This window comes from Amborella trichopoda, chromosome 6, assembly GCF_054954075.1.
Source record: "Amborella trichopoda isolate Santa Cruz 75 chromosome 6, AtrichopodaSantaCruz75HAP2 v2.0, whole genome shotgun sequence".
Taxonomy (NCBI): domain Eukaryota; kingdom Viridiplantae; phylum Streptophyta; class Magnoliopsida; order Amborellales; family Amborellaceae; genus Amborella; species Amborella trichopoda.
In genome coordinates this window covers 16,082,222-16,154,310 of record NC_142341.1, presented here as the reverse complement: position 1 = coordinate 16,154,310, position 72,089 = coordinate 16,082,222, and the positions used below count along the sequence as shown (strand labels likewise).

The 72,089-nt window shown below is 35.1% G+C and overlaps 1 protein-coding gene and 1 pseudogene across 2 annotated transcripts; one reads left to right on the top strand and one right to left on the bottom strand.

Annotated features, from left to right (window-relative positions):
- Positions 1–23,592: 23,592 nt before the first annotated feature.
- On the bottom strand, positions 23,593–57,582 carry LOC148781633 (cytochrome P450 CYP72A616-like; annotated as a pseudogene).
- An 882-nt stretch (positions 57,583–58,464) lies between these two features.
- On the top strand, positions 58,465–63,739 carry AT-HSFA5 (winged-helix DNA-binding transcription factor family protein). Of its 2 annotated transcripts, XR_966809.3 has the most exons (3): positions 58,465–59,264; positions 61,960–63,284; positions 63,489–63,739. XR_966809.3 is itself a non-coding variant. In XM_006848459.4 (2 exons), exons 1-2 carry the CDS (start codon positions 59,025–59,027, stop codon positions 63,226–63,228), a joined length of 1,509 nt encoding a protein of 502 aa, XP_006848522.1. In that variant the 5' UTR covers positions 58,657–59,024; the 3' UTR covers positions 63,229–63,416. The 2 variants fall into 2 exon arrangements, 1 of the variants encoding a protein (XP_006848522.1); XM_006848459.4 differs by lacking the exon at positions 63,489–63,739 and having other exon boundaries at positions 58,657–59,264; positions 61,960–63,416.
- The last annotated feature ends 8,350 nt before the right edge of the window (positions 63,740–72,089 follow it).

The following is a 72,089-nucleotide window of genomic DNA, read 5'->3' as shown; positions in this document are numbered from 1 at the left end:
CTCAGTCAAGTATTTGAATTTTCCCTTGACACCAACAGTAAATTTTAAGTATACCCTGTATAGATACTTTTTTTTATTCAACTGAGCCACCAAGGTTCTGAGCTCCTGCCTAGGCATTGGGCGGCCTGGAGCCCCCAGGCCGCCTCGAATCCGCCTAGCTCTTTTTGAAACACTGATAAATTCCTTCCAAGATAGAAGTTTTTTTTTTTGGGTTCTCAGACTTCTTTTAGAGACTATCTCTAGATTATCATTTATCTGAGGTTCACTCTCTCTTTGAGGCTTTCTCTCTATCTAGGTTTATCGCTCTCCTTGAAATTTCTCTCTTTAAGAGGCACTACAAAAAACTCACATAAGCAAACTCTCTCTCTCTCTCTCTCTCTCTCTCTCTCTCTCTCTCTCTCTCTCTCTCTCTCTCTCTCTCTCTCTCTCTCTCTCTCTCTCTTTTATCTATTTTCTCTCTCTACAAAAAAAGGCGTAACACGAGGGTAACTTGCTCTCTCACATTTCTCTTTTTCTTCATCTTTTTCTCTCTAAGAGAAGGATCAATGTATTCCTCTCTTCTTCTCTCTTTATGAAAAAGGTTCTTTGTATCTCTGATAAACCCAAAAGCGGTACGCTTAAAGAAGAGGCATTTGCTAAAACTTTGGGAGAGACAACACTAGTATCTACATGAGACTTTCACTTTTATATGGGATGAGATTTTGATTTCCTAAAATTTCTGCCTCATCTCACGTAGTTGTTATCTTATTGAATGTGTGACGAGATCTCTATCTTCTCTCTCTCCAAAGAGATAAACGATAATATTTTATAATAACCAACTCACATGAGTGGTTATCAACTCATAACAACCCAATGGGTTATATTATACCTCACCCCATTCATCGGGAAAAATATCGCCGGTGCCCCTCTCTCATGGGACGGGACAACCAACAATCTCCCCCTCTTGTCCCTTGAGGGAGGATCACCATCGCAGATTCATCAGGTGCTCAAAGAGCAGGCAAGCCAGGCATGCTTCTGCATTTATTTCTAGAAAAGGTCTTCGTCATCATATATATTGTGTTCCTATCAACATGGATCTTCTCTAGTTGTAACAATTTATCACCCTACTATAACTTGGCCTATCATAAAATTTCTCCCCTACAAAAGTAAGCAAGTATACTGATTAACTTCCCGGAATCTAGTTCTCCAGCCATTTCTTCATCTGTGTACCTTGTAATATAGATTTTCGTCCCCCCAAGGCTTAAACACACTTTGGATGTTCCTCTGGGAGATATCTTAATACCAATTGACTATGTTCAATTCTCCATGCCAAGATTAGCGATGAATCTTCTCACCACACCAATTGAATATGCAATATCGGTCCTCGTGAACACCATGGAATACATCAAACTTCCTATGGCCGACCTATAGGGTACTTTCTGTATATCTTCCTTCTTCTTTTCAGTCGAAGGGCTCTGCTCGGAACATAACTCTCATGTGTTATTGCCTTTAAACAACTGACAACTGTACCAGTTCATAGGTGTGGTTGTTATGCAAGGATTCTTTCTAACTTTAATCCACATTGCTTTGTGTTTGTCGGCCTGGACTTCATGGTAGCTTTCTTGTCCAAACCTTTTAGTGTATAAGACATACCTCGATGCAGAGGGAGGGTTTGTCCCCTAGTGGATCTTCTTAATTCGGCTATAGGTGTCACTTCTTGAATAGGCTACTCCCCCTACTCCACATCACCCAGAACTGACATGTTAAAACCTTTGGATCCATCCTCTTGTTGCAATTCTCTATTGTCTTCATGTACCACAATAGGATGAGCTATAACCACTTCTGAACCATTGAACATTTGTGGTCTTTCATGCTTCTTCATGTATTCAATGGTAAGGGACTTCTTGAAAGATCCAGCCGTACTCTTGATCACCATCTTGTTCTTAGGATCCCATGGCCTATAACTAAACTCTTCATCTGAGTACCTTAAGAAGATGCATATGAGTGCTTTCTCATCCAACTTGGACCTTTGTTTCTTGATCAATGCCTTGCACCCAAACACCCTCAAGTGTGAATGAGAGATCATTTTCGATCTAAACACTCTTTGGGATTTTACCATCCAGACTAAACAAAGGGGATCTATTTTTTAGGTAGCATACTATGAGGATTTCTTTACCCCAATACAATTTAACTTGGTGACAGATAGCATGCTCCTAACTTTCTCATAATAGTATAACTCATTCTCTCTAGTACACCATTATGCTAGCAGTTATATGGCACCGCCTTTTCATGCCTTATGTCAACAGCTTTTGAAAGCATTAGAGGTGTACTCCCCCATTGTCTGATCTACGATGCTTTAGCAGCTTGTTTGTCCCCCATTCCACTTTAGCATGGAAATTCTGAAAGATCTCAAACACTTGATCTTTTGATTTTATTAAGGGCACCCATACCTTTTCTTAAGCATCATTGATGAAGGTGATGAAATATGATGTGCCACCAAACAACTTGACATCCATGGGACCATACGCATCTGAATACAACAGAACTAGGATTTTCATATCCTTAGAGCCCTTACTAAAGAAAGTGATTCTATGTTATTTGTCTAGCAAATAGTAGTCACATGGAGTTAGATATGCATTCTTAACACTAAGAAGGATCTACTTCTTTTTTAAGATTTGCATTTCTTTTTTACTTATGTGGCTTAGTCGCCTATGACACGTCTAGTGAGGGTTCTTCAATGATGGCATTAACTTATCTATTAGAGAACTGCACATGTGTTATGTAGAGTGAACAACATTCCTTGCCCTTTGTTATGACAAGAGATTCCTTTATCAACTTCCAATGTCCCTAATTGAACACTGAATAGTATCCTTCATCATCTAAACAACCTCCTAATTTGAGGTTATGATGGATATCTAGTACATGTCTAATATCCTTTAACACCGGCTTCATTCCAATGTTAGTCATGATGTCTACAACTCCCTTACCCACAATCTTTGAGGAACCGTTGTTCCCAATCATTACGGAGCCAAATCTCCGACTATATAAGAAGAAAAATAGCGTCCATGTGGGGGTAACATGAAACGATGTTCCAATATCTATAACCCAATCAGAGTTGCATGAACCTGATGTAATATTAATACACCGGTCATCACAGTTTCTGACCACACCAACATTTGTAGTCACGACAGTGGTTTCGCTATCAACATTCTTGGCATTGTCCTCATTCTGCTCTTTCTTGAGCTTTTGACACTTTTTCTTGATGTGCCCTTCCTTGCCATAATAAAAACATATGATCCCCTTTGTTGTCTTTGATCTAGCTTTATCATTAGATTAATTTGATCGGTTTTGATCCACATTCCTAGACCTTCCTCTATTTGTGAAGGAACTTGCAAGTTTGATGTGTCAAAAGATTTTCTTTTCGACTCCTCAGTCAACAGGCTACTAGTGACTACCCATCAGATGTTGAGTTACTCACTGAGTGTATTGGGGTCGCCCAACTGTCTGGTAGTTAACCGAAATAAAATAGAGCTTGTAGCTCTTCTTTCAAGAATTACTTCATCATTGCAAGTTATGCTTTGCACCTCATTCAAGTGCTCTGCAAATGATCTGCCATTCCTAAACTTCATGTTCATAATTTTTAAGATCAAGAACGTCTTCTTTTTTTCAATCTTTCTCTCATACAATTCATGTAGCTTATCCCACAATGACTTGGCGGATCTCTTTGTCGACACATGGTGGAACAAATTTTTTCCCAACCATTGTTAGATAGTTCTGAGATTCTTTCAGTCTAGTCTCTTTCACTTATTGTTCATCATTCCTTCAGGCTTCTATTCTACCCTTTCAATGGGTGTGTACAAGTCCCTATAGTACAAAAGATCTTCCATCTTCAGCTTCGAAATGATCCAATTATTCCTGTTGAGCAATATCATCTTGCTTCCGGTATTGAATCCACATTTAATCCACACACATTGTCGTCCACACCCCTCCTTTCTATTCACCGACCATCAAGGAGATTCATTGTCTATCAAGCTCCCACTGTGGGTCAAGGATTCGTCGACAGTTAAGGATCCATCGGTTGACAACTCATCAACAGTCAAGCTCATTGGTTATTAACCAGTTAACGGTCTTGTATCCTTCAACAGTCAAGCATCCATCGACAGTCAAATATTTATAAGCGGTCAAGTATTTGTTGGCGGTTGAGATCTCACTAACTATTAAGGTATCACCGTCAGTCAATGTGAACCACAGACAATCAAAGTGATTTACTATTGGTCAAGGTGGTGACCGACGGTACGTTGGTCAAGAGCTTCTTTGCACAGTGGCCATTCACCAATAGTCACTGACTAATGACATGTCCCAAAGGCTCCGTTCGGCGGTCAAATGAGAGTCTCTCCACAATTTTTCTTCATTGATCATCCTACTACCGAAAGGCTCACTTCAGCAGCAAATGGTTATAGGAATAGCCATGTGGTTTATTTGAGTCAAGGGAACCATGCTCTGATACGTGTTGGGCTCACCTAGTTGAACCCTTTCGCATGACTGCGGATGTACACAACAGAACCCAGATTTATGAGACACAAAATAAACCAAAAAGTATGTATGTGTGTATATGAGTGGAAATCATGCAATAAAGCGTAAGCAAAACAAATAAATGACTTACTGGCATCGAGATATTGCATGGTTCACCTTTTTAGGTTGTCTATAGGAGAAAGAAATCAAATCCATTATTAAAAATAATGATTACAAAGTTCTTCCAAGATGCAAGATTTCTTGGGTTCTCTTAGTCCTTCTAGAGGCATTCTCTCTTTTTGTTTTCCCTTATCTGAGGTTCTCTCACTCTCAGAAGCTTTCTTTCTCTATGGGTTTCTCTCTCTCTCTCTGGGTTTTCTCACTCTAAGAGGTACTATAATAAATCCACAAAATCACTCTTTCTCTCTTCCAATGTGTTAAAAAGTGAACCACCCAGTGCTTGGGCGGCCGCTAGGCGGTCAAGAACACCTGGGCGCATCGCAAATTAAGCAAATATCCCTGGGCACCTGCTTAAGCGCCCAGGAACCCACCGAGGCACCCGCTTGAACCCGCCTAGGCAACCATCTGCGCCCCACCCAGGGGCGGAATTGTGGTCACTTGAGGGTATGTTTGAGTCATTTTTTTTAATACTAAAGGGGAAAATTTGTGGGTTTTATGTTCATTTAAAACCTAAAACCTATTAAAGGCTATTTTAGAGAGAGAAATTCCAAAAAAAAAAAAAAAATCAACTAGGCTGCCTGGGTTCTAGGTGCCCGCCTAGGCGCTGGGCGACCTGGACACCCCCGATCGTCTAAGTGCGGCCTAGCGCTTTTTGAAACACTGCTCTCTTCTCTATCTTTCTCTCTTTCTAAGGAAAAGATTTAAGAAAAGGGTCGCTTACTCTCCCATGTTTCTCTCTTCTTCTCTCTAAGAAAATGATCATTGTAGCTCTCTCTTCTTCCTTTTACAAAATTGTTTTTATGTATCCACCCAATAGAGGTACGCTCAAAGAAGAGGTACTTGCTAAACCTTTGGGGAGAGACAACACTAGTATCTACGTGATGTTTTCCCTTTTATATGGGATCACATTTGGTTTCCACAAAATCTCTACATCATCTTACGTAATTATTATCCTATTTCATTGAGGAAGAAATTCATATGCTCTCTCTCGCTCTCTAGAGTGATAAGACTCAATATTTCATAACAATCAATTCACATGAGTAGTTATCCACTTATAACAACTCAATGGGTTGTGTTATGCCTCATCCCTTTTAATAGAAAAATATCATCGATGCCCCTCCCTCATGGGATGGGACACCCAACAGCTAAGCTGTCAGACCACAATCCGTAGTTTCTTAGGGCAAAGCAAGCTCTAAGGAAAATATGCAAAGGTTGCCTATATCAGTTCCTAACCTAAACGACTTGGGCAGTGCATCGCCGCATTTATATCGAGGAGTGGAAAACCCTGTCACATTGAAGTTCAACTTCAAAAGCAAAGTCATGCCTTTTCTTATTCTTGTTAATAAAGAAAATCCTTGTCCGATACTCTAAGACTTTATGAATTTATCCCATTCTGTTACTTTTTTGTGTTGTACCCTTTACTTTCCCTCATAAGGGGCTTTGCTTGTTGTAAAAGAATATCAAAATAGGAATTAAGAAAAATAGATATACGTTTAAAGTTTTTGTCTAATTTTGGCTAAGTCAGATAGTAAATGGTAGATACAAAAACAAGATTTTTAGGGATTATATGTTATGAGACCTTTTGTCTTTGTTACAAGACATTCACAATTACTTCTAGCCATTAGATATCAAATTGGATGGCTTGATGTATCACAAAGTTGGAGAATATATTTTTTTTGGAAGTTTAGTTAATGACACTCTTACAACCATTCGATTTTAAATTTGATAAAAAAAGACTCATTGTGACCTACTTGTGCCAAAAGTTAATTATCACTTTGGATACTTCTTTTGAAGATTATTGCAAAGAGATTAAAGTAGTAAATCGTTATTGAAATTGAATGAAGGTACCTCTTGATTTTCCAATGTATCGAACACCAAATCGCTTTATAAAATCAATAGCAATTTGATTGAAAAGTAGAAGAAAAAAATATTAGGGTCATTTTTTTCAACTTAAGCCACCCAAGGCTAGAGACAAAACTACCATTGCATGTCAGAGGTTTTAAAACTTCATCGCAAAATCTCGTTACAAGATTGGGACCCAACTCATAGAACAAGTAGGTGCATTCTGACCATTTTGGTACAAGTTAGAAAAACCCCATTGCATTTTTAAGAGTCTAACATAAATTAATATTACCAAAATTAATTAAGCTGATCCAATTGTCTCCTCATGTTCCAAACCTAGAACAGGGGCATTTTGTGTATTTTCTAACAAGATGGTTGACGAGTTTGCTTTGTTGGTAAATTAGTTGATTTGACTACCTCAAATAGTATTTGAGATGGATTAATGATTTTAATGATATTTTCCCAAAAGTAAAAAATGATTCGATTGAAATTACAACGACTAGCACGTTTGGTATGCTGAAAATGCTTTCTTCACGTGAATATACTCCCTCATGTGATTAGGTATGGGAGTTTTTCTATGCCAATTGGACCCTTTGTATTTTTTTACAATTATTGGCAACCAATAGGTGTGAAATTTTTACACACCTAATCATGTGAGGATTTTTTTTCACATGAAAATACTTTTCAAATATGCCTTCCACTGAGACTATATTAGGGATATTTATTTATACCTGTTAGGTATAAATCTTAAAATTAAACCATAAATATTAAAATTAAACTACACATCAACAGTGCAAACGGAAAATGCAATTTTAGCCCTAAAAACCCTATGATAGTATGAAAGTCTATTTCCAGTGATTATAGATGGTCCACAATTGAAAATAGAAGGTCCAAATAATATGTTACATGCTACTACACTATTTTTTAAGGACTCGAAATTCCTTTTTTTTAAGGACCCGGTTTCTTTGTGGCCAAGCCCGCATATGTAGAAATACAAGCCTCTTAATAAATCTATTTTTGAGATGGATTTTAAGACTTAATTTTTTAGGACATGTAATCTCTAACATGGAGATCATGAATATGAAAATTTAAATAAATTTTAAAAACTAGAAATAATAATTCCAATAAGAAGAAAATATTTGGACCATTAGTTTCCACTAGTTTTAGATGGAACACCTACTTGTATCCATCTTTAAAAAGGATGTTTACACTTTCTAGACCGCATATGTAAAAATATTTTCCGGCCCACATGAAATAATTTTCATTTTTTTAATATTCATAATTTTAGACAAGACGGTGCATCCCTAGTGTGAGGGTACACCAAAGTGTACCACACCCCCTTCATGCTTGACTTACGTTATTATATAAAAGGAGATGGGGAGAGGTTGCACCTTTTCATGACGGGTTACCCTCCCATGAATGGCATGCAACATACACAATTAGGGTGGCCATTCATGAGGAGGTTACTCCCATATGAATGAGGCATTTCTCTCACTATAAAAAGGGGAGTGGTGGAGGTCTCTACACACAACTATACACACACAAGAAACGTGTGAGAAGTACTATTGAGAGAGTGTGTGTGAGTGTGAGAGAGTACAATCCCTCTCCCAATCGAGTTATAAGGATAGAACAGCCATGAGAGATAGAGTTGTGCATGAGAGTCGAGCTCGAACTGCTCGTTAATCACGTTTGTACGAGTGTTCGTGAGCTTCCACCTGACTCGGGATTTGCAGTGTGGAATATATCTCAGCAGCTTTAGTAGTTGTCGAGCATGCCTACGAGAGTTAATCATTCCTCTCCACACTCGTTCACCAAAAATCTTTTGTGAGAACTCACGTATGATACTCGCTTCCCGGTTGTTTTATTTTGCTTCTGCTTTGGCCGTTAGACTGTATTATTCCAACATTGGTATCAAAGCCATTGTGGAACTGGGTTCTCGATTGTGCCTACATTATCATTTCCACTATAGTTTTTTGAAGGCTCGATTATTGTTAGCCTATGTTGTTGCTAAGTGCAAATGATGATTATATTAAGATCATGTGCAAGTGCACTAACCTTATGTACTAACTATATAGTAATGCAAGCCTTACGCATTGAGGAGTGTCCAGCCTTATGTATGAGTTATGCAAGTTGATGCCTCCTAGGCCATGAGTGTCATGGCAACTTGATATTTATAAGCATCGCATGCTATGCCATGCATGGCAGGCCCTACTCATTTTTTTAACATTTGAATGATGCATATAAAGTTTTTTTTTTTTTTTTTGCAAGAGTGCATCTAAGAAGGTACACCGCTTGCAAATTGTGAGGTATTTGAGATGCTAGATCCAAGAAATAAACTTGGTATTGATTACAAGCAAGAGCTCAATGTAGCCATGCGAAATTTTCATATCAAGACTTTTAAGGGTCAAGTTGTTTCAAATAACTAAACAATTAACAAGCGTAAAAATGATAATATATGTGCTATCATGGATCAAACAAACCATCATACATCCATATTTATGGATGTAATTTTGTTTTTTTACTTAGAATGGCTTCTAAAAATGTGATCGCGGATCTCACTAAAGGTGAAAGGTTGAGTGGGAGCAATTTTCATATGTGGTATAGGAAAATGCAATACTTTGTAAATGAGCAAGATACTCTTGAATACCTAACTACTATTAAGCAAAAACCTGAATAAGGTGCCGCAAAAGATCTTCTTCGTGAATATGAGGCATGAGGCAATGTTGACCGTAGCACTCGTTTTACTTTTCTAAGAGCAATAGTTGATAACCTCATTTGTTAATTCGAGGGACTCTACACAACAAAGGCTATGTGGGATACGCTTCAACATAAATATGCTCACACTTTTGTTGCTCAGTTACGAACCTTATCTATGGCTTTTGAGACATACAAAATAACTCCAAATGGGTCGATGGCAAGCCATGTCTAAAAAATATCTCAACTGATATGTGACCTAAAGGGAGCTAGAAACAAACTCAGTCACGAGCAACAGAAGCTTGGATTACTTAGGTCTCTTGAGGAATGCTAGGAAAATATCAAGTCACTAATGTTACATAATGAAGCTGTAACAAATTTTCTTAGCTTTCCAATCACCTTGATATAGAAGTTGAGTTTCGCTCATCTTTTGGAGCTAGAACCACTCTAGTTGCCCAATCAAGCAAGCCTCGAGGTTTATCCAATCAAGCAAGCCTAGAAGCCGTAAACCTCAAGGTAAGTATTGGAATGGGGCACCTCAAAGGAAGGAGCAACCTAAGCAAGAGGCTGAGGAAAAGAAAAAGGCCAGACATAGACATGGGAATCCCACAAGGGATAAAAATGAAATAACTAGCAACAGTTGCAAGAAGAAGGGCCAATATGCATGCGAATGTCTTAAATGTAGAAAAGTACGAATTAATTTCCCTAGCTATGCAAATGTTTGTACTTGGTGCTTGTTGCTCATTCACAATTTATTAGGTGGATTATGGATTCAGGAGCGACAAGGCATGTAGCAAGGGATCGAGAAACTTTCGTTGAGCTTCAAACTTTACCGGTTGGAAGCCGGATGATTTAAATAGGAAATTATGCATTAGAGGATGTGCTAGGTGTTGGAACTTACCAACTCTGATTCCGAAGTAGTTGGACTCTTTTTCTCCATGACATCCTTTATGCTCCCAAAATGGGAAAAAGTTTGTTTTCAGTTTTATGTCTAGTGAGAGACGGTTGCTTTATCAATTTCATGCTTAGTTATGCTACATTTACATTTTCAAATGGTCTTCACTGTTATGGACGGATTATGAATTACTTGTTGTTTTAGATAATCATGATGTTAATTTTTTACTTCCTTCTACCTACACAACATCTTCATCATTTTCCACCTCTTCTATTGCACACAACTCCATAATGTGGCATGCTAGGCTTGTCCATATAGAAAAAGATAGGATTATCTAGTTAGCCAAAAAAGGGTTGTTGCCATTATCCAAAATATACATGCCTATCTGTGATCCATGTATAGCTGAAAAGTCAATTAGAATGTCATTTCCTAAAGCCAAAAGAGCAACCAGTCTTCTAAATATAATACATTCTGACATTTGTGGTCTATTTAATGAGATGGTTCGTGACGGTTTATGTTATTTTATCACATTTATCCATGATTATTCTCGCTACAAGTATGTATACCTAATCTCATCTAAATCACAAGTAATAAACTGCTTTCGTCGTTTTATGCTAAAGGTTGAAAATCTGTTGGACAAAAGAATTAAGGTTCTTCGCACTGATCGAGGGGAAGAATACATATCTGATCAGTTTAAGAATCTTTGTGAGAATAAGGGAATCTGTAGACAAAAGATGATGTCCTACACTCCGCAATAAAATGGTGTTGCAGAAAGAGAGAATCGTACTCTATTGGACATAGTGAGGTCTATGAAAGCTCATGCGAACCTCCCAATATCATTTTGGGGAGATACACTCTTTACTGCGACGTATGTCCTAAATAGAGTATCATAAAAATCTATTCCCAAGACCCCTTATGAGTTATGGATAGATAGAAAAGCCAGATATTTTCTATTTACGTCCTTGGGGGTCAGCTGCACACGTTTACATCCCTTCTCAATTGACAAGGAAACTAGACAAGCGGTCTCTCGAGTACATATTTGTCAGATATTTTGAGCACTCGAAAGGATGTGTTCAGTCAAGAACGTGATAGTGGCTGGATGAAAGAAATAGAATCTCACAATGTAGATTTTATAGAGACAAAATTCCCTAAGAGGACGTGGTCTCGTATGTTTGAAGAGCTCTATGAAGAGCCTAATCTCAGATAGATATTGAGGTGGTTCTTTCACTTGAGGGTAATAGTGGGAATTTTCCCATGATTATTAATGATAGTGAGAGTGAGTCACCGGTTGAGAATGAGAAAATAACCCATATTGAGTCACCGACCATGCTAGAGCCACCTATTGAGAGTGAATCACAAGTCGAACTTCGAAGGAGTCAACGTGGAAAACTTCCTCAAAGGCACTTTAAAGTAGAGGGTCTCACATGAATTTCACTTGATGTTGATGAGCCTAGCTCATTCCAAGATACCTTGAATTCTCCAATTGTGGATCAGTCGATGTCTGCTATGAAAGACGAGCTTAGTTCCATGGAGTAAAATCAAGCTTGGGAACTTATGAATTTGTCGTCTAATAGAAGATCAATTGGAAACAAGTGGGTCTTGAAAATCAAGAGGAAGACTGATAGAACTATAGATAAGTATAAAGTCCACTTATGGAGAAAGGGTTCACCCAAATTGAGGGAGTGAACTACAATGAGACATTCTCCCTTATGGTGAGAATGACCTTGATTCGCCTAATCCTAGCAATCGTCGCACATATGGATCTGGAACTCTTCCAAATGGATGTGAAGATTGCATTTCTAAATGGTGACTTGATGAAAGAGATCTATATGGAGCAATCTACAGGTTTTATAGCCCCTAGCCTTGAGTGAAAAGTGTGCAAGCTCAAGAAATCCATATATGGTCTCAAGTAGTCATCAAGACAGTGGTATATCAAATTTCATGAGGCTATAGTGACTTATGATTTTGCAATGCTTCAAGAAGACCATTGTTTATATATTAAGAAGTATCAGGAAAGCATTCAAATACTATCTTTTTATGTCAATGATATTTTGTTAGCTGGGAATGACCTGGAGCAACTTGTTTCCACGAAGGAGTTGTCCTCCAAATTTGAGATGGGTGAAGCGAGTTAAATACGCGGTGTTAAGACACATCGAGATCACTCTCAAAGGTTTCTTGTTATATCACAAGAAACATATATCCAAAAGAATCTTGAGCGATTTCATATACAAGACTCGAAACCCATAGATACTCCAGTTGAAAAAGGGTATACTATTAGTCTCGACATGTGTCCGTAAACAGGAGCTAAGAGGAACATAATGTCTCATGTTCCATATACAAGTGTGGTTGGTAGTTTAATGTATGCGATTCTCTACACGCATTCAGATATTGCCTATCCAGTGGGTCTCGCTAGATGGTATTAAAGTAATCCAGGATAAGGTCATTGGGAAGCAGTGAAGAGGATTTTTTTATAACTTTAGGGAACCTCAAGTCAAATGTTATGTTTCTAGGGAACCGATTTGCGGTTACAAGGATTTAGTGATGCTGATTGAGTAATAGACCTACATGAGCGTAAATTGACTTCGGGTTATGTATGCTTCTTAGATGGCGGTGCAGTCTCATGATGTAACAAAAAGTAGTCACGTGTTTCTCTGTCTACTATGGAGTCAGAATACATTGTTTGTAGTGTAGCAGTTCAATAAGCCATATGGTTGAGGAGATTCCTAAAGAACTTGGGTGTTGTCGCAATATATTTTGTGATAATACAGCGACACTTGCTTTTACAAAAGGCTCAAAGTACCAAGAAAAATCAAAGCACATTGATGTTAGATATCACTATATTCGAGACATTGTTACATACGGATAGGTGGTGTTAACTCATATTCCTACAACTGAAATGGTAGCGGATCCCTTGACTAAGGATATTGTCAGGGGCCGCACATTAAACTCATGTAAGAACTATGGCCCTCAAGAACCTATGTGTTTATGTTACACTTTAGGATCTTAGTACCCTGTTATAATGTAATATGAATGTTATTTTCATTATGATGGATGGTTTGTGCACTTTAATACATACAGGCACACAATAATGTGAAATTATCATTTAATTCGTCGATAAGCTAAAGCTCATTACTCGCATGAGCTACCCTCAATATCTAGGATATTGAAGGATGAGATATGCACATGATGTATTTATCGTCTCGACCAAGTGTTCGAAATGAGATTCTATAAAGGAATTAGCATGATCCATTCAAATTGATGTCTTGAAGATCATGTAGCCTGTAAGTAGCTAGGGATAAACATCAGGGGTGTTCAGGTTGATGAATGGATGTGACTGTGGGGTGCTAGGTGGCGACCGATTGTATGGCTGTGAAAAGACTATAACCTACATAGTATAGATTCTGACACACATTTGATGTGATCCACCATGACTTATGATTTATACCATACGTGTTATATTAGAAAAATTTGCTTTGATTATTCACTTTGGCATGTACTCTTTAGGTTCAAGTGTAAGACTCGTCTGGAACATTGCTAGGACAATGATCGGGTTAGAATAGAATAATGTATGTAATAAGAGAAGACCATTTGTTATCACACTATGCTTTAGTACCATAAGAAAACAATACACATTACCCGCGCATTGAAAGTAAATGTGTAGGAATGGGTTTCGTAATCTTCTGAGCTGGGCTCATGAGGGATTAGTAGAGAACGTAGCCCGGTGTGGTCAAATTGGGTCTAGGGTAGGTGGAGCAATCTTTATTTTGCAGGTATTGAAGAGATGAGGTGTTCCATGCCAGTTAGTGTTGCTGGTATAAGACCAATGGGCTACAAATGCAATCTTTTAAAAATATTTCATTGTATAAAAACTCAGCGGTTTAAATGCATGAATATCTCAATACAAAACCATAATACATATATTCATTTGAACACATTTGAATAATAAAATTCAACCCTAATAGGTCCCTTACAAATCCCTTACTCAAAAATTCAATTAAACTGAATACAATATTCAAATATTCACATTGTATATCTCTACAACATATTGCATGACATGCACTTGCAATTCCTCGTTATATCAAAATTATATGATAATTTCATCTTCATTCTTCATCATCATCATATATCGTAATGTCTCATACACATCATATACTTGATCATAATAATTCAATAAGATTTCAATTCGCATAAACAATAACGCATAGCATTAAAGCTTATAACGCAAAATTTAAAAATAATCTCAATATTCGCACAACATAATCAATTTAACCAATCATGAATTCATTTAATAATTGTAAATACATCAAATTAACATGCAAACATACATGAAGAAATAATGGTACGAACCCCTTATGCCTTGATCTTGAAAGGGCCTTTGGAGAACTTAATTTTGTCTCATTGTCTAAGGCACGAGTGATAATAATAACTCAAGGAGATCAATCCAATGAGAAGCAAATAATCACATTTATTTCTCTTAATGGGGATCAAATCATGAGAGAAACATGCATCAAAATAGCCCTTCAAAGTTTGAGAGAGATACTAGACAAAATAAGGAAGTTAGGATGAAACTACACCATGTGGTCCATAAGAGACCACACGAACTTTTCAACATTAAAAAGGAACTCAATGGACTATTTCTTATGCTCAAATATGATGAAATAAACCTCTCATCATTTGTATATTCTCAATAAAAATTCCAAAAAATAAGATCAAGAAATCAAGTTGAAATTACTAAAGATTATGGAGTAAGCAAGCTCGTCTACACATACTATGTGTATGGACTACAATATTGCTTTAGGCCTCTTCAAATATCAAGTTTTCATGACCAAGAGTGAAGAAAGCTACTGTAAATTAAGAATACAGCAAGCATTTGATAATGAAAATGAGGTAGGAATTAAAATATGCAAAGAAAAATCAATACCTTAATGAAGCAATGGAATGGATTTGATCACATAAATAATGGACTACTCCATGGAAGGGTTTCAAATGAAAGCTCAAGGAAGAAGATAGTCTCATGGGTGACCACAGTTTTGTCAAGGGCTCTCTCTCTCTCTCTCTCTCTCTCTCTCTCTCTCTCTCTCTCTTTGAATTGAATACTCAAAATAAGGTAATAATTGATCCCATAAGTTACTTTTATACTTAGATCATAAAGATAGATTTGATCTTGATCCTTGATGCCTTAGATGAATGGCACATGAGAGGCTTTTATCCAACCCACTCATCCATATCTTATCATCAAGATCAATGGATGAGCTTTTTGACACCCTTCACTCCTCAAAACCTAGGTTATAGACATTTTACCTTGAAACCCTTAGCTTCATGTTTTATTTCTCATTAAGTCTAAATTCATGTTTACACTTATGCCCATGGTTTTTGAATAATTTGTGACAGTCAATAAAATACAATGATAAGGACATAAAGGTAATATGGGACATTTACACATGTGAATAAAATATCTTATAATACTACCAATAAGATTTTAACAATCCTAAAGTTTCACATGGGTCAAGCCCATAAGGTGGTGCCACATATATCACATGCTACAAAATCATATGTGGATAATAATATGAATTAAATTAATTCTCAAAATCCCATGACTTCACACATGCAAAAAATGACACATATGAGTTAAAAAAAAATATGTGACTTAAATTAAACTTAAGTCATAACAAGATATAACCCTTTAAATAACAAGATAACATGTTATAACATAATACCAACAAAAAAATTAATGACAAATAGGTCCCCACATGTATATGATGTCAGCATGATGTCATCCACGAGTGGGGAGGTGGGGGTGCCACATGGGATCCCTATGGCTACTTGGGATCCATGTGGCATCCCTATAGGATGTCTTTGTTTGGTATTTACGTCAAACAAACTTGAAAAACAGATTTTTTATTATTTAAAAAAATTGAAAAATTCTCCAAAAAATCTCAAAAATTCTCTAAATAATTTCTCGTTAATTCTCTAAAAATACAATTTATCATTAATATAAAAACTTTTCTCTTCAATTTTAGATTAATTTGAGCCAAAGATAAATGAGATCTCTAAACTTATAATACTAGTCGGAGTCTTCCATTGGGCTAACCTGAATGACATTCCACCGGTATCTCAAGCTGACCCAATAGACCTATGATCCACAGTCTATGATAGGGACACATAATTGGTTACATCAAAGTCGTTGAGCCAGAGCTTCCTGTCATCGGGGATTCAATGGATTACTGGTGCACCCCTGTGGGACATGTTTCTACTCAAATACATGAGTCCTCTCAAATACAGAGGGGCTTTCCCATACGACTGTGAGTGCACATACCATGGAACGGTCTCGTGTTAGGATACGGGCTCATGTCCCATGAGCCGACCATTTCATACAAGGCGAATACTCTTTTAAATATTCGGGCTCTATTTTTCTCGTTTGGATTATCCAAGCCTTGACTTATCACAGCAACTATAAGGCATTCTAATCAATATATTCTTGACTGGGAGGTGACCCTCACACCTCTTCGAGAGTTCACACTCTCAAAAAGTATACTCGCAATGCCTCAAATACTCAGGGTATATGAATCTAGGGCTCAGTGCAACAAGCACCCAGATTCTGTCTCTCTCTAACTCCCACAGAGCATAAGACTATTGGCTTTTAGGCCACATAGCCAATAGTTAGTGGAAAACTTGATATGGTTCTCTCTACTAGAATGTTCCCTCAAGTAGGTTGCACGCCGCATTTTCCCTTTGTATGAAAAATACTCACGATGCAATCACAATTGACAACTCTTATTTGGGCAAGTAACCCCTCTCACATACAAGACGAGTGAGAAATGAAAACATGAAGGTGCATCCTTAGTGTGAAGGTACTCCCATGTGGACCACTCGTCCTTCATGTTTGACTTACATTGCTACATGAAGGAAGGTGGGGAGAGGTTGCACTTCTTCATGAGGAGGTTACCCTCTCATGAATGGCACGTACTATGCACAATTAGGGTGCCCATTCATGAGGAGGTTACTCCCATATGAATGAGAAGGCCTTTGTCTCACTATAAAAAGGGGAAGGGTGGAGGTCTTTACACACAACAATACACACGCGAAAAAGGTGTCAGATGTGTGAGAGCTCCAATTGAGCGAGAGAAAGTGTGAGTGTAAAAGAAAGAGTACAATCCCTCTCCCATTCGAGTTTTAAAGATAGAATCAGCTCTAAGAGATAGAGTTGTGAGTGAGAGTGATGGGATTGATTAAGTCATTTTCTTTTATAGTGACATGTATCACAGAGATGTCTTGAACTTTATGTGCACTTGCATCTTCAATCGAAATCGAGATTTTCTTGAATAACTCTCATTTCTTGAGTTTCCAAACTCTGGCTATGGTTATTCCCGTCATTTGGATTATTTGCCCCTGCCCCCCAGTCTAGGACATGGGTGTCATGAGTCTCTTGCAAGTTCGTTCCATCCACTCCAATTAGAACTTCTTCTGGGGTAGTTTTCTCTTTCGTTCTCTCTTGGATCGTGAACCCTGGGCTAAGGCAATATTTTCCATTTTGTTTATGAAATTCCCTAGCCACAGGGTTTTGAATGAGCTCATGCTCATCTAGAATATTTTCATGGGGTGGATAACTTGGTCCCTTCGTGCCTTTGTATTCTCAAATTTTACTGGGACAACTGGAATTGCGCCCTCCTTTTGTAGGTGTGACTTGTCTAATTCTATAGGAGCTCCCCATGTAATAGGTCCAAGTTAAGACAATTCTCATCATTTGGTTTTTGCAATTTCATAGTAACATAGGTCAATCTACCATTTCGGTCTTCATTTTCATAGCGATTTCTTCATGTGCTCCAAGGCTATGTTGGATGATTTTCAGGCTTGAGTAGGGATTTCGACTTGTCGATCTTTATCATGTTGATATCAGCTAGGACTTCTTTATCTTTACTCGTAGCATCTAACATCTCCTAGTCTTTCCACAAGTTAAACCTATCTATATCCCTAAGCAGTTTGGAGGATGGTCCTGACTTAGGATCGGCTTCAAATTCTTTAATTGTCATATCTTCAGAGTCACATTCAGATGAATCTTCATTGTAGTCAGGATTTTGTTCCATCGAAACTTCATCTGGCTCTTGCCCTAGTATGGTTTCATCAAGCTCTTGCCCCAGTGTAACTGGTGACCAATCTCTGGCCCTTTTCTTTGCTCTCTCATAACATGAAACCATTTCTAGCACTGAGTCAAAAGAGAAAGGCTGAATGCTTTTACTAAGGTAGAGTTTATACTAAGGAGAAGCATTCTCTATGACTATAACGATCTTAGAAGCTTCAAAAAACATGCAATCAAGGACTTTTGATGTAGTCTCTCTAAATCGTTGGACAAAACTGTAAACAACTTACCCAAATTTTGTCTGGTGGAAACCAATTCGCCAAGGGTCATTGATCTCTCTCTGATCCCGCAATATTTCTCAATAAAATGTTGAAACAACTCATCAGAATTTTGATTTGGGTAATTGGTAAGTACGTCCCGGAACCACATTAAAGGTTGTTCTGAGAGAGTGTATTGAAACATGGCCTTGAGACCATGAGGTTTCTCTTTAATTGCAGGAACAGTGAATAGGTAAGCGATGATGTGATTTTCAGGATCACCTTTCTTGTTGCACTTGTTTTCAAACCGAGGAAATTCGAAACCTAGAGGAAGATGTTCAACATCCCCAAGAACATCCTTGATGTAAGAATTTGGACGAAGTATATTTGGAACTCCGATATTAACCAAGTTCTCTTTAAATGTGGTTAGTTTGCCTTTCAGTTGGGCAATCTCAACTAACTCAGGGGTTTTAACCTCAGAAGTCTGTTGGTTGCCCAGAACTGATGGCATAATTTGTGGTGCAAGAGATACAGCTCATATGAGAAGCACCGAACTAGCGACAGGCTGCACCGAATTAGGGACAGGCTGAACCTACGAGATGGTTGGATCCAAATAGAGAGGTGGTACAGACATAAGGACCTGGTTGACAGGATATCCCGGGTAAGAACGACTGGAGGCTGGTGATACAACTAGAGGGCATGTAGCGGACAGGTGTGGCTAGCTCGAGGGATATTGAGTTGGAACATGAGCTGAATAGGCCGCCTGTGACTAATGATATGAAATTAGGGCGGCCTGAAGAGGCTGCACCGATGGATGATACATGATCCGATGAGGGTCAGGTCTGGATTGACTATGGGATGGACGGTCCTATGGTCGAGCCGGTTCTATAACAGGTGGAGGACGAGAAGATTGGCGATGCCAACCCACCAACGGGATGGAATTCACATGACTTTGTTGTTCAGGGGCTAGAGAAGTCCTTTGACTCTAACCTAACTGACGACTCGATACCCTCGATGGGGCATGTGACTCAACAAGGGTAGCACGCCTAAAGAAAATCTTCACCTCAAGAAATTTCTTGAGACACTTGATTGAGAGGACTCGTAATCCCTAGAATTGTCCAAGGGTGAACCTTGAGGAATAGAGGCAGGGCTTGATGAACTCTTGGGTTTAGACAAAGATGTCTGACTTTCTAGTTTTCTTTGATGGCTAGCCTTGCTTGGGCCCTGACGTAATATTCGACAGTACTCTAAGTCTAACAGGTTAGCCTACCTGATAAGTTCATCATCTGAGTTTCTTTGGACTTTACTAAGTTGGTGGCCTCTAGAATGAGTCTTTTGAGGAGGTGGATAGTGCACCCCTAATTGGGCAGCATCAACTCAAGATTTTGATATTTGTGGGTGATGCAACTCTAGTTAGGCAGCATCTCCCCTAGGCTTTGATGGTGGTGTGGAAAAATCAACACTCAGTGACGTGTGCGCAGCAAGTGATAAAAACGCACATGTAAAAAACAACCTAATCTCTAATGCAAGATAAGCATGAATTAAAGAAAATCTAGTCTAATCAAAAAGTCGTAAAAACTAGACTACCAGATAAAAAAAAAACAATATGGAATAAATTCTAATCTAAACAAGATAATAAGATAATATTTTTTAATTTTTTTGAATGTTATCCTTGTTTTTTAAAAAATAAATAAATAAAGATGTCTCTCAAAAATGAGAAAAAGATGCTTCTAAAAGAAAAAAGAAATGTTTCTTTTTAGAGAGAATAAATGAAGATAAAGTCAAGAAAATTCTAAACTATGCAGATAAGGCTTCAAAGCAAAAGATGAGATAAAAAATGATGAGATCTATTTCTAATCTAAACCGATAACGTAGAGAAAGCCTAGATTTATTTTTTTTCTCTTTTTTTAAAAATTATTTTATCAAAAGAGAATTTTGTTTTTTGTTAGGAAAGAAATGAAGATCCTTTCTAAAAGATGTAATCTAAAAAGAGAAAGATGAACTTAAAGAAGATAAGTATGCTTTAAATAAAATAAAAGATGCTACTAAAGAAGATAGATATGATTCTAAAGCATATCAAGATGATTTAGAACATGATAAAGAACATGATAAAGACGGCTCTAAAGAAGATAAATATGATCTAAAAGATGATAAAGTATCCTCCAAATAAGATAAAAACGATCTTAAAGAAGAAAAAACTGATCTAAAGACGGTGAGCATGAATGAAAGAATATCTAAAAAAGATGATAAAGATATAAAAATGATCAAGATGGATCGAAAGATTTTCTAGAAAACAAAGATGATTTAAAAGATGAAAGTAAAAGATGATCTAAAAGGTATATCTAAAAGATAAATATAAAAAAAAAAAATCTAAAGATAAAGATGATCAAGATGGATCTAGAAGAACATGATAAAGATTGATCTAAATGATAATTCTAAAAGAACATGATCTAAAAATGATGATAAAGATTGATCTAAAAGATGGTAAAGATTGATCTAAAATATCCAAGAAATATAAAGATTGAGAGAAAAATGTTCCTAATTTTTTTCAAATCTATATTGTTTTTTTATTTTTATTCTTTTTTATTTTTTATTTTTACTCTTTTTACTTTGTATTCTTTTTAATTTTTATTTTTGCTGAAAAATAAATAATAATAAAAATCTAACATACGGATCTGAAGCTTAAAGGCCCACGGTGGATACGAAATTGTTTACGTTGCTCCAATCTTTGGGATGAGATCTACTAAAATCTTAGTAAAAACTGAGTTATCTTTTTAAAGGTAGAGAGTGAGGTCACTTGAATTATGAGCTCAAAAAATTCCCAGATCTATACAAATCCAGTCATTTCTCGAGTCCACTAATAGCACTACTCCCAAATCCATATTTTCATATAAAAAACAGCTTCTAAATTTAATTAAATCTAATGATAAATTAACTTCCAGAAAAAATAAAATAAATCAGAGAATTAAATGAAGAAAAACAAATTAAATTAAGTTAAGAAATAAATATTTACCTCTAGGGACACGAAACCTAGAGTTTCGGGCCCGGATCAGGCCACTCTTTCGATTTGCACCGTCATCTCTTTTTTTGATGTATTTGCTTGTTGGAATTCGTAAATCTAAAGTTCTTTGCCCTAGATCTAGGATTCCTAAGAAAGTGAGAAAAGCTGCAAATTTTAGGTATGATCTACCTAGACTTTTCTTGATATTTATTAAGATAGGAGAAAAATGTCATTAGCTTTTAAAGGTTTTGGGATCTCCCAAGATTGAATATAAATTCTGTGATTTTTTGGAATTTTTTTAAAATGTTTCAGGAATCTTATAAGTGTTTTTCCTATTTTTGGGTATTTTTTTTGTTATTTTTCTAATTTCGGAAGTCTCTAAGGGAGGATTTCTTGATGTCTATTCTTAGCAACTTTTGGGTTATGGAGGGGGGTATTTATAGAATTCAATTGGTGATTTTTTTAGATTTTGTCCAGAATTGTTTGGATTTATCTTGAAGGTTTTGGCTATTCTAATTAAAGAAAACACCTTTACTGCATCATCAGGCCGCTTCTAAGCCTACCGGGCCGTGACACAGCCCAGCCCACAGCCCGACACTTGGGTCTCACAGGGACTAAATTGTCATTTATTGTATATTTTTATCCATAGGTCTAATTCAAGAGATTCTTAAACAGTTGTAAAGCTCTCAGACTCTACTTCAAGCTGAGATAGGCTTTGGGGAATTTTGAGAAAATTATATTAGGTTTAGGTTACCTATGATCTACTAATGTGATCTTTCGGATTCAAAATCGAGATCTTTAGGAATTTTCTTAGCCAAAATTTTGAGAGGATGTCTGCATTAGAGAGAGAACGAGATGTGATCTTTAGGGGGGAGAGACAGAGAGGACATATTTATGTGGGAAAGAAAAATTTAAGGGATGATAATCTTCCTATTTATAAAATAAATAAGAAAGCCCAAAAAACCCAAAAATCCCCATAGTAATTCGGGTTTGTTTTTATGAGTTCCATGTCATATATGTACTCACATTTATGGCTAATTTTTCTTTTTAATGTCTTTTACATATTTAATACTTGATTTTTATTGCTTTTAAAGAACTTTTAAAAAATAAAATTAAAGTAATTTCTCTATAAATTTTCATTCTTTAAAAAAACGTTTATGACCAAATTTTAGATTTTGTTTAATCAATTCTTAAAGTAGTAAAATAAATTATATTGTCTTTAAACAAAAAAATACCAATTTAAAAATATCTTATGTTTTCAAATACTAAATTTACAACTATATTTAAAATATATATGACTAAATTGATTTTTTATTCTATTTATTGACTATTTTTTAGATTTTTATTTTATATCTATGTGCAACACATGTAATTGTACCAGTTAAATGAAAATTTTAAAGAGAAACTATTTTCAAATTTTTAGAGAGAGAAACTACATCATAATTTCAAGTTTGTTGTGTTCTCCGTCTCTGCTTGTTTCCAACTGTGTTTACCAAATATGGGAAAAACCACGCTTGAGTAATTTTTTAGTATAAATTATTTGCATATATATAAATATTTTACATGTAAATATTTTCTTGTCAAACTTTTATGCGTCCAAAATAATCCCTTATATTTTCCTTAAAGCAAGAGGAAGACTATGCAAAACCTAATCCCTTATATTTTCCTTAAAACAAGAGGAAGAGGATGCAAAAACCAGCCTTAGCATGCAAGCAAAGTACAATGGCGGTGCTATAAAACAAAAATGGCCTCTAGGCAAATTGACCAAAAATATTAAAATAATATTTCCAATAGAATAAAATGATCAAAATACCTTTAAAATTTTCAAAGATATTTTGGTTATTTCAGAGAGAGAGCATAGAAAAAGACTTAGAGATTTAGAAAGGAATAGATATATCTTTTTAAATTTTGTTTGAATTAAAAAAGTAAGATAAAAAAGAGTCAACTGGGTCTAGAGATTAGAAGGTATGTTTTTCGAAACCTTTATGATGCCATAAACTTTTTAAATTTTTAGGTCTATTGAAAATGGCCACCAAAAAAAGGATGTATAAAGATATTTTTCCATAGGAAAAGCAAAGAAAGCTTTCCTTTTTTTTTCAAAACGAAAAGTGAAAACTTAAATGAGAAGCCAACCTTATGCTGAGAAATAAAAAGATTAGGTGAAGAAGCAACCTTTGAGCTTTTCCATATGGAATGCGTGATTAATGATCCTTCGATGTCTCGCCCATTTCTCCCCTTCTAAACTTACAAGGCCGAACGCCAGTAGCTTTGCTAGTGGATTTGGAGATGGTTTAGAGAAGTGACCAAACTTGTTGTAAAGTATGTCTTTGATGAGCTCTGTGTCCATTATTATCACTCTTGGTGTCCCCCCAAACCATGTCACGCATATCTTTCCTGCAAGTTTAACATCCTCTCACTCATCATGCAAAAAGAAATCAAATTTATCGTCATTCTTGAAATATGAGAGTAACAGAAGAGATACGGGCCTTGTTTGGACATACCATTAGACACAACTACTACTTCTTTTTAACTTGCAAATTTGTTTAACTTTTCAAGCATGTTTGTTTGGTGGAAGTTTTGGCTTAGAAAGCCGACCCTTCCAAACATGTTGGCTCCCTGAAGGCACTAAAAGGTTGGAAGGTTTGACTTCTTAAGCCAAAATTTCTACCAATTGAACACGCTTGTTCAGTTCAGATCCCTGCTTGTAGGGAAAGTGCTATAACCTGGCTCGGAACTCTGCTACCATCAACAATCAAGCTCGGAACTCCTCTACCATCAACAGCAGAAAGAGACAAACGGTTCGGAGCTTAGGGTTTGCTGTATAAAAGCATACACCTCTGCCAAAGTTGGCAACCCACTCTAACTTTGCAATGCAGGTCCCCATAATATTAACACATGATAGGTCATATTTGTATGTTGTATGGTGGCTTTATACGCTGTTGGCTAGGGAATTTCGCGTAGGGCCCATGACTAAAGGACATGGGGCCACGATAATCCTTTAAAGAGCTATTTTGTCCCCTTGTGCCTCAACATAACATCTTAGACTCCATTAGGGATGGTAATTGGCGGGCCAAACCCTGGCCCTAGCCCCCATAAGGTCGTCCTAGCCTTGACAAGGCCCAAGCCTATGCCCGGCCTAGCCCTATCAGGGTCGGGCCACACCCGGGCAAATAAAATAAAAATATTAATAATAGAAAAAAACAAAGAAAAAGAAGCCCCGAACAGGCAGGCCATGGCCCTAGCCCAAGCTCGGCCAGCCCTACCATGGGGCCGTAGTTTCTTGGCCCTAGCCCAACCCTCAGGCCACATTTTGTGGCCTAGGCCCTATTTTTTTTAGGGTTGAGTCACCCAGCTTAATGCTACCCCTGGACCCTATCCCACCATTACCACTATAACAAACAAGAACCGTTTTTCCTCTCAACCAAGAAGTTTGGTCTAGCAATCATTTGCCTCAACCAAGCACGACCCAAAGGGCCAAGACGGGTTCCAGGATAATAATATAGAAGGTCTATGTAAGCACATTAAATATAGACTGTCGTTCATAGTCATGGGGTCTTTCCTCCTTGTAATTTCTTTTTTTCTTTCTACACCTTTGACTGGTATTTCATTGAGGAAATGAAAATGAAGTACAATTAGGATCGAAATGCCTGAGGAGAAAAAGAAAACTAATGAAGGAGAAAAAGTAAAGGAAATAAAAAGAAAATTTATAACAAAGAAGTAGAAGTAGCGGGCCCATCAGCGAAAGAATTAATTTCTCAGTTCATAAGTATTACTTGTTTCCCCTCAAATGGGTCAGAATCTTCGAAAGATCAACCACCCACTTCCCAAGAATGGAAGGTGGGACTAAGCGCCATTTGATAATATTGGAGGAATAGCCTCCAATGATCAAATGGAGAACACTGGTGTCCAGTCTAAGCACACAATGCTTGAGGCCTAAAAATTCTGCTTAAATTGCTTGGTACCTAGGGAGTTGCCCTGCAATTGTCAAAATAATCCCCCCAATAACCCGCTTTCATCATACTTTTCCTAATATTCCCATCAAAATTTTAAATTGATACCAACCCACTTGTGGAGCAACATATAGAGTTGACTTAGATACCATATGTCCCTTCATTCTCAAGAAAATTATTTCAAAACCTTTCAATGGCTCTTGCCTATCCTGATGTCATTTGCAGAATAACAGTCTTAGGATGGTTCACAGTCCTCGACTTATTTTGAAAAAATTATAAATTCCCACTCCTGCCATATGTGCCACATAACTGCTGCCACGGTGATTTTCCACAGCACCATACATACATTTTTTAGAGAATGGCAAGCATGTCATTTGTAACATCAACTGTGAGATTGTCCCCGGCATTACCCAAGCACATTGTAATTTGGAGATTGCAATGTAAAAACAAATGGTCATTGCTGTCTGACTCTTCTCTACACATAATACACGCATTGACCATGATCCTTACCCTCGTTTTCAACTGTTCCCAAGCGGCCAACCACAAGAAGACGCTCACTATTTGAGGAATTTAAAGGCCCAGACACTTGATACACCAGGTGATTGTCGAAAATCTATCCAAACAAGGTTTTTTGTATAGCAACATTACTGAGAAAGAACCCCCTGGTTCAAGCTCCCACACTTAATCTATCAGCTCTGATAGGAGAGAAATAGTGAGGTAAAGCGCCCTGAGCAAATCCCCAATTTGTTGAGCAACATTCGGATTTATTCTTATACACAAAAGCTGGATACCCCAAATGGCATTATAATCCTACCCACTAACAGACTCACTAACAGAGGCCTTCTTATGAGCATATATTCTAATTAAATCAAGGTAAGAAATTTTCAACGGCTGGTTCCCAATTCATTTGGTAGTCCAAAATTTCGGTCAACCTCCATTACTAACCAGCATTCTAACATATGATAAAACAAGAAACGGACGCTCTCTATAGGCTATGCCAGGAAACCCGAAATATTTGTGCCGTATATGTTGAATAAAATATTTTTCCACAAGTGTTGCTCCCCTGCTACTAACCTCCACCTCTATTTAATCAAGAGTGCCTCATCAAAGTGTTTTATCCTCCTAATCACAAGGCCTCATATCTTTTTGGTAAGCAAACATCCTCCCACTTAACAAGATGGTATTTCTTTTGTTCAACTCCCCCTTCCATAAGAAATTCATTATCAAAAGTTCTAGCTTCTAATTAGTAGACCGGAAGATTTGACAAAGTAGCATTAATCAATGTAATTCTGCCTCCAAAACAAAAAAATCTAGTCCTCCATCCATCCAATTTAAAGTGAAATCTTTCCACAATTGAGTCCCATTAGCGGTAAGACTATGATTCACCAAAGGTAACCCAAAGTACTTAACAAGAAGAGTTTCACTACCACATCCCATCCAAGAAGCCCACTCTCCAACATCCCTTTCATTACAATTTATACTAATAAGCTTCGATTTGGAAAAGTTAATCTTAGCCTTGATATAATCTAATAACCTTTAAAAACAGCCACAAAGATCAAAGGAGGCCTTTAAAACAACCAATGTATCATCACCATATTAGAGGTGAACACCATAGGACTCAAATAGGAAGCAGGGAGTCCCTTAAAAAGATCTGAATTAAGAACCCCATTGAGCATCAAACTAAATGACTCCCCTACCAAAGTACAAAGAAAAAGGGAAAGAGGATCCCCTTATCTCAATCCTCTCAAGACCTTGAAATAGCAAGTAGCTTTTCCATTACTAGGAATTTATAAATTGGCAGAGCGCAAACACTCATATATCCAACTTCACCACCTCTCCCCAAAACCCATTCGCTTCATGATAACAACAAGATAGTCACATTCCACTCTATCATAGACCTTTTCTAATTCAACTTTGCACATCAAACCCTTCATCCTAGCACACTGAAGAGCATGAATAACCTCCTGCACTACAATAATACAAGGTTTAAAAAAGCAGATCGGTGACTCGAATCGGTCACACCCATATACGTGTCGGTTCGGGTAGTCGGTGGATCAGTTCAGAGAATCGAAAGATGAAAATGAAAATTTTCATACCCCTAAAATAAAAAAAGGTAAAAATCTAAAAGAAAAAAAAACGAGTTCCATTAGAAGATGAACATAATAGTACTAATGATAGTAATAACAACATCAACCCAGAAAATTTAGCTTATTTAACAACAAGTCCATGATGGATGGATGATTTACCCAAACAAAAAATTCCTTCATGGATTCTATAAATGAAAAAAAATCAAACACAAATACTCCAAAAAATAAAAAGAATAAACGAGAACCATTGTTCATTCTCAAAATCTAAAAATTTGGGTCAACCATATGTGTGATAAGCAACTATAAACTTCAAACGATGACATAGTACAACCACTTCACTTTTTCATATCATATCCAGACTCAAGGTTCAAAGTTCCATCTAAATGGAATATACAAAACAAAGAGAACTAGCTAAGCAAATATGATTCTCAACATCTTGATGCAACTAACAAATAACAATAAGTTAATACTTCCAAATTTCAAAAACATAGAATTTCAAATATTCGGGGGAAAATAAAAAATAGAAAATAAGTAATCCTTTTTTTTTGTTATTATCATAGTTCTCCATTTTGGTATGTAATTTTGTCATAGTTTTTTATTTACAAATTTTTTTATTTATTTACAAATATATATATATATATATATATATATATATGAACTGAAATTTCAGCAGGGATAACTTTTTGTTTTACTCAGAAAATAAAACTTCGAACTCAAAGTTAGGATTTTTACGGTGATTTATAGACTATAAATCAAACATTTCAACAACATAGAAATTCAAATATTAGGGGGAAAATAAATAATAGAAAATAAGTGATATGGGAATCCTTTTTTCGGTTATTATCATCTTTGTCCATTTTGGTGTGAGATTTTGTCATAGTTTTTTATTTGCAAATTTATTTGTTGATTTACATAAAAAAAAACATATAAGCTGAGGGAAAAATGAACTGAAAAAAACCAACAAAAAGTGTTTTTTTTTTTTGAGGAAACAACAAAGAGAGTACTATTTGAGAGAGAGAGAGAGAGAGAGTGAGCAGAAGAGAGGCGTACGGGTTAAAATAAATTTGGGTTTGAAGCTTGTGGACCAATAATTTTCGCGTGCGCTTGGGGGTTTTGTGGATCACAGCCTCCATTTTGAGGTTTTTGTAGGTTTCTTCTACATCACATTCCGGATTTTTTTTAAATCATTGTTCCCTACGTTCATATTCATATGGAAGTCACTATTGTGAGCCATACGTCCTTACGCGAATGGTTTAGATTGAATATGGGCCATTCTATGGCCGATCTAACAAATGTTTGATAGTATTTTAATTTTAATTTATTTCTACAAATTCAAATCACTTGAAATATTAGAAGTGTGCTCTTCTCATCAAGGAACACCTAATAAAAACATAAAAATAATAATTCGTGAAAAATAAATTAATCAAAATACCCCCCAAAATATTTCAGGAGTATTTTGATCAATTTATTTCATGTAAAAAAATTGATATTTTTCATATATTCGCCTATTTTTGAAGAGAACATACCTAAAATTTTATGTGATTTGGATTTGTATAAAAAAAATTAAAATTCAAACACTTTCGGATATCCGTGATCATCAGATCGCGTCGTTTACTGTCGCAATACACACCTGGGCACATAGGATCTTTTCCCATATATATATATATATATATATATATATATATATATATATATATATATATATATATATATATATATATATATATATATATATATGGTGCATTTTGTATAGAGCTTTGGCTCTAAACAATCAAATTAGAGCCTACCTTCAAATATTATCGAGAAATATGGTTTCAATATTGAAAATCTTTGTGATAGCCTTAAAATATATTTTTATATTTATTTATAAAGTTTAAAAGCTTCAAAAATAGTGTAGATCGACAGATCTATGAAAACTTGAAAATCTTGAAAATTGACAATCCACAAATGTGTTACAAAAGACACTATTTCCAAAACATGAAATCTATTTTTTTCTCATGTCCATGCTTCTTGATGTTGAGATGATCAATTTGAAGATATTTGGGCATCAGAACAACCTCTTCTAGTGAAATTGAGGTAGGCTCAAATTTGATTGTTTAGAGCTTTAGCTCTATATAAACTTTTCTCATATATATATATATATATATATATATATATATATATATATATATATGTAGGAAAAATTTTGTGTATGCCAATGTGTGTACCGCTATACTAAACGCCCAACGGCCCAGATCGAATATGGGCCGATCTGACGGTCACGGTTGTCTGAGAGTGTTTAAATTTTAATTATTTTTTTGCAAATCAAAATGATCTGAAATTTAGATTGTACGTACATATTAGTGAGATGCACCTAATAAAAATATATAAAAAAAAAATCTCAAAACCAAATTGACCAAAATACCCTTGAAACCTTTTGAGGGTATTTTGGTCAATTTATTCCATATAAAATATTGTTTTGATATTTTTCATAGATTCGCTTATTTTTTATAAATACACGTTCCAAATTTCAGATCATTCGATTTATAGAAGAAAAATGAAACATAAAACACTATTAGACATCTGTGATCGTCAGATCGGCCCAAATTCGATCTGGGCCATTCGGCGTTTACTGTAGCGGTACACGAATTGGCGTACCGTAGCATTTTCTATATATATATGCAAGATACTATAAAATTCCTATAGGCAAAACTGAACAGTGATTTCTCCTACCCTCATCACCATCCAAACTTCATCGCACGGTCACAGTTATTCGATAGTGTTTTATTTTTATTTATTTATTTACTAATCATTATGATCTGAAATTTGGAACATATGTACATCTTAGTGATTCGCACCTGATAAAAATATGAAAAAAATAATTTGTAAAATATAAATTGACCAAAATACTCTCATATATTTTAGGGGGTATTTTTATCAATTTATACTTTACGAATTCTTTTTTTCATGTTTTTAGTAGTTGTGTCTCACTAAGATGTACACATGATCTAAATTTCAAGTAATTTGACTTTATGAAAAAAATAAACATTGAAACACTACCAGATAGCTGTGACCGTGCGATGAAGTTTGTATGGTGATGAGGTAAGTGAAATCACTGTTCATTTCCACCTATAGACGTTTTCCATATATATATATATATATATATATATATATATATATATATAGGGTGCGGTTTGTATAGAGCCTAGGCTCTAAACAATCAAATTAGAGCCTACCTTCAAATAGGGTCGAAAATGTGGTTTCAATACCGAGAATATTTGTAATAGCCTTAAAATTTATTTTCATCTTTATTTATAAAGTTTAAAACTTAAAAGTAGTGTAGATCGATAGATCTATGAAAACTTGAAAAACTTGAAAATCTTGAAAATTGATGGTCCAAAAATGCGTTACAAAATACACTATTTCCAAAACTTGAAATCCATTTTTTTTTCATGTCCATGCATCTTGATGTCGAGATGATCAATTTGAGGATATTTGGGCATCAAAATAACCTCTTCTAATAAAATTTTTGAGGTCAGCTCAAATTTGATTGTTTAGGGCCTTGGCTCTATATAAACTTTTTCCATATATATATATATACTCCATTCAAAGTTTTGTGTAAATATTTTCACACCAACCAAGCGCTACCAAATATATGAAACTGATTACATAGCGCTTTTTAAATGTGCTACCGAACATGGTAAAAAGAATGCAAATGCAAATATTTTTCTCCAAACTGTATACATATATAAATACTTACTCTTGTAGAATATCTAAGCACGCCCCAAACGTACACCCTTTAAGTCTGCTCAGTTTGGAACTTAGGAATAGTTAAATTTTTGGGGGGGATAAGAGCTTAGGAACTTGAACTTCCAAACTGGTTGGTATACGAAAAAGTCTATTTAAAACTTCAAGTTTGGAACCGATTTTTTCCCTTAAAAAAAAAACACTGCATTTTGAACTTGGAGTTGTTTAGGACAAATAAAAATATGATCATAAAATATGACAAATGGAAATTTTAATTACCACAAAGTACAAGATACAAACAAATTTTAATTACCACAAATTTCAAAGATTGCATGGAGGAAGAAAAGAAAGGAAAAACAAAAAAAAGAAAAGCAAAGAAAAAAAAAAGGGGGGGGGCAGGGGGGGTTGGTCCGTAAATGCCCGGCCCTTTCATACAAGGTAAGTCATTTTCTGGTGACCGGTGAGCGGGGCCCTAAGTGATGAATTAATAATATCAACAATAAATAATAATTAAAAAAGGAAAGAAAGGAGAAAAAAAAAAACCATGGGATCGAACTAGCAAGGTACCATAACTTTTTACCGTTTGGAGGAAAGAGGGAAAGAACCGATGAACAATCGGATGCGACAGATCGATGGGCTTGGACATGGCTTCTTTGTTAAGTCTATTGTTCTCCTTCATATTCCCAAACAGCAGCTTGCAAGGAGGTCACCTAATCCCTTGCTTTGCCAACTGCTTTTCAAGAACTCTTGGCCTCCACCAAATTGCATAACCTACTCTTACACTCACCCATGACATCAAAACAACACAAGCAAGAAAAACAGCCTCCAGATATGGTGCCTCTTCCTCAACCAAAAATATATATATAGAGCATATATGTCTGTCATAATTTCTGGTTTTTCTTTTTTTTTTTTGTTTTTTCTTTTTCTTTTTCTTCCTTGGTTTTTGAGGATAAATGCACTGATTTCATTTACTCAATGAAATCTTGTTAACATTTCTATAAAAACAATGGCGTCCAAGTAGTTGATTCTTTGATAAGAACTCTTACTTTTGTCCCTTGTATGCAGATGACTTTAGCCCACACCTCTTTTTTCCTGCTACTAATAAGGAATAGCACCCAAGAAGCTGAAAGAAAGAGCTATGTGATTTTTTACCTAGGCATACATTATTATCATTATTATTTTTTATTTATTTATTTTTTTATCACTCCTTTCTTTTGGCAAAAGATCACTTACATGTGGTCTTTATTACAATAAGATAAATTTCGAAATAAAATCAACATAACAATAATACCAAGATCTTAACAACTTGGTGTCATTAAAACAACTATACACTATGCTTGAGAATAAAAAATAAGATTGCAAGAAACAAAAGGAAGAGATTACCTTCAACCGGGCTTATTATACCCCACACTGAGTCACCACCATCTGATGGCGCGAGATCAACGGGCTAGCTTCAATTTCAAACCGGGAAAGCAAATTTCGGCCAAGCCACCCCTATGGAACATGAACTCATTTGATTACAAACTCAAACCCTAGGTGAATTCTCTTAGCAATCTAGTTTGAGAGAGATGAATTCTTTTTTTGCTAAACCCTAAAACCCTTAGTCATAAATCCATATTTGAAAGATAAGATAAAGAAGAACTCCATAACCAAAACTCTTAGGTTCTTTCACAATGTGGGAGAGAGAGATCAACCATGAGAAAGAAATTTTCTTAAGAGAGAGAGATAGAAAGATAATGTGTAGAGATTTTGGGTAGAAATAATCTATTTTTTATAGGCTCAAGATTAGGGTTTTTTAGGGTTTTTTTTTGCTTGTTTCTTCTTGTGGGATTGAACATAGACCGTCGATCAAGGGTGACTTGTAAGGTGAGAGATCTGAGCCATCCATTCCATAGATTGGTCATTAGCATTATGGAAGGTGCATGGACCATTATCCCTCTTTCCTTAACCATTTCCCATCAATAGAAATTAGATAAATTAAATCTAATTAAAATATTATATATTCCATAATCTTTCACAAAATATTCCAAAGATATATAAAGTCAATATATACTTTCAATATTTGGTCAATATATGGTCAAAATATTTCATATCTTATGTGACCACATGCCATAACATAATATTACCAAAAAAAGAATAACTTAAACTCCAAGAAAGAATCCAATGGGTGGGGTGTGCCACCCATGTGTGGCACATGTGGGCCTCACCCACTTGATACATGGTGGGCCCATGTACACTATGGGCCCCTCCATGATATTTTATATAATTTTAAATTATCAGAAAAAAATTTAAAACCATTATTTGAATTTTATAATTTTGTAAAATTAATATCTTCATTTTTATAAGTAAAAAAAAATTATAAATAAAATATCAAATGACTTATAAAAATTTAAATAATAATTCTAAAATAATTTTTATCATAAAACAAACATAATTAAATTAACTTTATGGGAAATGGATCCATATGGTTAAGGAATTTAATTTGCAATCATAGGGCACTCCACCTTCAGCTGTGGACTACAGACCACACTTGCTTTATCGAACCTACCCAGTGTTTCCCATGACCCACAGTCCAAGCAAGGGCTCATTAGCAAGTCACCATAGTCTGGCGGATGAGCCAAGGGTTCGCAATCTCAGTCTTTAGATTACAGGTCCTCCCTTAAAGACAAATCAAGGTCACCAAGACCTTATACGACCACAGCTCTATGGTGCATAGGGGTATATATCGTACATGTATACGCTCCACCCTAAAAGGTGAATTTATGGCTTTCCCGAACAGTCTATCGATATGTATGCCATTCGATGGTACATGTATGAAGTTTTGGCCCCTGTCTCTGTAGGCCACCATCATACATAAGGGTCACACAATCCCTCGGCTCACTCATCCAGGTATGTTCTCTGACCTCATCAAGGGCTAACCCATAAACGCTTATCGGTTTGTTCTTCATGCCTAGGTAACATAGGTTTTTTTCAACCGACTGGCTTAGATCGTTAAACACAAATTGGTATCAGTAAACTATAGTTTATTTAGTATGGTCCATGATGGACCACATTCCCAATGAGTTCATGTTACACTATATCATTTCATTTTACAAGCACTCATAAGGCCTTTAAAGTACACATAAACCCAACATCTCTCACTTGGCCTTTGAATGTCTTACATTATCTCTTCTTCAATTATCTCTTCTTCACTTTCTCTTAGTCCCATCTCTTTCTCTCAATTACAATCTCTCTCAAGCATTTTTACTTATTCTCTCAATACATTAATCATGGCTTTCGTCATCAATCTTTTCACAAAAAGATTTATAGAGGCAACACATTTTTCTCTTTGTTGTTCGGATCTCATCCTAAAAATAGTCGTAGCTCATCTCTCGCATCGCATCGCGAATCATGGACCTATTGTCGCGAAAGATCATCACATACCCTCATCGTATGTGGTCGTATATTCATTGGCTCAAAAGGGTTGTTCAAATAAGCTGCTCCCTTTTGTAGCCATAGCACCAGCACCAAACATTTGGGTTCCATGGGTGAACAACATTATAGCCTGTTGTTCCATTTGACATATCAAATACTAGTAGGTACTCCCACTGGAATATTAGTTTATCTAGGTCTCGATCTGTCTCAATCTCACCTCATTCTTCAGGTGACAAAAATATGGTTTTATATGCTTAGAGTTCTTATGGAATCGTGGCTCCTTTGATACACATATCCTCAACGTGTTGTTGCAGAAAATTCATACTACCTCACAACGTACGAGGTAAAAGTCAAGTCGATTAAGAAATTTCTTAATCCATACAGCCTCTTCGATTACCAAACAGCACGTCGCGTACTCTGTCTTCATGGTGAACAATTTCATCACATCTTGTTTCTTTGATTTCCAAGAAACTACACCCCTTCCAAGCATGAACACATATCCAGATCTATCTGAATATCCAAGCAGCTAAAAAAACGTAGGGCTATAGCAGCTCCCACTCAATTATTGCACATATAACATATACATTCTCAACATTCTTATGCATATATTATGAGGTAGCATATCAAGTCTCATGCAATATGTAATTCAATACCCGTTGGTTTCACAATATGCAAAAACCTTTATGGACCACAAAGGTTCAACCACACTAGATATCTTGGTAGTAAATTCATATAAACCAAGTTATCTAATCAACACAATATGTCTCAGAGAAGCCCAACATGATGGCATTCCTACAACATTCCCTCTGGTTCAAAGTCTTAAGTAATCGAGGATTCTAAATAACTAGAAACATATGTCAAGGCATATAGGTATTTAAAAAAAAATAGTGCATGATAGTTTTTCTCTCACTTTTATAAATACCTTCAAGACAGCATGTTTTTCTTTTTAATAAAAAAAAAATTGATCTGATATATATATATATATATATATATATATGCATTCACAAGCAATAGTTATATAATAGTACGACAGTTTAAAATGATTTTCATAAAAACTTAATGGACCTTGCAAGACTATGTGGTTTTCTCATAACCATATTCATAAACTTGGGTTTTTCTCAAATCATCCAATTTAATTATAAAATACATGCTTAGCCTTCATAAATCATTTTACCGCATTCACCTTTAATTTCCTACCAAATCAAGTTCATGGCCACAAAAGCAAACCATATATGTCATCTTATAATTTTATCCAAAATAAAGCATGACTAAATAATGTCTATTGAAGTCTTGACAAAATATTTTGTTTTTGGTAATTATGGAGAATTTATTGAGAGATCATCATCACATGCAACACATCATACTATAGACATTATTGAGAGGATGGTCACCAAGACCAAGTTCCATCAGAATACTCTATTTGTACTTACATATTTGAATGAGCCATACTCATCTCTCGTGTTTCATCAGGCTCAAAGCTCTTGATCAAATCCAATCTTTATGTGTATCACTACCTTAAGTAGTTTATACTCAAACACAAGAAGGCACAAAAACACAAGGTATTCAAAACCGGCACTTTCAAATTTGTTAGCACTTATTAGTTAATGTCCATACACTTCATACATAGTCATAAAACAATTAGCCAAAATATAACCAAAGCACATTAAACAAAGGTATTGAATCATCTTTCCCTATATGACCTTTTCCTATATGACCTTACCATATAATGTGGGATAGATTTCATACCTCAAATTTCTTGATTAATCGCTTTTACTTGTTTGGCAAGCTTTTGTGGTCTTAGAAGTACACGCAACTGATAGATAATATATTGGTCATTGTTTTCACATGTCACGAAGTATCCATCTCTTCGATACTTGGATTATCATGTCTTACATTGTGAAGAAAATATCTTCTTCATTCTATTATTTCAAATATTATAATTTTGATTCTCCCACTGATCTTTAGCGTTTCTATGCTACCACCAAGTCTCTCTATATATCCTTTCATTTTGAAGAAACCAAGATGTTTTTATAGGTATTGTATTTCTTCTTCTTTCTGTTATTCCCAGATCGAATACTCTTCACATAGAGTGTCATATCTTGTCAACTATGTATTACCTCTCTGAAGTTTTATTATAATAAGTCATACTCATAACACACTATAAAACCTTTTTAAATGAGCCCTAAAAAATTGTCTTCATAACTAGGAATCCAAAGATGTGTCTTAACATGCCACATCTTTTTAATTTACTGCAGAATAGAACTTGAGCATCCCATGATAAAAATATGATATCTCTCAACTCATAAAGAGTTAATCTTCGAATCCTTTTAAGTATTGAAATAGACTCAAAAAATATAAAATAATGCTCAGCTCCATCCCTAAATCATACCATTTATTAAATATTCATTTTAGTAACATTTACGTCACAATGCAATTTTTTCAGTTGAAAATCAGGTTGAGCATCTCTTAATAAAAAAATTGTTTCTCTCAATTCTCAAGGAATTTCTTTTTAAAATCTTTTTTGTTGAAAACTAGACTCAAAATCAAATCATAACATCATAGTTCGAATCCCAAATAATACTTTTCTTCAAAGAAATAAATGACATTCAAGTCACAAAATAAATCATACTGCAGAATTTCAGGATGAACACTATCTAGTAAAATTGTCTTTTCTCTCCATCATCATGGAGTTTCCCTTTCAAACCAATTTTGTTTAAATTTAGACACATAATAGTAACACATATATTTTCATAAGCCTTATATCACTCTGTTAAATAGGCTTGATAAATATAGAAATTCATGTCTTCAATCAATTACATATCAAATTACAGAAAATTCAGGATAACCTCTCCTCAATCCAAAATTTTTCTTCCTCTCTTCCCACAGATATTTCTCTCTCAAATAAATTTTATGACAAATTAGACTCATAAGAAAATTCTAAAAACTTAGTGTGAACTATAAAAAATTATGTTAAGAATATAAATTAAATCTTAACTTCCAAGTCATGAAAATAATTTTCGTTGCAGAAAATAGCACTTGCGTATCCTTCAAAAAATTATCATATCTTTCAAACAACAAGAACTTTCTTGATGAAATTTTTTTTTGTTTGAAAGTAGACTCAATTTTATGAGTCACAGTCCAATTTCAGCTAGAAATAAAATCATATGATTGGTAATAAAAATTACTGAACTCAATGAACAGTTCTTGAATTTTGTATGGTTGAAACTTACACCCTTCATTGTTGAGTCTATAACTCTCAATTCCTATAGGATCTCCCACTGAAATTTTACAGGTAAATCCTACTCTAAAAGACACAAAATATCACTGAAGTATGTAATAGGAAAATACACTATTATATTCTTCACATCACTACTTCAAAATAGCCCAGAATACTAATTATGCAGAATGCATTTTTGGTATTGGAATATTTTAATAATTTTTAACCGTGGGTGTATTTCTTGACCACAAATATCGGTAACTTTCCTATATCTCATTCCTAAGCATGATCAAAACTCAATAAAGAGAAAAGATAAGTAATAGCATCAAGTATCAATAGCTCTGATACCAATGAAAGAAATACCTATGTGATCTTTTACAGGGGAATACATTATTATTATTTTTTTCACCCCTTTGTTTTGGCAAAAGATCACTTACATGTGGTCTTTGTTATAATAAGATAAATTTCAAAATAAAATCAACATAACAATAAAACTAAGATCTTAACAACTTGATGTTATTGAAATAACTATTGCTTGAGAATAAAAGATAAGATTGCAAGAAACAAAAGGAAAAGTGCCGGAGACTACCTCAACCGAGCTTATTACACCCCACACTGAGTCACCACTATCCGATGGCACAGGATCAACGGTCTAGTTTCAATCTCGAACCGAAAAAGCAAATTTTGGCCAACCCACACTAATAGAACATGAAGCCCTTTGATCACAAACTCAAACCCTAGGTAAATTCTCTTAGCAACCTAGTTTGAGAGAGATGGAATCGTTTTTTGCTAAACCCTTAGCTATAAAGTCATATTTGAGAGACAGGAGAGAGAAGAACTCCATAACCTAAACTCTTAGGTTCTTTCACAATGTAGGAGAGAGGGATCAAACATGAGTGAGAGAAACTTTCTTAAGAAAGAGAGGCAGAAAGATAAGGTGTAGAGATTTTGGGTAGAGACAATCCATGTTTTATAGGCATGAATAAGATTAAGGTTTCTTAGAGTTTTCCTTGGCTTGCGTCTTCTTGTGAGATTGAACATAGACCGTAGATCAAGGGTGACTTGTGGGTTGAGAGATATGAGCTATCCATTCCATAGATGAGTCATCAACATTGTGGTAGGTGCATAGACTATTATCCCTCTTTCCTTAACCATTTTTCCATTAATAGAAATTAGATAAATTAAATCTAATTAAAATATTATGCATTCCATAATCTTTCATAAAATATTCCAAAGATATATCAAGTCAATATACACTTTCAATATTTGGTAAATATATAGTCAAAATATTCTATATCTTATTTGACCACATGTCATAACATAATATAAACAAAATATGAAATAACTTAAACTCCAAGAAAGCATCCAATGGGTGGGGCGTGCCACCCATGTGTGGCACATGTGAGCCCCACCAACTTGACACATGGTGGGCCCATGTGCAATATGGGCCCCTCCATGATATTTTATAAAATTTTAAATTATAAAAAAAAAAAATCTAAAACATTATTTGAATTTTATAATTTTGTAAAATCAATATCTTAATTTTTCTAAGTAAAAAAAAAATTATAAATAAAGTATCAAATGACTCATAAAAATTTAAATAATAATTATAAAATAATTTCTATCATAAAACAAACATAGTTAAATTAACTTGATGGGAAATGGATCCATATGGTTAAGGAATTTAATTTGCAATCATGGGGCAATCCACCTTCGATGTAAACTACAAGCCACACTTGTCTTATTGAACCGACCCAGTGTTTCCCATGACCCACAGTCCAAGTAGGGGCTTATTAGTAGGTCACCATAATCTGGTGGATGAGCCAAGGGGTCGCAATCTCAGTATGTGGATTACAGGTCATCCCTTAGAGACAAGTCAAGGTCACCAAGACCTTATGCGATCATAGCTCTATGGCGCATAGGGGTATCTCGCGCACATGCATACGCTTTACCTTAAAAGGTAGATTTCTAGCTTTCCCGAACGATCTATCGATATGCTTGTCATGTGATGGTACATAGATGAGGTTTTGGCCCCTGTCTCTGTAAGCCACCATCACACACAAGGGTCACACAGTCTCTCGGCTCACTGATTTGGGCATGTTCTCCGACCTCATCAAGGGCTAACCTATAAACCCTCTTTGGTTTGTTCTTCATGCCCAGGTAACATGGGTTTTTCCCAACCGATTGGCCAAGATCGTTAAGTACAGATCGGTATCAGCAAACCATCATTTGCTTAGTATGGTCCATGAGGGACCACATTCTCACTGAGTTCATGTTCCACTATATCATTTCATTTTACAAGTACTCATAAGGCCACATAAACCCAACAGAAGCTACATGTTTTTAATATAGAGTTGGTGTATCGGGTTGGCATGTCATAGGTTCTTACAGTTTAATGATTCCAGCCAAGATCTTTCTCGAACCTTTGAATAATTTCTCGAAATGCTCCTTCTTGAATTTAGGGGAAAGATTTGGTGATTATGTGGGATTGAATTATACTTTTTTTTTCCTAGTAGCAGTAAATAAAGAAAATAAATTAATCTTAAGAGCCACTTGAAATCATGTTTTGCAAATCAGAGCTGGGCTTGGCTTGATAAGTGGTGGCGTTGGGTTGATCAGGGATTTGGTGGGTCTAATTAGTAGTTCAAATATAGGTTTTTCAATATTTCCTAGAGAATTTTAAAATGTAGAAAATAAGTTTAGTATTACTCATTAATGAAATTAAGTATGAATCCAATACAATGGAGTCTAATCTCATATATCTAATTTAGGTTGAGAAAATTCCCGTACCTGATTCTAATTGTAGTAACAATGAGGGAGGGATGGGATGATTTATAATAGTGATGTGGTTTCTTTAAAGCCTAGGCATTAGGAAAAGAAAGTGAAACTTTGCCTGGAATCCTCAACTAGTGAGTCGAGGCCTTATGAAAAGAAAGTAGAGACTCAAATGGCCCTAAAATCAATTTCCACCGCCAATTATAAAATTTGTAGTTTAAGAAATGGTATAATCCTTGCGGATCCATGAAGGCTTGAAAATGAGTGGTCTATATAATGTATTATATTGCTATTTTTAGAGCTTGAAATCCTAATTTTTTTCATAACCAATAGTCAAGGTCGAGATGATCAATTTTAAGGTCTTTTGATGCCAAAACTATAATTTTCTGTGAATTTTAAAGTGAGACTTTACTTAATTTTGATAGAATTGCAGCCCAATCAAAATATTTTCCTTATAATATTGTTTCTACTATACTGTAATTGATTCTTTTTATGTCAAGTTGTTTAAATTTAATTTACAAATTTTGTTTAGTTATCATGCTAACTAAACAAACTACACCACTTTATTTGCAAAACAAAGAAAAGAAAACTCTCAACCCGGTGAGACCAATGAGATTGCAACAATCATGGCTAGACTTAGCTAAGTTTAGAAATAACTCAATCAAGGCCCAATCAAATCCTAATTTGACCCAGTTTGGGACCTAATGTGGTTGACTCAGGAGACTCTGAGTTTACCAGACTGGGTTTACAAAATTATATTTTGTGCAAGATTTATTTTAGACTGTGTATTGGATGGGAGATTAAATATAAGTTTTCGAACTCAAAAATAATTTTTTCTTGCAATAATATCAACAATAAGGGGGTTGAAGCCCCTTACAATATCACTAAAAGGATCAAAATATTACAAATTGTAAGTAACGTTACGCATCTAAGTTTCTATATCAATCAGGTACGTTCTTATTAATGACATTGAGAAATCCTCAAATTGCCCTTTTTGGTCTGGAGGAGCCCAAACAATTAACGATACTTTGATAATTTTACTCCACAAAGAGGTGTTAACCGAATGACAATTGAGGGTAAAATTGCCAAGTACCCCTATTTGTTCTGCCTTCCCCACTCCAAAGAAAGGAAATTTGGAAAATTTTCAACCTTTTTTTTTTTGAGGATATATTGATCGAGATGGAATTTGAATAGCATATTCTTAAGTGTAATTTGTAACATTTTGGCCTCTTTAGTGATATTCTATCAGGTTTTAACCCTTATTTTTATTTTTTTAAAGAGTGTGATTTGCATAAGGATGCAAACTTAAACAATCAGAGTAAGGTGCACCTTCAAACTGTCATAAGATGCAATTTTACCGAAAATTATTAGGATGGCCTAAGAATCTATTTTATCTATAATTATAAAATTTTAAGTTCCAAAATAGTTCAAATCAATTAGATCTATAAATTCATGAAAATCTTGAAAATTGATGGTCCATATAATGTACTGCAAGATGTATTAATTTGAGATTTGAATTCCTTTTCTTTTTCCATATCCATAACAATTAAATGGTTTTCCAATGTCAAAATACTCTTTCAATGGATTATTGATGTCCACCTTAATTCTGTAATGACACTTTATACAGACTTTTCCCTTCTTAAATTGTTACTAAGCAATATTTGATATTTTAGATTAGAAAAGTCTACCAAGGGTCTTCTGACTCATGAGTACGCATATGCTTTTCATGAATTTAAGGCGTAGAACAGATCTTAAATCACGGGAATACAATTCCCCCATGGATCCATACTTTTGCAGCTCCATAAACAGTGTATATCTCTTTGACATGTTAAAAGCAAAATGATGGTGCGAAAACAAGAAGAGCTCGAAAATGTCATTTTTAAATTAAATTTTTTTTACAACTCTCTAGGTTCATTATCAGCCCTGGTTGAGATTAGACTCCTAAAATTTTGAAACTAAAATCATTTGGAGGGGAATACTGGTATAGTACATAAATGCACAACGTTCATCATTGGTGCAGGTAACAAACGCACGGAGTACTACATAAGTGCGTTTAGTACTCAATCTTGTTTACTGCACACTGCACACTGCACACTGCACACTACACAAGCCCCACAATGCGCGCTATTCTTGCGCAAGGTGTAAGATGGAGTGATAAGTCTAGAGCATGGAAAGTCAAGGAAAAACTTGGTCGATCATTGGATAAAAAGGATTTCAAGGGAAGATGTCAATAAGGTATCAAGAAGAAGAAAGCTGAAGTCTATTAAGTTACCATCAACAGTGGGAACTCAAATTAATCTCATGTTATCTCAAAAGTTATGACTATAAGGTTGTAATAATGTCATTCATATGGTTAGTTAGTAAGTAGACATGATAAAATGCAACCATTATAGAATAATCCATTCGGTGGATAAATCTATGCTAACCTATATACGAGAAGGTTAAGCTATGCTCTTAATGGTGTCCATAACTAAAATCAGCTTGGGTGCTTTATATGCAAGGGCACCCTGATAAATTTACTTATATAGGTATAGATGGAGACTTCTTATGAGACTGTATGCATCTTTTGAGCACTTTTGAAATGAGGATATAAGCAGTGTTTTAAAAAACGGTACCGGTTCGACTCGAAAACATGCGTGCCTGTGCCGGTTTCAACCAAAAACCGGGAACCGCCCTGTTTTAGAGTGGAACTGCCGGTTCCCATCCGGTTCAGCCCGGTTCTCGTGTGGAACCGCCGGTTCCCATTCGATTCAGCCCGGTTCACACATGACATGCACGAGCGAGCATGCTCCACGCGCACACGTGTGTCCGAGCACACGTGCGAGCGTGCCCCACACACACTCACACGTGCACACGTGTGTTCGAGCGCACGTACCCCGCGTACACTCACACGTGCATACGTGTGTCCGAGCGCACGTGCGAGCGTGCCCCACACATACTCACACGCGCACACGTGTGTCCAAACGCAGATGCGAGGTTGCCCTAATATTTTTATACACATTTTGTAATTCATATTGTATAGGTATTTATATACTAAATTTCAATACCCATCTTTCGATGTGGGATAATTCCCAAACATCATTAAATGAAAACGAAATATAAATATAGTCTATTAATCAGCAATTTATAATCACATGTAGTTAGATGGCTTGATGGTTATGACTTTGAATTTTTTACGTAAGGTCCCAAGGTCGAATCCCCTTGGGCTCCCTCCCCCTTAGGCGTGTGTTGCATTTTTGTTGTGTATATAGTGGTTGGTATAAATATTTTTGTTGTTTTCGAATTTCCTTGGGCATGTGTTGCATTTTTGTTGTATATATAGTGGTTGGTATAAATATAAATATTTTTGTTGTGTATATAGTAGTTGGTCTAAATATAAATATTTTTTTAAATAATATAAAAGACATAAAAAAATTAATTTTTATATAACTGTTAATATTTGTTGTATATAGTGGTATAATTAATTTTATAAATAATATGAAAGGCATAAAATAAATGAAAATAAAAAGTTTATTCTATTTGAAATCTCCATCTTTCTACTAACAATCTCTTTGACTAAATTTATTATAGAAACCTAAAAAAATAAATTTTTGAAAAATTGAAGTGTTATTTTCAAAATTTGTACGCATTTTATTAATTTTTACATTGATAACCAAATATTTTATTTTATTTATGAATTTTTACATTATAAATCCTGTAATGTACTATTTTTCTTACAGTTGTCAATAATACATTTTAAATTAGATAATATTATAAAATATTTTTAATTTTTTATTATTTGTCTAATAAAATAATTATAAAATGTAAACTAATAATTATAATTTCAGTATATAATATTCTAATTAGTGAGGTTGTAATAATTTTGGATTATAGTTAGTTAGGCTGTAATAGTTTGGGTTTTTTTAGCGGGTTAGGGTTTTCGCCAAAACGAGATTTTAATGGCCATTCTTTCATTGATTAGTCTACTCTTTATAATAGTCCATATATAATTATATATTTTATCCATGATAATTCTAAGATTTTTCTTTTATGTGATGCAAATTTAATAGTTAAAATAAATTTATACAGGGAAAGAACATCTCAATATTCACAAATTGATAAAAAAAAATGAAAGTTAATAATGTAGTACCCTCATTTTTTATTGGATTCCTAAAAAAACAACATTTATAATGAATTTTAATAAATTTTTCGAATTTTTTTGAAGCTTTAATCCGACCGATTCAGCCGATTCTCGATCCGGATCGTCAAGTCGTTGATCCGGATCGGTTTTTGAGGTGCCTGATCCGAGTCACTGATCCGTTTTTTAAACCATTGGATATAACTATATAAGTATAAAACCTGTAACATGCTGGCAATAAACAGTCACCTGTAACATGCTGGCAATAATAAGTTGAGAAATTGTTACTATTTTTATTTTAAAAATTACTAGGCATAATTTCAAAATAATATCATTTAAAACAACTTAGTTCTTATAAAGTGTGATTTTGCATTTATGTAGAGAGAGTAGTGCTTATATAGATCGATAAGTAGTGGCTTTTAGTTCCTCAAATGGAGAATGGAGATGAGAAAGTGATGCTTAGATATGAGAATACTCTCTTCTATTATGTTTTTAGAATAAGAGCACTTGAGGCATACTTTACATGCTCACACTTTGTATTTCACATGTTCAGATTAGTGAGGATATTGTTACTCCCATTGGGATAGTCAATTTTTTGGAACCCAAAAATGCCTCTATGAAATACTTAAATGTTGGGGAATCTTGTTGCATGTAAGTTGTAATTGATAAGCCATTTTTATGAATGTTGAATTTAAGATATGAAGAGCCATAACAATTCATCATTCCTCTGCATTGAGTTGTCACATTGGATAGAAGAGATGAAAGAACACTATATCTTCATACATGAGGCACTCAAACTTTTCTTTTGAAGAACAATTTAGAACATAGTTTTGGCATACAGATTTCGTACCCTTTCTATCTTATGCAAACTTTCTCTATTTAGAACGAAGACAACTCTATTGTTCTTGATCTTCTTGTACCTGTGCATTTGTACAAGCAAAACAATGTTCAATCTTTTGTTTCCTTATATTTAGAGATAAATTTGATTGGAGAACTTCAATACACACTAATTTTTATCAGTACGAAATAAATATTGTCTTCTGGTAACACAAGTTTTCGTACCTGGGAGCAAGAAGATTGCTTATGCACTTTGTTACCTATAAATAAAGTACGTACTAACTGACATTTCTCCCCAGTTTCACCACCTAATTATGCACCATTATTTTATAAAAAATTCTTGGTTTGTTTTCATCCATCACATGTGGTATGACCATATGTATGACTTTGTATGTTAAGCAGAGTACCCTATTTTTGGCAGTTTTATTAAAGGGAATGGAGGATGGTTCAATGGTTGTTATTGAGCAAAACGTAAGTTCGATTGTCAAAGAGAGTTTTGCATTTGTATTTTCGTCACTTTAGGTACTTGAAAATCTATTACAAGCAAACATATTACAAGGAAATATGAAATTGGGCACACTTCAACTGTTTCCCCAAAATACGTGTAGAATGGCTATGAAATGCATTACTCGCGTAATGGATAATCTAACTATAAAAAAATTATCTATCTCCCGCTATTCTCCCTCTCTCCTATGCACACCCATTATCATGTCATTCTCCCTCTCTACTGTGCAGATCCATTTCTACTTTTTCTCTCAATTTCACTTATAGGTGTTTGCACATCCTACGTACATCCATTTCTACACTCTCCTACCCACATCTATTTCTACTTTAATTCCGCATTTCAGTGAAATTTTGTGATAAAAAAGAAAAAAATGATAGTTTATAGGCAAGTGCTACTAAAATATTGATAATACATTACCCATATTTCTTCCGGACATACCCAAATAGTAGCAATGTATACCCAAATAGTCGCAATGTGTTTCCATTTTGCATCTAAATACTACCAAAATAATAACAATCCATTTGCATGTAATGTATTATGCAGTAATATATTTCACAGACAATATATTTCCAGGTATCCAAACGACCTTTTAAGGCCATTTGGTTCCCTCGAAATGAGTTTATTTAAGTAGCATTACGTGCGAAAGGATACATAAGTGCTGTTTGGAGGAGAATGATTTTCATGTTTTAAGTTTTTTTTTATGGAAATGTCAATTTCACTAAAAAGGTCGAATTCAAGAGATTCAAAGAGAACCATGGGTCCAAAAACTTGCCGTAAATTATATTTTATAGTGTGGGTTGAGGTCTGCCAAAAAAAACAAAAAAGACCTCGAACCCTAGAGCAACAATAATTATAATGATTGATATATAATATATGAATAATAATAATAATAATAATAATAATAATAATAATAATAATAATAATAATAATACTAATAATATACGAATAATAAATCATATAATTTATATCAATTAATATATAAAAAATTATATAATATATATTTTTATAATAATATATGAATATTACATAATTAATTATTATATATTATATATAATAATTATATTACATATTATATAATATAACATTCTACTATGAATTTTTATTAATGATAACATTTTCATATATAATTCATATATACTAATTACAATTTCTATATATTATGATTGAAATATTATATAGTGATATATATATATATATATTGTTGTAATAATTAGCAATAATATATACTATGGTAATAATAATAGTATATATTATTGTACCTAATATATAATAATATATGTAATTATATAATATTATAACATATATAATATAAGGAAAAATTTTTATAAGGCCACAACCTTAAAATGTAGAAAAAAGGCATGCTTAAAAAATCAATAGAAGAATGTTGTTTTGATAGTAAAAATCCATCTAATTGATCTTATCGACCTAGAGATGTATGGATGTGGAAATTAAAAAAAAATAGATTTCAAAATAAAAAAACTTATACATCTTGTAATATATTATCTAGATCATCTGTTCTGAAGATTTTCATGTCTTTGTAGATCTGCTCAATCTGCATCATTTTTTAGTTTTAAATTCATAATTGGAGGTGCAGTAGTTTTTTGGGTCGTCATTAAAAAATTTTATTCCAAAATTATATCATTCAATGAGTTTTGGAGGTGGACCTTAAATGGCTTGTTTAAGGTTGACGCTTTAAACAAACCACAACCATAATATAACATTCTAATATATATTTTATTATAATAATATTATACGATAATTTATATATATATATATATATATATAAAATTAAAATTAGGGTTATATTAGGATAATTACACTATGGAGTAATTTAACATTGTAATTAACAAAATTTAGACACTTGTATACCCTTAATTTGTACATGGATGAAGTGCATTTTGTACAAAACAAAGATATATAAGTGTCCAAAATTTGTTGAGTACAATGATAAACTACTCTATAGCGTAACTACCCTAATGTAACTTGGGTTGCCAATAGGGAGGGCACGACCCGGAACACAGGAAAGTACAGGATTGTCTAGGCCCTGCCTGATATGGCCCCACCCATAACTAGACCTGTTAGGGCTGGCCCGTAAAAGTCTGGGCCCACCCAATAAGAGCTGTTAGGCTCGAAATCTTTATACAAAGCCCAAGGAAGGCCCATTAAGCCTATTGGGCCTAGCCCAGCCCAACTCAGGCCTGGCATTTTTTTTTCTTTTTAATCTTTCTCTTGACTTGTAAGGAAAAAAATTGATAAACTTTTTTTTTAGAAAATTTAAAACCTTCATTGACAAATAAGGCGTAACCCATAAAGTCCCATTAAGCCTAGCAGGGCCCACTTCAAGCCCGGCCTTCTTTTTTATTAATCTTTCTCTTGAATTTTCTTTTAAGAAAAAAAAATTGCTAACTATTTTTTAAAAAATTTAAATCCCCCTTATTGAGTTTTTAAAGTAAGAGATTGGGTTTTTTGAGAGCATGAGACATTGTGTTTCTAGAGAGATCATGAGTTTTTAGCATTATTCGCAAACTCGCCCAATCTAACCGCTAACCGTCCGATTAGATCGGAACCAACCAGTGGCTGTTTCCAGTTTTGGGCAGTTAGGGTGATTAACCAGTATTTAAAAAAAAAAATCAAAAAAATGTATATAAATTCTCAAAAATAAAGAATTTGATTTGTAATGTATTTTTAAATACTCTTTACATTATAGTAAAGATTAAAAATTATTTTTGTCATTAATACTCACTTTTATATTTGCCCATCATTTTTAAAAAATTTTAAAAATAGCCATTGGAAAATATAAAATGGGTTAATTTTTTCATTAATTTTCAACTTCATTTGAATGTGTTTTGTTTTAATCAGTATTACTCACTTTTATATTTTCCCATCCTTTTTAGAAAACTTTAAAAATAGATATTGAAAAATATAAAATGGTTTAAAATCAATTTTTTTCATTAATTTTCAACTTCATTTGAATATGTTTTGTTTTAATAAGTTTATATGATTTTCATATTTTAGTAGATTTTTTTTGTATTTTTCTTCAATACTTTTTTGACGGCCCGAGACTCGCTCAGTTAGAGCGGTTGAATCCGTCGGTATACTAATTAGGCGGTTAAACCACTTCCAGACCCAAGCCTGCTTAACCGTTCCAGTTCGATTTTGCGAACACTAGTTTTTAGAGAGAGATGGATTTTTAAAGAGGGAATAGATTATAGAGATGGTAAAGATTGAGATTTGAGAGAGAGAGAGAGAGAGAGAGATTGGGTTTTTAGATAGAGAAAAAGAGAATGAGTTTCTAGTAGGAAAAAAAGAGAGATTGAGATTCTAGACAGAGAAAAAAAGATTGGATTTCTAAAGAACGAGAGAGTTTTTAGAGAGAGATTGGGTTTCTAAATAGGGAGTTTTTAGAGAGAGAAAGAAAGTTTGGATTTTTAAATAATGATACAGTTTTTAGAGAGAGATCGTGTTGACACGTAAGACCTCATAGCCATACGTGTCAACATCTTCCACTTTGCTATGACAGTCGAGCATAATAGTCACATGCATACTCCCACTTTTGAGTATGACCTTTAAGAAAATATCAGGTTATGAGGTTTTTTTCACACTTTTGCGGATATGCCTCTCATAACAAATGTCTGTTATGAGGATTTTTATGTCGATGTGGATTTGTCACTCATGAAAACTGACTGATTTAAACATTTTTAAGTCTCATTAATCTAGTATGCTTAGACAGTAATTCAACATTTAGACCCTTTGTTAATAGATCAGCTATCATATATGATGAGGGCAAGTAATTAACAGTTACTTCACCTTTCTCGACTACATCCCGAATGTAGTGATATTAGACATCTATAGTCTTCCTTTTAAGTTATTTGCTCCACTTTGAATTAATTTAATTACAACTTGATTATCACAAAATATTCGTTGATTATTTGCAGCTTCAAGTTATCTATGAAGCACTTTATCGAAATGGAAAAAGTACAAGCAGTGCTATATGCAATGTATTCTGCTTCCTGTGTGTACTTAGCTACACACCCTTGTTTCTTGCTTGACAAAGAAACAACTGCTCCTCTAAAGAGAAAAAATATGTCCTGAAGTGGACTTACTATCGTCCATATCCCCAGCAAAATATGCATCTAAATATGCTACAACTTCAAGTTTATTTGCTCAAAAATATAATTTTAGATGCTTTGTTCCCTTAATGTACTTTATAATTCTTTCTACTACTTTCCAATGAGTTATGCCTAGATTACTTTGATATCTACTAACAAGTCCTATGGCATAGCTCAAATCTGGTCTTGTACGTCTTACTGCATATACCAACCTACCAATAGCTTGTGCATATGGAACGTTAGGTTTTTCTTGCCTTCTACTGGACAATCCTTCATATACAACTTTACTCCCTTTTCAACAAGAGTAAACAATGATTTACATTTTGTATTTGAAATCTTTTGAGAACAGAGTCAAGATATCTCTCTTGGCTTAAGCACAACATTTTTTATTTTCTATTTCTAGTTATTTCTATGTATAGGACATAAGATGCTTATCTCATATCTTTCATCGCAAACCGAGAATAAAGCCATGACTTAGTCTTCTCAATCATTTATAAGTCATTTCTAGCTATTAAGGTATCATTTATATATAATGAGTGTATTGTGAATTTACTCTCACTCTTAAAGACATACACATAATGATCTAATCTATTTACTTCGTATCCTATCTGTATGATGGCATCATGAAATGTTAAGTATCATTGTCTTGAAGAATGTTTTAAACCATATGAAGACTTATTTAATTCATAAACTTTATTTTCTTAACATTTAATTATGAAGCCCTCAAGTTGCTTCATGTAGATGTTTTCATTTAGTTCATCATGCAAGAATACAGTATTTACATCAATTTGGTAAAGTTCTAGGTCGGAGTATGCAACAACTGCCAAAATTATTCTAATGGATATAAACATTGCAACTGGGGAATAAGTGTCGACATAATTGACTCCTTTTTTTTGGGTAAAGCCTTTTGCTACTAACCTAGCTTTAAATTTATTAATTGGTCAATTAGGTTTTATCTTCTTTTTAAGTACCCATTTAAAACCTATAGGTTGCCTATCTAATGGTAGATTACATAGATCGCAAACTATATTTTTCTCAATGGAATTTAAATATTCTCTCATGGCATTAAGTCATTCTTGATATTTTTGTGACTTCATAGCATCATTGAAGTCAAAAGGGTCATGCATTTCATCTAGGTCAATAAGGTTGTCTATCTCCTCACTTATATAGACATATAAATCATCAAGGTAAGATGGAGGAGCTCTAGACATCGTTTGACCACTTAACATTAGGTGTGTAGGTACTTCAACATTATCATGTTGATCAGGGCTATCCATATCCATTGTAGGTAGTAGTTCTAAATCATCTATGATATTAAATGGATTATCATTATCAACTACAGGTAGGTTTTCTCCTTATAAAATAGGAAGCCAAAGAGAGGAAGATAACAACAAGAAAACGGTGTACAGTTCCTCTCTCTCTCTCTCTAAAAAGTGAAGGGATCAAAAGAGAGAGAGGAACTGTACGTCTATTTCTTGTTGTTCGCTTCCTCTCTCTGGCTTCCCATTTTATAGGAAGAAAAATGGTTAACTGTTGTATTTCTCTGGTCTTTGAGAAAAAAAAAGGGAATAGAAAAAAAAAATTGAGCTTTGCGAAAAAGGAGGGGTTCCCTGATCTCAGGGATATTCATCCAACGTTCATATAGACGTTGGACCGTATAAACATTGGATACATTGAATTCCTACAATTGTAGGCTAAGACACGTAAGGCCTCATAGCCATACGTGTCAACAGATCGAGGTTACCCAAATGGCCTATAAATGCTTGGATGATGGCACCCAACTAAATGGTCTCTCTCTCCATTTGAAATGGGTCTCTCTCTATTTGAAATGAGTCCTTGTCTCTTCACAAGTGAAATGGTCTCTCTCTCCATTTGAAACGTATAGGGAGGGTATAACCAAAATCAATGGGTTTTCTTTTTAGGCAAAATCTCAATATGCACCCATAAAGAAACGCAGACACTTTCTTGAAGCTACATTTCTTTCACTCTCTAGGTTGCAAAATATATAGGGAAAATTACAAAAAACCCCCAAGACCACACTTTATATGCAACTTACCCCCAACCTAAGTTTTTTCTCACTTTTTTTCAAAAAACACACTTTCTATGCAAATACCCCCCAATAGAAAAAATTCATTTTTTTAGATGGAAATGCCCTTCCCGTACACAAAAATCAATTTTTGGCCTGATTTAACGTTGACTTTCGAAGCTCATTGCCAAAGCGAACCACCATAGTGCGGGATATCCACTGTTGGAGCGCACATACACAGTGCTGGAGCTCTGTAACTCCAGATTACACTACCAGAGCGCATTGGAGCTCTGTGACTCAAGATTACACTACCAGAGCGCACTTACATAGTGCCGAAGTGCATGATCCACTGTCGGAGCGCATATAGATAGTGCCGAAGCGTGGTGACTCCTGAGTTTTGCAGTGCCGGTGCGCATTTACACAGTACTAGAGCACATCATCTACTGTTGGAGTGCACATGCACAGTGCCGGAGCACTGTGACTCCAGATTCCACTGCCAGAGTGCAATTACACAATGTCGGAGCGCACATAGACAGTGCCGTGCTGTGACTCCAGAGTGTTGTACTGTCGGAGCGCACTTATGCAGTGCTGGAGTGCACATGCATAGTGCCAGAGGGCACATACACAGTGCCGGAGGGCTGGGACTCCAAATTCCACTATCGGAGTGCATTTACATAGTGCCAGAGCACATGATCTACTGCTGGAGCGCACATAGGCAGTGCCAGAGTGTTGTGACTTCAGAGTGTTGCATTGCCAAAGCGCACTTACACAGAGGAGAGAAAGGCTTCGATAAGGTAAAAGTAATGTAGGGTAGTTTGGGTTTTTTTGTTATTTTATTATTTGGTTGGGGCGTATGTGCATAAAAAGTATATCTTTGAAAAAAAAGTGAGAAAAAAAGGTTTCCTTTTTGGGCAAAAATCTCAATATGCACCCATAAAGAAAGGCCGACACTTTTCTCAAGCTTCTTTCTCTCTAGGTTGCAAAATATAAGAAGGGGATAACCAAAATAAATGGGTTTCCTTTTTTGACAAAATCTCTATATGCACCAATAAAGAAAGGTTGACACTTTTCTCAAGCTACATTTCTTTCTCTCACTAGGTTACAAATTATAGGAAGGGATAACTAAAATAAATGGGTTTCCTTTTTGGGCAGAGTATTTTATTTTATTTTTGCCTTACTATAAATACAAAAATTTTGAAGAGTGAAAAAAAATAAATAAATAAAAATTAGTGATCAGGAAACTAGCCCTTTAGCGGTCCAAAACCAGGCTTGCCCAAGAAGCCCGAGCCCTAGCCCTGTCCATTGGAAATCCTAAACATAACCCTTAACATTAATTATATATAATAATTATAATAACTGTATATAATTCATCAAAGCCATTTTCCAACTGTATATAATTATAGTAATTGTATATTACAATTATGGGCAGTGATGTCATATAACAATTGTATAGTAATACGATGCAACAACCTTCAAAGACTATGTTAGGGCCATCTGTTTGATCCAAATTTTAAAATATACACCATTTTCATTCTAATGAATAATTACCAAAAAAAGAAAAATTTGAAAACACAACCTAAAAAGTAATTTTTTTAGCTCACTTGATCTTGAAATTCATCAAATTCATCAAATGGACGGCCTAGATTCATTATTGGAGGGGACACATTTTGACCATATATAGGGTACAAATTAGTTTTTTATTTTTAGGTTGATCATTGAGATAAAGAGAGTGTGTGTGCAAATTTTGGGTCATACAAATACTATAAACATGGTTTTCTAGAAATGTGGTGCATTGTACTATGATACAACCATTGTATGAAATTATTGCTCTATAATTATGCTTATATATTTTTATATATAAGTAATTTACGTATTATAATAGGTATGTAATAATATATGATCAATATTCATTATATACGGTTGCAACTTTAAACTATAGAATTAAGGTACACCTCAAAAATCTACCAGAAAAATGCTATATTTATGTTGAAAAAATGTCTAATTGATCATATCAATATCAAGATGTATAGATACAAAGAAAAAAAGAGATTTCAAGTCCTAAAAATAGTATATCTTACAACACATTATCTGGACCGTCAATTTTCAAAAAAAATTTGAGTTTATAGATCTTGATTTGAAATGTTTTTGGAATTTAAAATTTTGGAATTAGAGATAATAATAGATTCTTGCAACATCCTAAGAATTTTTTACTCCAAAATTACAAAGTTTGGAGGTGCACCTTACTTTGATTGTTTAACGTTACCACATAAAGCAAACAACACCCATTATAATAGTATATTATGTTTATAATAATTAATTATGTATTATATAAAATATTTAATGTATTATAATGTATAACATAATATATAATAAAATATAGAGAAAATATCTTATTATCCCCTATTTTTAACATCTATATCTCATCAGACCCAAGAATTGAAAATATTACTTGTAAGCAAAATGACTCCATCTTTTCTATCTTTCAACCCCCTAAACCCTTTTCACCATGTATTATTGACCTCAACAACTTATAAAATGACTCTAACTCTCTCTCACATCATCGTGTCTCTCTCTCTAAAACCCAAACTCCATCTCTCTCTCTCATCATCGTCTCTCTCTCTCTCTCAAAACTCCATCTCTCTCCCGAAAACTCAAACTCCATCTCTCTCTATCTAAAATTCCATTTCTCTCTAAAACTTAAACTCCATCTCTCTCTCTCTCTCTCTTTCGCGTTAAAACTCTATCTCTCTCACACACAAGAAAGTGTGCTTATGTTCGAGCTCAAGCTAAACCCCTTGGCTGGTAAATCCATCGAGAAGCGAAAAGAGAGAGATGGAGTTTGAATAGGGTGTCATTTTAGTGTTTGTTTGAATAAAAAATTTATGGTCAAAGGGGTCCAAAGGGTTTGTATGATAGAAAAGATGGAAACTTTTTGCTTACAAGTAATATTTTCAATTTTGGGTCTCTTGAGATATGAAAGTTAAAAATAAGAGATAAAGAGATATTTTCTTTAAAATATACAATATTATATATTATAATATGTATAATATAATATTATTATATAATAATATTATAACATTATATAATACTATTTTACATAATTTCCATGCGACAAGTCTTATAGGCAACCCAAACGGTGGCGAGACATCTTTTAGGTCTCTTATCAAATTCTTTCCAAACAATATGCAACGATATTCTAGGAGATACCAATTTCATGAGAGTCATCTCTCTAGGGTACCCATTTCTAGGGAACCAAACGGGCCTTTAATCTCTCGCTAACTGACAGAGTATGCCTGTGAAGATGAATAGTGTATTATCTCTACAGACAAATTTCCTAATGACAAGGAAATTTCAATGTGACAAAAAAATAAAGACAAATTTCCTAATGACAAGGAAATTTCAAAGTGACAAAAAAATAAAAGAAAATGAGAGAAGGGAGAAAATGTGTTGTGGGTAAAAACAAAGAATGAAAGACGAGAATGAGAGTTATTTTAGAAGAATGAAAATGGAAGTGATGTATTCTATGGTGGCTGGTTTATGGATGTTATTCTGAATTTGAGAACCATTCATTTTGTTTCGTAGGATAAAGTTTCTTTTTCTCGGTTGGATTACCTCTTTCCCATGTATTGTTTGTATTTTTTTTTTGTTCAACTGGATTACTACTTCCCAATGTTTGTTTCTAAGTTGCTAGTATCTGCATCATTTAGCAAATAAATGAGAGTTGGGAATTGCGCTATTTTCATAAGAAAGCGGCTTCATATTTATACACAACGTTCTCTTCAGGATCAAACTCCTTAGAGGCGTTCAAAACCATTTTTCAAATCAAACAAATGATGAAATCGGATTCGAAAAGGAAAAAGGAGAGAGAATTCATAAAAGTTTGGGAAATAGAAAGACAATTAGGGTCAGTTTGACAAAATAGAATTGGAATATTTAAATTTATGAAAATATGTATAACATAATTGCCATATATGAATTATATATGATACAGATCAGAACTGAATATTTAAATTTATGGAAATATGTATAACATGATTGCCATATATGAATTATATATGATAATGATATATATTTTTCTATGCATGTTTGATTGTGTTTGATAAAAAAAAGTTAAGATGCAAACAATATGCATCATACGACTCCCTATCTTTCTCTTTAAATTTACTCAAAACAAAATATTTCTCTCTAACACCGACAGTGCAATTGCTCTATCTCCCTTTCTCGACCCAAAATGTAGTCTCTCTAAATCTGCAAGGTACCCCAAATGGCAAGCTGGTTTTTTTGGCCCTAGGCCACAAGGTCTCATCTGAGTTCTCGCATTCTCATATAAAAAAAGCAAAGGAATTCTTTGAAATTAGACTTGGGAAGCTCAAGCAGGTGTCTTTTGTTATTATTATTATTATTAAAGTAATGATACTATGTGACCCTCTCACATCCATGTGAGCAAGACCTCAAAATGATTACTATTAAATTTTGACACAGATATCTAAAAAACCTATCCACCTAAGTCCCACACCCATGTCATAACTTTTATAGAGATCTGTATAAAAAGTTAATGGTGATCTTTGGGGTCCTACTTTTATGGGTATGGGAGGGTCTCATAGTGCCATTTATCTTATTGAGTAATGATCCTATGAGACCTTTTCACACTCATATGTATAGGACTAAAAAAAATCATCATTAAATTTTGACACAGATATCTAAAAAACTTATCCACTTAAGTCCCACACCCATGTCATAACTTTTATAGAGATCTGTATAAAAAGTTAATGGTGATCTTTGGGGTCCTACTTTTATGGGTATGGGAGGGTCTCATAGTGCCATTTATCTTATTGAGTAATGATCCTATGATACATTTCCACACTCATATGTATAGGACTAAAAAAAATCATTATTAAATTTGACACAGATCTCTAAAAAAGTTATCACATGGGTATGAGACTTGACTTTTCTAGAGATCTATGTGAAATTTAATGGTGATTCTTTAAAGTTCTATACACATGAATATAAAAAGGTATCATAGGATCATTACTTTTATCATTATTATAAATGTTAACCATCATGGTGAGGTTGAGGTTGGTAAGAGTAAAAGGTACGTTATTGGGGCAGATTCATATATTGGTGCTTTGCGTGTGATGGGAAAGACCAATGCTCGAAAAAAATACCAATTTGGACATGCGTTAGGGGGAACCTATTCCATTATGGCCTAAACCAACCTCCTAATTACCTAAAATGGACACCCCCATGCTTTATTTTTGCAGCTTTAATGGCTTCCCAAGCTGTGTCATGAGTTTTGTGAGGCTTCAAGGGAACGGCTGGAATTTGGTTTTCTGACACCTTTCCGGCAATGTTTTCCAAGGAGAGGCGGCCCAAGAGGCTCATTGTCGCCCTCTGGTGTGTAGTCCCACATTTTCTACTGAGAGAATGGGAAGATGGTTTGGGGAGGGAGAGAGAAATGGGGTAGAGAGAGAAAGTGTTTTGGGAAGAGGGGAGTGGTTTTGTGGGCCCAGTACACGAATGAAGGGTTTTGTCTTTGTAGAGGCAATTGATTTCTTTGTCAGAAACGAATGAGGGGATGAGTGGGGAAATACTTAAAATCTTGGTGGAGAAATAGAATCAACTACAAACTGAATTATTTGGGATTCAGATATTTGTGGGATATATGGATATAAAAAGATATCATTTGATCTTATCAGTCGGGACATATAAACTAATATAATTCAACTTATAGAAAATTCTATATTATCTAGAAATATTAGGATATTAGAGAGTTAATTTTAGAAGAATGAAAATGGAAGTGATGTATTCTACGGTTGTTGGTTTATGGATGTTATTCTGAATTTGAGAACCATTCATTTGGTTTCGTAAGATAAAGTTATTATTGTTATTACTATTTTTTCTGGTGGAATGTTTGTTTCTCAGTTGCTAGTAGTTGCATCTTTTAGCAAATAAATGATAATAGGGAATTGCACTATTTTCATAAGAAAGTGATTTCATATTTGTACACAACGTTCTCTTCGGGAACAAACTCCCTTGGTGGTGTTCAAAAACCACTTTTAATCAAACAAACGACAAAGCCGAAGTAGAAAAGAAAAAACGAGAGAATTTGTCGAAATTTGGAAAATAGAAAGACAATTAATCGACATGCAAGGATCAATATCAAAGTTTTTTTTCAACTATTTGAGATCAACTATATATTTTTTGTCCATTCGATCACACCTGCAATGAGAACATAAATAGACTCCCGTTTCTATATTACAACGCGCATTTGGAAAGGACCCTAGCACAAATAGACAACAAACATACTGAATCCATAAAAAAATATAGGAACAATTTTATGTACTACCTGGGACAAATTAAGAAAAAATTGATGGCATTTAAGAGATTCTTGGTAGACGTGCGTGAGATGAACAGATTCCGTAAGTAACGTTCACGCGAGAGACAAGAAGCGGGCTACATAAAACGAACAAGGAACCGATCGTGGTCCGTGTAGGTGCGTTGTCCGGTTCAACGCGGGGTTTGAAGGTTGACATAAGCTGACCTTCCGACCTGACTCTTTGTCCTTAACCCTCACCATTCTTAATTTTGACCTAATTATCATCTCCAAAAATTCACTTGCAGTGAGCACAGGTCATCCTCTGAAGCTTCTACAAGCTTCGTCAATGGCGACAAGTCTCAAATTAGGGTTTTGAAATATCCGTTAAGGACTCCCAATCTTCGTCTTTCTCTTATCAGTAGACAATTGGGCCATAGCATCTCTGGTTTTGCTCTTGAAATTAGGGTTTTGATGAGTGGCTGAGAAGTCCTGGCTTTCTGAATCAGCCATGGATGGGGCACAGAGTAGTAGTAAGGATAACAGTGGTGGTAGTGGGGGTGGGCCTGCTCCTTTCCTGATAAAGACCTATGAGATGGTGGATGATAGTAAAACAGATGATGTTGTTTCATGGAGTTCGTCGACTACTAGCTTTGTGGTGTGGAACCCCCCTGAATTTGCCCGCCTTCTCCTTCCTACTTATTTCAAGCACAACAATTTCTCCAGCTTCATCAGGCAGCTTAATACATACGTATGCTCTTCGTGATTTCTTCTTGTTTATTTGATAATTGTTTGCTTCGTACCTTACTTTCTTTGGATATGAATTTATTTCGAGTTTGTTGAGCGTTCTATTTTGTTGGTTGCTTGCTTTTTTGTTGTATGAATAAATTGAGTAGAGATTTTGGGATTTCAGTTGGATGTTAATGAAGAGTTTAGTTGGGGCTTGACAGTAGCTTTCAGGCACATCAATTTCTCTTGCTTCATTAGGCAGCTTAATACATATGTGTGCGCATCTCAATCTCTTGGTTTTATCCTTTTTTTTTTTTTTTCTTCTGATAGTTGACTTGTTTGGGTTGGATTTGTTCCTTGTTATTGAGGATTTACTTTTGTGGTCTTCTCTTACTGCTATATGAATCAAATTGAGTGGAGAATCTGGACTTTTTGTGCTATGGATAGTTTGGGGGCTTTAGGAGAATAATGACATGCTTTTCTTGTGCAACTTCTGTTCTGTAACTGTATATCATTCATCATTTGTTTATTTTGTTGAATCGTTTTTTTGATGGTGAATACTTTGTTGACGGATACTTCTGTTCTGATATCCAATGATCTGGTCAATCTACTCCAATTGCTCATCATTGCAATTCCACTGATGCAGACCCAATTTTATGCAAGAAGATTAGGGTTCTCTTTGATTGAGCTGGAAGAGTAAGAGTTAATAATCTCCTACTCATCCCCTTTTGGCTGAACAAGAACACAAATTCATTATCTTTGAATTAACGAATTGGCCCTAAACCTAAACATATCAACGATTGTGCCTTCTAGTATTTCCTTGCCTAATAAATTTAAGTTTGCATATAGAAATCTCTGAATTGTTATTATTAATTGTTATTGCTATATAGTTTTTTTTATTGTTGTAGAGTTTATTGTTCATTGTTCTATATCTATAGTTCTATAGAATAATATCTATAGAATAAGAATCTATAGTTGTTCTAGAAGATAAAGAAGATAATATTAAGTTAAGGGTTTGTAAGGCTTTCTCGGAATTCAACGTCAATCCCCTTTAAATAGGAATCTGGGACAAGTAAAGAGAATCTAATGGGTCAATACATTCCGTATCGAAATCAATAGAAATAAAGATTTGAATAAAAATAGAAGATCTTAATGAGGAGAACCCGTCGAGCCAAGTAGAATATACCATAACAGAAATCCCGAGATGAAAATACCTGGACTTTCTACCACATACTACTTTATTCTAAATTAGAAATATTCTATTCTAAATTAGAAATCCCAGAGACTAAAGAGAAAAAAGTAGACCATAGTTTTAAATGAATTGAATTAATTAATTTTTTTTGTTATGGAAAAGGAGAGGCCGAGTCAAAATGAGAGAATTTTTGTCTCATTTACTAATTCTTTTTATTTACTAATTACTATTAATAAATTAATAATTCAATAAAATTGAAATGAAAGAAATACAAATAAAATTATAATTCTATATAATCTATAATCTAAAGAAATAGAATAAAAATTCAATAGTATATATAAATAAAATGAATACTAAAAAATGAATACCATTATGAATATAAACTTAATAGTTATAGATATTAATAGAATAAAAATCTATCGATGTCTATAATAAATAGAATAGTAAATCTAAATCTAATTTAAATAATAAAAAATAAAAATAGCAAGTGAGATCTCGTTGGATGAATCTTGAACAAGACACGGCCCACATCAACGAAACAATCTATGTGGCCCGATCGTAATCAATTCTTGTTTCGAGTAAATAGTTATGGGTTAATTGACAATTCCAATTCGAATCGAATAATTTGGTATATTTTACATTCATAGGAGTACATCTATGTTTCTACTTCACGAATATGATATTTTCTGGGCATTTCTAATGATATCAAGTGTCATTCCTATTTTGGCATTTCTAGTTTTTGGAGTTTTAGCCCCGATTAGTCAAGGACCAGAAAAGGTCTCTAGTTATGAATCAGGTATGAAACCAATGGGGGATGCTTGGATACAATATCTTTCTCTATTTGAATATTTCTCTATTCTAATTCTCTTATTCTAATTCTATTATTCTAATTCTATTATTCTAATTATTAATGTTTTGTTCTTTTAAATATTCTAATATTCACTATTAGATATTATAGATATCTAGATATTTGTACTTTATTGGTGGCAAATAGTTCATTGAAGGAGGGTCTATTATGATAAGCGTCAAGGTGAGTTCTTTTTCATCTGCTTATGTTTCATAATTGGATCATTTTAGTTTGAGTCTTTTTTCTTCATAGAATATGTGTTTAACCATCAAAATTGGGTTGTTTTCATTTTTATAATTGACTGCTAGGATTTGAAATTTGTGTGTAAATGCACAGCCAATTGTAATCTGTAATGACTGATATCCTGAGTCTGGATCCTTTTATTTTATTTATCCATTCATAATGATAAGCCTTGAGGATGTTTCTTAAACAGAAAGAGGTTTGCATCATTTGAAAAATTCCTTGGTTTACAATTCACTTGGGAAATAATCTTCAATGGGATTTCTTTTAAATTAAAAAATCATCATGGGTGATTAGTGATGGATGGTCTTCTAGTTCTAGGTCCTTTTTTGTTTGTCCAATGGTTTTTTGTCTCTTTATACTCTTTCTCAGTTCATTTTACTTCTTACGTGTTGCCACTGACTGAATAATATGAACTGACTGAATAATATGAAATAGGGCTTCCGTAAGATTGACCCAGAGCGATGGGAATTTGCTAATGAGGATTTTGTAAAGGATCAGAAGCATATGCTCAAAAATATACACCGACGTAAACCTATACACAGTCACAGTCTACCACAACAGCAGGGGACAAGCTACTTTGGTGATACAGAAAGAGCAGCTCTTGAAGAAGAGATCGAAAACCTCACCGGAGAGAAAAATGCCTTTCTAATTAACTTGAACAAATTCATTCAGCAGCAGGATGGAACAAAGGCACTGCTGGAAATGTTGGAGCAACGTGTTCGTGAAATGGAGCAGAGGCAAGAAAGGATGATTTCCTTCGTGCATAGGGCCATCAGCAACCCTTCTTTTGTAGACCAGCTTGTTCGGCATGTCCAATTAAACACACAATTCCCACTCATGAATAAGAAGAGGAGATTGCCTAAAGTGGATTTTTTGCAAGAGGTTGTAGAGAACAACTTTGTGGACAATCAGATCATTCATAGTGCTTCTGAAATAAACACTTTGAAACCCATGTTGGGGTTTGCACAAAACGTCAGCAAAGGCTTTGCAAATAAGCTGAAATTGGAATTATCTCCTGCTGCCTCAGATAATCTGCTTTCTGGTAGTGGGCATAGCTCTTACGAAGATGGGGACAGTCCACAAGTGAGAACCTCTAGAGAAGCTCCAAAAGAGGTCGGGATGAGAGCAAAAGGTTTTTTATTTGTGTCTGACGGATTAGAGCTTTCAGATACTGGTACTTCTCTTGGGTCAGAAAAGGTTAATACTCAGTTTCCCTGTGAAACTGTTATTCCTCCAGAGCCACATGGTGTGCGACAGTGTTCCACATCAACTGAAGAAGGAGATGGTAACATCTCGTGCCATCTGAATCTGACTCTCTCTTCTTCCCCATTGCCAGTCAACAGAAGTGATACTTCAACAAGAATTGCACCATCTCATGTTAGTCAAGAGAAGGATGCTTCAGCTGAGATTAGAAGCAGTTCTAGAGAGGATCATTTCAAAGTGCTTGATAGAAGTCCGGCTGGCAATAATAAGATGCCTTCATCAAGAGAATTGGCAAATAAAGTTCAAGCACCCCAAGCTACCGTAGGCAGAGTAAATGATGTGTTTTGGGAGCAATTCCTAACAGAAAGGCCTGGTTCTTCAGATGCTGAAGAGGCAAGCTCTAGTTTTAGGGGACATCTTAGTGAGGAGAGGGACGACAGAACATCGGCTTTCAGTAAGTCTTGGAATAGTAAGCAAAACATGGAGCAGCTGACACTCTGAAGCACTTGGCATGTCAAATATATACGAGTAACACCTGCCTCAGCATACTATGTAACGTACGGGATTGTCTAACTGCATCACATGTACATTTAACTTTTGCTTGTTGATACATTGTTTTCTCATTTCTGTATTAAAAATAAAAACAAATATATCCCTTTGAATAGTATTCACATTCGAATATTGATCTTTATTGTGCTTTTAGATTGTCAAGTTACAGTCTCACATTCTTACATGGGGCATTGCCACACTTTTCTTTTCAGATTGCAAAGAAAGAGAGGCTTTCTGTACAAGCTGACTGAGGAAGGGTGTGGTGTTGCCTTACTTCTTTTTTGTTCAATGACATAATACGAGTTTCTGGTTATTTATATCAATGTTTTGCTAGATTAGTTTCTTTAATCCCAGTTATGAAATATAAGCCATCATTAGGTTTACTGTTATCCAAAAGTTCATTTTGGGCCCAACTTTCCTACTTATTATATCAAATTTGTTAATGCTATACAAGGTTTGAGAATTTGGCTGCTAGGAAGCCAGTGACCGTTCCTGTTTGCATAGGGGGTTAGGCGGGATTTCTGGATGTCATGTCCCTAGGCACCTGCCTGGGCACCTACCTCCAGGAAGCCACCTAGGTGGCGCTTTGTGCCCTTCGGCGAGAGGGTGGAATTTTGCCCTCTGCTTAGGGGCAAAAATGTTTTTTACCCCCCTCAAAGAGGGGCGAATGGGTTTAGGGGGCATTGCAACCCCCAAAAACCTGTTTTCTTGTACTTGACGGAGGAAAATTCCCAAAAAACAAGAATTTTTTTAATTTCTTTATTTTATGTTTTTGTGTATTTGAGAGAGAAAGCTCCCAAAAAACAAGACTTCTTAAGATTTGTTTTTTGAACACTACAGTTCTGTAATTATCAATTATAAAGCAATTCTATTTTTAATGAGGTTTCAATTTGTTTTTAGGATTTGATTAGGTGAAGCTGTGTTCTTCTAGTTCTAACAAATAATCTGATCCTGGACAGAAATATGGCTTGTGCCCTGCAGATCTTGTAAAAAGAAGTACAATTTGGCCGGTATTAGAGGGGATGTAGCCCCATGTACCCAAGTTCCTGCAAATATTAGGAAGGAGATGTTGGACCATCTACAAGGGGTAAAAAACAAGAAGAAATTGATAAAGGAAAAAACTTGAAGATGTCACTAGCTCAGTTGATATTGAGGAGAGAGAGAGAGGAAGATGAATTAGCTTAAGAAGGGGCTCTATCAATAGGTCATTGGAGATTTGGCAGAGACCTAAAGCAAGGGGGACTTATGGAATTCTTACTTCCCATCTCTTGATCCTGAGCTTGCGATTTAAGAAAAGGAGCAGACAATTATAAACCACATAGAAAGAAGAGGTCAATATGTTGCAACATGGATCTATCAAGGTGAAATCTCTTTCAATGCCGCTAGTTTGAAGAGCTTCTTGATAATGATGGAAGTGGTAGGGCAATATGGTCTAGGATCACACTATCAACTCAGAGATCCCTTGCTTAAAAGAGCAGTGCATTTCACTAATGAATATTTCAAGGCTCATAGGGACGTATGAGCTAGATATGGTGTTACTATAATGATTGGCGGTAGTATTGCCAAGCCCCATGATGAGGTCTATGACTCCGTTCTCACCAAAGGGTAGGGGCCCAAAAATCCTCACGGACTTACCACCTTTTTTTTTTCGAGAATGGCTTGGGGTCTTGGCGATAGTATTGTCGAGCCCTATGATGAAGTCTGTGACTCCATTCTCACCAAAGGGTAGGGGCCCAAAAATCCCCATTGACTTACCACTTTATGAGAATGGCATGGGGCCTTGGTGGTAGTATTGTCGAGCCCCATGGTGAGGTGTCTGACTCCATTCTCACCAAAGGGTAGGGGCCCAAATCTCCACTGACTTACCACTTTACTTACCAAAAAAAAAAAGACATAGGAGCATTATGAACTTGTTGGTAAATTGTCGAATGGGGACATTTTTCTTAACAAGCAAGATACGTGATGTGGATTTCATACTCAGTATAGTAGAAAAATGCATTGAGGAGATGGGAGAGTGTCATGTAGTTTAGGTGGTTATGGACGTGGCTGCAGCCAATATGGCGACTGGTAGAATGTTTGAGGCCAATAAGTCACACATCCTTTGGACACCATGCGCAGCTCATTGCATCGATGTCATGCTTGAGACAATAAGCAAGAAGAAAGCCATGGCCTCAACTATAAAGAATGCAAGAGCCATCATGATATTCATTTACAACCAGACCTATTTATTGCCCATGATGAGGAATTTCACTTATAAGAATGACTTGGTGAGGCCTGGAGTTACTAGATTTGCCACCTCTTATTTGTGTTTGCCTTCTGTAATGGAGCAAAAACGCAAGTTCAGGGAGATGTTTGTATCTCAAGAATGCGCTCAATGCAAGTGGGCCAATACAAGTACTGGGAAGATGGTGGCTTGTTTGGTTTTGACACCAACCTTCTGGAATGGAGTTACTCGTGCCCTCGCAGCCTTTGAATCTTTGGTTAAGGTTTTGCGCCTTGTTGACAGTGAGAAGAAGCCAGCTATGGGTCATATTTACCAAGCACTGGAGGTTGCAAAGGAGGAGATTAAGACTAATTTTGATTATAATGAAAAGCATTATTCACATATTGTGAAGATAATAGAAGACAAATGGGACTAGTGGACTCCAACCTAAAATTTTTTGGGTCCCTTCTCGTGCATATCGCCCTGTAAATCTCACTGTGTATGGACTCTTTTATAAGCCTTATCTTTGGCATTTGCTTGTAAAATTTTGTGAGGGGGTAATCTTATAACCCAAATTTTTGTACAGGGTCTGCTGATTTAATTTTTATCGAGAATCCCACTTAGCGGGAACTCTCAGATAAACACAATTTTTTACTCCTCTCTATAGCAATACAAATGTCAACATTCCTCAAAAAAAAAAATAGAAGACAAATGGGACTCTTGGTTAGAGGGACTCCTTCACCTAGCATGGTATTATCTGAACCCTGCTTATTTCTATTAAAACCTTGACGTTGATACTAGGGGATTCTTTATGTCGGCTATCAACAAGCATTTTATGAAACTTGTCCTTGGTGTACAAGAACAAGACCAAATATCAATTAGATAACTATAGATTACCAATTGGGACACGGTACTAAATTGGCAATAAGGCAAAAGAAAGACACTTTTTCCTGATAATTTTCAATTGTCTTTTCATGGGAAATAGGTATCTTTTGATCTTTTTATTTGACTTTTACACTCTTTAAGTAATTCAGTGGCAGGTTCAGGTTTGATATGTGTAAATGAAATATGATGTATTGGGGACTTAGATGATGTGTTTCATTTGTATTTCTAAAAACCTATAGTTTCTAAGATCAATTTGAGGCAAGGCATATACCCTTGAATTTCCTAGATGGGCTGCCTAGGTGGCCAAATCCGCATTTTTCAACATTGATACTATAGTTCATAGGATGGAGAAACATGTTCCAGAAGCAACTTGGAAACAACCACAGGGTTCTGAAACATGTAGCATTCTAGGGATGACAAGGAATCCCTTGGACAACCATTTGAAAAATTAATAGAAAACACGTGGACAACTTTTTTTCTTAAGAAAACATCTTGACAGTTGCTCCCTTTGCCGTGTTTTAAAATGCGGAATGTGGCCTGATGCGGCGATGCGACTCGATGCGGTCCAGATGCGAGTGCATTGTCCTGATGTGGTCAATAAATATAAAAACTGTAAAAAATCTAAAAAAGAAAGGTTAATACATAGAAAGAAATATGGAGGTGATTTATGTGATCGTAGGTATTTAATTTATTCTTTAACTCCAAAGTATCAGCTGTCGGGGATTCTATATCTACCATCCCCAGATAGATCATAAAAGACATTAGAAAGCAGAAACTAGAATATGGAAACTAGTTTCATAAATCATTCAACAACCATAATCACAAATTTGCAACCACAAACTTTAAAGTTACAAAATATAAACTAAAAGCCATGAAGATTAAAGAGTTCAAAAAAGTATCACACCCAAAGGAAACAAATATTAAATTCTTCTCGGCCCTTGAAACCCTCAATTTGTTGTCAAAACTTCGCTAAAACTTCCTTAAATCAACACCTAAAAGAAACAAATCAACAACCAAAGATCAACCAATGCGGAAATCTTTTGCCACTTTTTTTTTTTATCGATTTGATGAAGTAAAAGGCCATGGATGTGGCTGTTAGTTTGGGGGTTTAATACCACCCCCCGCTCCCTAAAACCCTACTTCCCCTATTTCGGGGCTTAAAAAGTTGAAAATACCCATTCTCAAGTGGCTTTTTTTCACTTCACTCGCTGGCCGCATATGCCAAGGGATGCGGTGCATATGCAGACGCTTCCCTCCAAAGCGCATATTCGGCCTTATGAAATGCGGTTCCTAGTGCATAATGCATTATGCAGCCTCATTTTAAAACCTTGTTCCTTTGTAAGCCTCACCTTGGACGAGTGGATGGTATTGATTAGGAACACTGAGCAAGGGGTTGGCTCGGGAGAAAGGCTTTTTGGAACCTACTTGTGTATTTGATATATGACTGATACTGCTCTAGCCGACCCCAAATAGTTGGGAAAAGGCTTTGATGATGATGATGATGATGGTATGAGACTGCTTTGCAATGGAACCTGGTGCAGTCTTGACCTCATTAAAAATGTTTTTCTAATCCTTTCCCTGGCCCATAGTCGTGGAAGGCATCTTGCTTAACATCATTTGGCCCCACCAAGATTCACCATGCCCTTGGAAATTGTTAGGAATCTTGGTGAAGTCCTGAGTCTCTCGCGTATGATTATAGTTCCCTCATCATCTCTTTTTTGATTGTGAATGCAGGGGCCTACCTCCTCAGTCCTCCTTATATTGGTTGTTGGTCGAGAATCCATGTTATGTTGGATTCCTTTCTTAACAGATTGATTTGAATTTTTATCTCATCTGCACCTTGTGTGCAACTTGATATATAGTCCTTTATCTAACTTTTCACTATCCATAAACGTTTTTTCCCCTAGAAAAGGCTTCTAAGGAAGTACATGGCAATTGCTTGAAAACTTTAGAGGAAATGCCTGGTATGTGTAGGAAAAAATGTAGAGGACATTAGGGGCCATGAGCAAAATGTGTGAGAAATGTAGGGAAACACATTCTTGAAAATTTTCCCTACAACTAGGCATCTGGCTATGATCTTTGATGAGACAGAAGATGATGGTTCTCCACGGCTGCTTCTCTTCCATCAATTTAGAATGGAAGTTAATTCTGATGCTGTCACACTTGCTAATGAGGATGCATTTTGAGATGCTATTCTAGTTTTAGGCTTTAAGATGCTACTTTGCATCAATTCAAGCCACCTTTGGTATTTTATGCTTCATTTTTTTGCAAATTGATAAAGCAAATCACTGTTCAAAAAGAAAACACATTTCTCGAAATTTTGACATTGAATCCCATCAAATTTGTTTTTATGATGGGTGACAATGCACCCACCAATTTATGAAGTATTGTTGCTAATGAATAGGTTTCTACCTAGTGACATGTTTGTTAGCATCATGACGTATTGCTCAAGGGTCAGCATTGGGCCCATATCTCTTTGTCTTAGTTATGGACGACGTAACTAGACACCTATAAGATAAGGTACCGTGGTGCATGTTGTTTGTGAATGACATGATTTTAATCAATGAGACCCGAAATGGTGTCAATACAAAGTTAAAACTTTGGAGGGATGCTTTAGAATCTAAAGGTTTTAAAATTAGCCAGACAAAGACGAAGTATATGGAATGTAAGTTTAGTAATAATAGGGAGTAGAGACGAGGAGGTAGTTAAGATTGATGGCTAAAAAATACCAAAATAAGCGCATTTGGATATCTTGGGTTGATAATCTCGGAAAATAGAGAGATTGAGGAAGATGTCATACATAGAAGTAGAGCTGGGTGAGCGAAGTGAAGATGTGCAACTAGAATTTTATGTGATTGCTGCATACTAATGAAGCTGAAGGGAAACTTCTATCAGACAGCTGTGAGACCAGCTTTACTTTATGGGGCGGAATGTTGGGCAGTTAAATAACAACATACCCACAGAATGAGTGTAGCTGAGATAAGGATGAGATGGATGAGTTGCAAGACAATAAGGGATAGAATTCGAAACGAAGACATTCTGGAGAATTTAGGTGTGGCACCAATAGGCGATTGGATGAGAGAAAGTAGATTTAGATGGACTGACTATATGTGGCGCAAACCCAGTATAGCACTTGTTAGGAGGTGCTAGTTAGTTTAAGTGAAAGGCTCAAAAAGGGCAAGAGGTAGGCCCAAAAGGACATGGTTGGAAATAGCGAGAAAAAGTGTGGGGAATATGGCCTCACTGAAGGTCTGACCCTTTATAGAGCAGAATGACGGATTGGGATTAGTGTAGCCAACCCCAATTAGTTGGGACAAGGCTTTGATGATGATGATGATGGGCTTTTTTAGTTGTTTTGATGTAAAAATTAGTGTAGGGCACTTTACATTTTCTTACCTGAAGAGACTTCTTCCAACAATCTATTGGGTAATATATATAATATTCCACTTCATTCTGCCGTCTTGCGTGTCTGTTTACAACAGGTGTGGTAGTAAAGCTGTTGTTTTGATATTTCATATTTGGACAAATTTTCCTTTGTCAGCTTGAGTCATACCTTCTCCAACCCATCCTTGCCACATACTTTTCTATTTTCTCTTGCACCTTTGTATGTACCCATCTGCTTTGCATAGTGCCATAGCACAATTAGATGCATAATGTTCATGGAAGTATCGACAAAAAAAGGTGTATCCTTCACCCATTGCATTTCATCTATTAAAAAAAATGGTATTTCTAGAAGCATAATTTTTGAAGAAGACCTTAGATTGGAGGATTAATGCTAAACAGAATCTGGGAGTTACACATTTGTGCAACCTTAGATCAGTAGGCACATGGCCTATGGTAACCATCTAGTTGCCCAGCTGATTAGGAAATGCCATGTCAGGGGACTATTCCATACTAGGTTGCAACAAATTTTTCTGTCCAGAAATAATAAAATTTTCTGAATTATTCTTTACTACTTTGTAGTGTGTTTAATGAAAGAGAGGATGGAACTGGGACCCAAAGATTCCATAGATCACGAGGGTCAAAGTTCCATATTGGGTTACAGCCTTGGTGAAGCCTTGCAGCTCTAGATGACAAGCTGTTTTACCATATTGGTTTTCAAACTGGGCTGCAGTCAATTCACAGGTTCCTTCTACAACTTGTGATCAGAGTACGTGAAAATGTGAAAATTGCCCAGGGTATTTGGCTTCAAGTATAGTTGCATTGAGTTGGTGAGGCAATGGAAGCAGGAGGAAGGCATTGCCAGTGTTTAGAAGGACTAGGTCTCATTCAGAGGTGCTGCTACTCATGGTTAGGCAAAGTTTCCTAACTGAAATTAATGGGTATTTTGGCCACTAGTTTGATACACTCTTGCCTACTCATGGTTGGCCCCTGTTTCTCAACCCATTTTTATATGAAAAAAAGCCTCAAAACACCCAAAACACCCAAAACATCGGTTTATTTTTAATAAAAGAAGAATATATCTTTATAACTAATTCTAAGAAACAATAGTAACGCTCTGCCATGGCGGGTCCCTAGCCCGGATGAGAAAGGAGGAGGGCTGTGTTAAGTTGGCAGCCTACATAAAACTTTTGCCGCATCTCTACATGCATTCTAATCCAATGTTGGCTACCCCAAATAGATGGATAAGGCTCGGATAATTATGATGAAGAATAATAACAATTAAAAATAACAATAATAAATACAAAATAAAAACATACTAAGAATGAATTATATTAACTCGTGAATGGTAGGTACATCCAAATGGGTGCTTAGAGTAGGAAGTGACAAGGGAATAGGGTTTAAAAGCAAGATTGGAGTAGAGTTTCCTGGGTGTGAGTGCCACCCCTAGTACACGGTTCCTTCAACCAAACTTTCAAGATCATGCATTTGGTTACTTATGCATTCTTCATTGATTCTAACTATTCGTTTTTTTCTTTTCCTGTTGCTTTATAGGGTCTTTTGACGCCAAAGAGGATACCTCAAGTCACCTTGACTGCATGCATCAAATTTATTGTTTGCTATTTGAGATTTCATTGATGGCCTTTTTCAAGCCCCCTATTACTCTTTTAGGTTCAATCTAGATCCTTTTTCTAATATCTCTGAGGTGATATTAGGCTAAATATGCTTTAGATGACCCTTTTTCTAAAATGAGAGCTTTCTATGTGACCCCACCCACATATAAATTATATGTGACCCCCTTCTTAACCGTTTGATCTGAATGGACAGCTAGGATTGCTCATGTCATAATGTCACACCAAATACTGTTTGATTTTAATTTTTTTCTACGAAACATTTGAGTGAAATTTGGGACATACCATCTTTTTATTGGGGCACACCTAGCAAAAATAAAAAATATATTTTATCATGAAAATAAATGACCAAATGCCCCTGAAAGTTTCAGGGGCATTCTGGTAATTTTTCATCAAAGGAAATATTTTATTTTTATTTTTATGATGTGCACCCCTGTCCGATGTGTGCATGCCCCATATTTTTTTGCAAAATGATTTATAGAATAAAGATTAAAAATAAAACACTATGAGCGATTAAATCAAGATTTGACGCTCAAGAGTTGACTTGTGACATTGTGACTCAAGCCATCCTAGCCATCTACGCAGATCTGACGGTTGAGAGCAGGAGTCTCATATACGTTATATGTGGGTGGGGTCACCTTTTCTAAAACTATGTTTAGCCTTTATTTCAACTATATCCTAGTAAACCCTAGTCTTAGAGAAGTGAGAACCGC

Excerpts from the sequence above, each read along its gene's own strand:
- AT-HSFA5 (XM_006848459.4), top strand. The coding sequence starts at position 59,025 with ATGGATGGGGCACAGAGTAGTAGTAAGGATAACAGTGGTGGTAGTGGG. Across the intron at positions 59,265-61,959 it reads TCAGGCAGCTTAATACATAC|GGCTTCCGTAAGATTGACCC; the intron begins GTATGCTCTTCG and ends AATATGAAATAG.